The sequence below is a fragment of the Mustela lutreola genome, chromosome 6 (assembly GCF_030435805.1).
Source record: "Mustela lutreola isolate mMusLut2 chromosome 6, mMusLut2.pri, whole genome shotgun sequence".
Taxonomy (NCBI): Eukaryota; Metazoa; Chordata; class Mammalia; order Carnivora; family Mustelidae; genus Mustela; species Mustela lutreola.
In genome coordinates, this window is record NC_081295.1 from 80,327,629 (window position 1) to 80,399,717 (window position 72,089).

A 72,089-nucleotide genomic window follows, 5' to 3' on the forward strand; every position below is an offset into this window, starting at 1 on the left:
TTTTTTCTTTTTAAAAGTTTTTTATGTAGTTAACATACAGAGCAAAATTGGTTTCTGGAGTAGAATTCAGTGATTCATCACTTACATACAATACCCAGTGCTCAACATAACAAGTGCCCTCCTTAATACCCATTATGCATCTAGCCCATCCCCCACTAATCTTCCTCCACCACTTTCAGTTTGTTTCTATCATAAAGAATCTCTTCTGGCTTGTTTCCCTCTCTCTTTTTTTTCTTTCTCCCTTCCAATATGTTCATCTGTTTTCTTTCTTAAATTCCACATATGAGTGGAATCATATGTATTTGTCTTTCTCTAACTGACTTATTTCACTTAGCATAATATACTCTAGCCCCATCCATGTCATTGCAAATGGCAAGAGTTCATTCTTTTTGATGGATGAGTATTTCCATTATATATATATATATAATGGAAATAAATACATATATATATATAGAGAGAGACCAGATCTTCTTTATCCATTTATCAGTCAATATACATTTGGGCTCTCTTTAAGTGGGGAAAAATGCATATTCTTCTAGATAATCATCTAAAAACTTTAAGTATATAAAATAAATAATTTTTATAAGATTTCGTGAAAACGTTTCTAGGCATTATTAAACATACAAAGCTTAAAAGAAGCCTACCTGGGGTGCCTGGGTGGCTCATTGGGCTAAAGCCTCTGCCTTTGGCTCAGGTCATGATCCCAGGGTCCTGGAATCGAGTCTCACATTGGGCTCTCTGCTCAGCGGGGAGCCTGCTTCCTCCACTCTCTCTCTCTCTGCCTGCCTTTCTACCAACTTTTGATCTCTGTCTGTAAAATAAATAAATAAAGTCTTAAAAAAAAAAGCCTACCTGTGCTTAAGATGAAACAAATGTAAAGCCTCTAGTGTATTCTAGAATCAACATAATATTTTTCAATGATGTAAAACATATATTTTGAATATGAGCTGGATATGATTAACAAGAATTATCATTTATCCAAAAGAAATGTTTTTAATAGGGTCACTCTTTTATTTAGTAAGTTGCTATATAATTGAATGCCTGCTTATGAAATCATAATCCACTCCAATGGTATTTTAAAATAAGGAACTTGATCCATTGACAGACACGCCTTTGCTTGTCTTACCATAAAGTAGCAGCAAACAAAATGAAAACCAAAGTTTGCTAAATTCTCCTCATTGCCCCAAATTCTTACATAATACTCTGAAAAAGCAAAGATAAGTTACTTTATAGTTTCAATATTTTCCCCCTTATGACAGTGCTCCCTTCTTCTCATTCTTCTTCATTTTCATTAAAAGACCCTTGCAACCCTTTTTGATGGCATGGAGCTAAAACATTTTTCCTGACACAGCATGGAGAAGGGCATCTACCAGCGTTAGAAAAAAAAAACTAATTAGCATGAAATTCTGGCATTCATTAGAAATAACAAGCTATCCACTTACCATGTCCAAGGGAGCATGGTGAATAACAACCCATAAGCAATATGCCAATCTCATGGGCTTTTGGTTTTAAAATGTGTATATGACCCAGTTCTCACTAAGAGGACAAGCATATGAAGGAAAGAGTGCTGAAGTAGACTCTAGGAACATTTTTCCTTGTTAAATATCATCATTCATCATTAAGAGACACTGTCTCATCTTTTCCTAGATGTGCATGTCTGTATCTGAAAGTGTTAAAATCTTGTTCTAGACCCAATGATGAAATCAAGAAGGCAAACAGTGGAGAGATGAAAAGAACTTGGATCCTTACTGATATTTCTCAGTCACTAAATCAAATAACTCTTAAAACCACTCTATCTCTTGATTTGATAATGTATAAGATAAATAAAACATCTTTACAGTTTAAGACAACTTGAGTCAGAGTTATTGTTCCTGTGGTTGAAGCACAAGAATAAGTAGAAATCAAAACTAGAGATTAAGGTAGGTTTTCAGACACACTGCTCACCAAGAATTTGTGTGGATTCCATCTTTGACAATGGAGTAACCTTCAGAATGCCAAAGTGTCAATAAGGGAGCAGCAGATTATTTCCAGGTCCTACTCACTGGTATGGCACTTCCTACTACATAGTTGGGTCAAGCTCTCATTTATCAAGGGAATAAATACTTGTCCAGGGAATAAATTATCATCCACAATTGCACAGAACAGTGGCAGTCAGGCAGTGAATGATTCACTGGGTATTTAAACCTTATTTCTATTGTCATTTTATCAGGTACATTTCATTAGCCCAAAAGTGAAATCATTCTCTCAGAGAAAACTTACAACTCCCAGTGTACAATACTATAGCTCATAGTGGTTGTGACACCATTTTAATGTGCCTTGGCTCCCTATCTCTAGGTTGCTCAAACTTCCAGATGAAAAACTATGGAACAAAAGAGAAAGCACAAACCCTCCAGCATTAGGGGTAAAGTGGAGAAGAGAGACTCTTAGAAAAATAAAGCTACATTGAAATGTCTTCCTGCATGATTAGATAAATTGGCCAATTGATCAGAAAATCAGAAATGCATACCTCTTATCCCTTTCATTCATAAATTCCCTCCAGTATCTGTACTAGTTCAATTAGACAGTGGAGTAAGAACAAAAGCAGCATTACTGAACTATATAATACACACTAAGTGCATTAAGAAGCACTATTTAAAATTATTTCAAATAGCTTAGACACATTATACTTTTATGATGCACATGCAAATATGCCATTTTATTTTCTAAACCCATTTAACGAGAAATAGAACATGAAAATTTCTTTTTTTTTTTTTTTTGGATATTTAAATTTTATTTTTTCAGTGTTCCAAGATTCATTGTTTATGTATCACACCCAGTGAGAATATGAAATTTCTAATCAAATAATAATTATTATCTTTTAGAGTTGAGTGAGATAGAGGGAGAGATAGGAATTCATCACCAGAGAAGATATCCCCCCTATTCCATCTCCAGGACATTCTCATGCTCCTAAATAATACAAAAGTAGACATGGTTTTATATTGCATATATTTATTACTTTTTTAAAAAATTTCCCTACCATGGACCATGCTGAGACTTCCTCATATTTGAGCTCTAAATTTGTAAGGAACAAAGGAAAATAGTAATTGGGTACTTGCAAAATTTACCTAACTCAACCATAGCTCATCCTGGTCTATCTGAAATAAGAAAGTATGAATCTACTATTTGACTTTGCAGCGCAAGTAGAGAGAGCCTTTTCAAAAGAGTTTCAGAGAAACTTATAAATAACATATTGCCAATTAAGGAACACCATTAAATAACAACACCTCCATTCATTGGATGCTTGCTCACTCTGTGCCAAGAACACTGAGCAACTTAACAAGTATTATTCCAAGGAATTCTCAGAAAACAACATAACAACATAAGTATTATTTACAGATAAGGAAACAGGAGTTTAAAGCAGCTTAGTAATCATTCATGGTCACACTGCTTATTAGTGTTGGAGCTGAGGTTTAAACTAAGTTTTCTGGAATTCCATCTTGTGTATTTAATCAATCAATACTTGCCCCTATCAATAATGGAAAATGGAAATTTAGAAATCTATTAAGCTAAATAAACAGTGAACCCTCATAAAAAGATACAATTGTTATTTTGGAACCTATTTGAACGAAGAATAGTTATATATATAAACATCTCCTACATATGGGAAGAAAGAATGTATTTACACAAAAAACAAGAAGAGAATTACAAGTATATGTGGCTATAATTAGAGCTGTTATTTACAACAGGAAATATAAATCAAATCCAAGTACTCAGGGAGAGAATTAAGAAGTACCTTAAAATTATAATAGCTCATATCCAAATAGAATTTACTCCCAAAGCAGGATAGCTCAAGATAAAGAAAACAATTTATAAATATTATACATCACATCAAAGTAAATATATAGGCAAGAATTACAAAAAATATATGATTAAGTATGAAACATTTATAACTCTAATTTTAAAAATATATTTTAAGAAAGATATGTCCTTAACCTAGTAAAGATTACTACTTTAGCAACTTTAACAAACATACTCCATGCCTTTTGAAGCTGGAAATACAGACTTTAAAATATAATTCAATTGAGATAAATTTTGTATTGAAGAAATTCAGGGAAACATGCAGAGATAGCATAATCTAGTGTGATCTGATCAAGAAAGATGCTTGAAGCTTAAGGATGGATAAGAAAAGGCTATGTGAAAGGGGAAGAGGTGAACACTTCAGGCAGAGGGACCAGTACCTCCAAAGGGACCAGAGAGAGATAAGATTATGCTATATTCAAGGAACCAAAAGGTCCAGTGTGCTTGGGGATGGGGTGGGGGAGGGGTGGAGGAAGGAAAAGGAAAGCAGTATGAGAAAGGAGAATGTGGCAGAAGACTTAAGATCTATATCTTAAAGATATGGTCATTTGAAGTTTTGTTTTGTTTTTGTTTTTTTTTTAAAGATTTTATTTATTTATTTGACAGAGAGAAATCACAAGTAGATGGAGAGGCAGGCAGAGAGAGAGAGGGAAGCAGGCTCCCTGCTAAGCAGAGATTCCCGATGCGGGACTCGATCCCAGGACTCTGAGATCATGACCTGAGCCGAAGGCAGCGGCTTAACCCACTGAGCCACCCAGGCGCCCCTATTTTGTTTTGTTTTTTAAGAGAGAGAGAATGTGCATGATCAGGGTGAGGGTCAGAAGAGGGAGGGAAAGGGAGAGAAATAATTCTTTTTTTTTTTTTTTTATAAACATATATATTTTATCCCCAGGGGTACAGGTCTGTGAATCACCAGGTTTACACACTTCACAGCACTCACCAAAGCACATACCCTCCCCAATGTCCATAATCCTACCCTCTTCTCCCAAGCCAAACCCCCTCGCCCCAGCAACACTCAGTTTGATTTGTGAGATTAAGAGTCACTTATGGTTTGTCTCCCTCCCAATCCCATTTTCTTTCATTTATTCTTCTCGTACCCACTTAAGCCCCCATGTTGCATCACCACTTCCTCAGATCAGGGAGATCATATGATAGTTGTCTTTCTCCGCTTGACTTATTTCGCTAAGCATGATACGCTCTAGTTCCATCCATGTTGTCGCAAATGGCAAGATTTCATTTCTTTTGATGGCTGCATAGTATTCCATTGTGTATATATACCACATCTTCTTGATCCATTCATCTGTTGATGGACATCTAGGTTCTTTCCATAGTTTGGCTATTGTGGACATTGCTGCTATAAACATTCGGGTACACGTGCCCCTTTGGATCACTACGTTTGTATCTTTAGGGTAAATACCCAATAGTGCAATTGCTGGGTCATAGGGCAGTTCTATTTTCAACATTTTGAGGAACCTCCATGCTGTTTTCCAGAGAGGTTGCACCAGCTTGCATTCCCACCAACAGTGTAGGAGGGTTCCCCTTTCTCCGCATCCTCGCCAGCATCTGTCATTTCCTGACTTGTTGATTTTAGCCATTCTGACTGGTGTGAGGTGATATCGCATTGTGGTTTTGATTTGTATTTCCCTGATGCCGAGTGATATGGAGCACTTTTTCATGTGTCTGTTGGCCATCTCGATGTCTTCTTTGCAGAAATGTCTGTTCATGTCCTCTGCCCATTTCTTGATTGGATTATTTGTTCTTTGGGTGTTGAGTTTGCTAAGTTCTTTAATAGATTCTGGACACTAGTCCTTTATCTGATATGTCGTTTGCAAATATCTTCTCCCATTCTGTCAGTTGTCTTTTGATTTTGTTAACTGTTTCCTTTGCTGTGCAAAAGCTTTTGATCTTGATGAAATCCTAATAGTTCATTTTTGCCCTTGCTTCCCTTGCCTTTGGCGTTGTTCCTAGGAAGATGTTGCTGCGGCTGAGGTCGAAGAGGTTGCTGCCTGTGTTTTCCTCAAGGATTTTGATGGATTCCTTTCGCACATTGAGGTCCTTCATCCATTTTGAGTCTATTTTTGTGTATGGTGTAAGGAAATGGTCCAATTTCATTTTTCTGCATGTGGCTGTCCAATTTTCCCAGCACCATTTATTGAAGAGGCTGTCTTTTTTCCATTGGACATTCTTTCCTGCTTTGTTGAAGATGAGTTGACCATAGAGTTGAGGGTCTATTTCTGGGCTCTCTATTCTGTTCCATTGATCTATGTATCTGTTTTTGTGCCAGTACCATGCTGTCTTGATGATGACAGCTTTGTAATAGAGCTTGAAGTCCGGAATTGTGATGCCACCAACGTTGGCTTTCTTTTTCAATATCCCTTTGGCTATTCGAGGTCAACAGCAAGACAGAAGAAAGGGAAATTAAGGAGTCAATCCCATTTACAATTGCACCCAAAACCATAAGATACCTAGGAATAAACCTAACCAAAGAGACACAGAATCTATACTCAGAAAACTATAAAGTACTCATGAAAGAAATTGAGGAAGACACAAAGACATGGAAAAATGTTCCATGCTCCTGGATTGGAAGAATAAATATTGTGAAAATGTCTATGCTACCTAAAGCAATCTACACATTTAATGCAATTCCTATCAAAGTACCATCCATCTTTTTCAAAGAAATGGAACAAATAATGCTAAAATTTATATGGAACCAGAGAGAAATAATTCTAAGCAGGCTCCATACCCAGCATGGAGCCCAAAGCAAGGTTAATCCCAGGACTTCCCCACAACCCCAAGATCATGATCCTGAGATCATGACCTGAGCCAAAATCAAGATTCTGATGATTAACCACCAAACCACTCTGGCACCCAAAGTCACTTGAAGTTTTTAATCAAGATCATTTTCATTTATTTGTTCTTTCTTCCAGTTACTCAATTATGATTCATGGACCAGACTGTCCTATATATTGGGATATGGTAGGGAACATAACAAAGCTCTGTTCCCACTAAGTTCTTGTGGGGAGAATATAATCTATAAATAAAATTAAAATTAATACATTAAAATTAAGGAACTTATAAGTATTATTAACAGAAAGAAAACTGGAAAAAAATCACAAATATGTGGAAATCAAACCACACACTTTTGAACAACAAATGGGCCAATGTTAAAGACCTTGAGATGAATGAATATGAAACATAACATGCCAAAATTGGTGGCAGTGAAAACAGTGTTCAGAGAGAAATTTATAACATAAATGCCTACATTTAAAAAGAAGATTTTGAATAAACTAATTGTACATTTTAAAGAATTAACTTATGAAGAGCAATTTAAACACCCAGCTAGTAGAGGGAGGATATAATAAAGATTAGAATATAAATAAATCAAATAGAGAGTAGAAAATTAGGCATTCACTTCCATCTACATAAAAAACAAAGGTGATTATAAACATGAGGGTAAAATTGTTGAGGTCTCTATATGAAGCAAATAAAATGGCATGATTTGGAACAAATTATAGAACTCAAGGAAAGATACTCTATTAAACCTGTAGCATTTTTGTTCCTGGGAATAGGTATTGTAACAATGAAATTATGAAGAAGGAAATATAATTGTTAAAAACATCAATGGAATGAATGATAATGCCATGTTTCCAATAGCAAATACTTTCTTATATAATAAGGGTTGTCAAACGGGGCTTCCCCAACCAGAATTTGGATAATTAAGGTTTTAAACTTATTGAAAAACTTAAAAAAAAAAAAAAACAACTCATTGACTCCACAGTAAACAATAATGACCATAACATAAATGTGAATTGATTTTCAGTTATTAGAATGGACCCATAGACAGAAGATAATAGACATTGTTATATAAAATGAGCTAGAAAGGGAGAAAATTAAAAGTGACAAACTTGACAATATAAAAATAAAGACACAATTCTGAGAAGTAGGGAGCAGAATTACTAGGAGGGAAGGAGACATTAGGGAAAGGTAGACAAATTGACATAATTGTGTCATAGCATGGAGAGGCCAGAAAGCTCTATGCAGTTGAAGGAAAAAAAATTGAACATATTGATATATAAGTATAAGCAATAGAAAAACAAAAATATATATATAAAATATTCCTACCAAGTAGGTCAAAAAGTGGCTTAAATGGGCACTTGGGTGGCTCAGTCAGTTAAGTTTTTGCCTTCAGCCCACATCATGATCTTAGAGTCCTGGGATTGTGTCAGGCATCAGGCTCCCTGCTCAGAGAGGAGTCTACTTCTTCTCTTCCCTCACCCAACTTGTACTCTCTTTCTCTCAAATAAATAAACAAAATCTTACAAAAAAAGAAAAGTAGTTTGAGGTAATAAATTCTTAGTAAGCTTAGAGTTCTATTTTTTACAACAGGGATTTAAAATATAAAACTCAAAAGTAAAAAATAGTGGTGAAATCATATTATTTAAGACCATGAACCTAAGTAGAAAATCAAATCAACTTATTTTTATTATTAATTTTTTGGTACCATTGAATTGTTTTTCAAAAAATATTTAAATTTATTTATAAAATTAACTATAAGAGAATTAAAGAATATTTCAGAAAGTAAAGAAAATATTATCTCAAGAGTGTGTCCAGATTATTTTTTAAATTCTCTAAAAGAACAGGTTGTCAGCGACTTCTCAATGTACTGAAAAAGTAACCAGACAGTGCCCTGAAAGGGGAGAACTATATTATGTCAAAGGCTTGTAAGACTTATGGCTGTAATCAGGAAGTTCAATAATTTCCCTTCCTCACAGAGCAGACAATCAATCAGCCAGTGAGCCAGCCATCTTGGAGAAACCATCTTTCACTGTCATTTCATATTGTTTTTGGAGTCATAATCAATGCAGCACTTTATCAAATGAAACTAAGAAGAGCAAATATTAAATGAAAGAGACCATAAAATCATTATTTTCAGATGGCATGCTATCTACCTGAAAAAGGGTAAGGAATTAGAACTGATAAATTAGTTTAATAAAATAGTCAAAACCAATGCAAATATGCCAAATTCAAAGTACTCAGTTACATCAGCTACATCTAGTTAATACATATAATGAAGGGAAAGATAGCACCTGACATAAACAAATAAATATATGAATCTGTAGGGGAAAAAACAAAACAAAACAAAACAACAACAACTTTTGAAACGGTTGCCTCCTAAGCTTTCCCAGCATTTAGGTCTGTTTGCTCCACTATTCGTTGACATCAAAACCCAAATGCACTTTTCTCATGAGTTATTTTACTTACTCTCTCAGCTAACCACAACTTTTTTTTTGAAGACCTCTTTTTTAAAATTTTGATTATACTAAACCTTCCAAAATTATCTTCCCACTTTACTCTCTGATCTTTCTTCATGTAGCTTCCTCCTCTTCCTGATCTACTCTGTTTTAAATACTAAATTTCTTAGAGTTTGGTCCTCAGCGCATTTTCCTGATCACTCTACAAACCCATCTCACGCCCTTCCATAGCAAGTTTCCACTTCATAGAGATGACTGACAAAATCCTGATATCAGCCTGTACTGCTTCCTAATGTTAAGGGCAGCTCCACATTCCTCACATTCCAAATGCCATGTTTCACACATAGAATTTATAATTTCCCCAACTTCAGATATCAGTGCATGACTCCAGCATCAATCTGCCAAGCAAGTCAGGATTCTGAGTGTGATATTTGATTCATCCTTTTCTTTTCCCTCACTCATCTCAACTATCATACAAGCCTATAAAATGTTTTTTAAATATACCTGGGATTTATCAATTCTTATCTTCATTTGTACAATTCTAGTTATATCTACCACCATTTCACATGGATTATTACCCTGGGCTCTGAACTGCTTTCCTCTATCCTCCCTTCTGAGTCCCTTTGATTCTTTTCTAGAAGCAACAAGGGCCACCACTTAATCTTTTTTTTTTTTAATTTAATTTAATTTTTTCAGTGTTTTAAGATTCATTGTTTATACACCACACCCAGTTACTATTATTCTCCTACTTGCAACATTTCAATTGTTCACCATCTCTCCTTAGAATACAGTCTGAACATAAAATAACTGCTAAGATCATCTGGTTACTGGGTAATTTTTTTGTTTTCTGTTTTTCATTTTGGCATAACTCATTTCTCAACATACCTCATATAGTTAGCAATTCAACTACACTGAGTTTCTTCCAATCCCTTAAAACTATTTTTCTTCTGGGTTTGGGCATGTTGTTTCCTATGTTTAGAATACTCTTCCCTATATACCCTGCTTTGACAATTACTCCTATTCATTCTGTTGGTCTCAGTTTAAATCACGTCATTGACTGTTAAACTGTACCTGATGTTCTTCCTATGTATTTCTGCAGCACACCCCACTGTCCTTTATCATCTGTATTATCGTTAGGTCTCCCACTAGGTTGTAACCTCTTACATGGCTAGAGGAATGCCCATTTTATTCATTCAACAAGTGCCATATAAAACTTGGCACTTGTTAAGCACTCAACCTTGCTTCCTACTTCATAGAGACATAATTCTCTCAATTTCTGAAGGCTTTACCTATAAAAATTTACATCTGTGTAACCTTTCTCATTTTCTTCATTCTCAAATACAGATCATCCTGTTTGTCTTTGCAGTCTAGGTCAATCATATGTGTTCTTTTTCCAATATGCTTCAGACTGGACATTTGCTCTTCACTCACCCTCAAGTATTTTAAACATTTCCCTTTTTAGTAGATTCTATACTATAAACTGTTCAAATTCTCTTGCTTACTAAAAATATCTGCCCTTGAGCCTGTTTTCATTGAAGTACTGTTCTCTTTCTTTTCCTTCACCATCAAGACCTCCAACAAAGTTTCTAAAATTGCTGCCTCCACACTTTCTTACTTTCTACTTAGTTCTAGAGGAGAATAAATTTACTAAAACAAGCATCAACCATTCCTCTACTGATCAGAAACCATTTGATGGCTTTGCATTACCACCAAGAAAATCAAATCATTTATAGTAGAACATAAAAGCCATCCACATCTTATTACTGCCTCATTACTACCATCTTTTATCCATGGTTCTTTTAAGAAACCAGAATTCCCAATGAGTCACTTGAATAAGAAATAAGTTCCTAGTGGCTTTATTGTTTCCTCCAATGTTGCCCCTGCACTGGATTCAAGAATATCTTCCCAAAACTCATTTCTACCCTGAACCTTGGAATGTGACCTTATTCAGAAATAGGGTCTTTACAGATATAATATAGTTAAACTGAGGTGCTACTTGATTAGGGTAAATCCTAATCCAAGACTGGTTTAGAAGGGACAAATTTGAACACAGAGAGATAAACAGAGGTAACTTCCCCATTATGAAGGCATAAAAGAGAACGCCATGCAAAGACAGAGTTAGAGATTACATTGGATCTACAAACCAAGAAAGGCCAAAGATTGCAGGCAACTACCCAGTAGTTGGAAGAAGAAATGAAGATATTCCCCTAAAACATACAGAGATCGTGTACTCCTGCTGATGCCTTGATTTCAAACGTCTAGCCTCCAGAACTATGAAAATCTAAGTTTGTCCTGTTCTAAGCCCTGGGAAACTAATAAGCTAGAATCAAGGCAATATATCTTGATAGTTGTTGGTTAAACACAAGTCAAAATCTCACTAGGTGATCACATAAATTTTAGGTTTTTTTTAAGTATATGGGATCTAGTTGTACCATTTTCTCCATAGTATTAGAAAGTTTCCTCTATTGTTATATTATCTAAATCAAAGGACATTAAAAATTTACATTTGGAACTGCTCTTAGTCAGTCAAGGTTTAGCAGATTATTTATTTATTTATTTATTGAGAGAGAGAATGTGAGAGAGAGAGAGTATAGGAGGAGGGAGCAGAGGGAGAGAGAGAAAGAATACTCAAGCAGACACCCCACTGAGCAAGGAGCTAAAAGAGTCAGACACAAAACTGACTGAGTCATCCAGGCACCCCAAGAAATGGTGTTTTAAACAACAACACAAAATAATCTCCATTGTCGCCGGTGTTCTTTTTCAGTCACTCTTGACAAGAAGTTTTCCTCGTAATTTATAAGCATTAACAAGGAGATGGCTAGATAGTGTGTTAAACAACTTCCTGAGTTAGGAGGGTCCATATTTGGCAAATCAGGGGTGGTACTTGTTTTGGTTGCTGCTGGACCTCAGGAACCAGTTGAGGTTTATACATTCATTTCACTTACATGTCTATTGGGAAGGCCAACGGACTTGTTTAGCTTTAAGGTAATGGCTATTTAATTTTTTGCTAGTAGGTTTTCCTGTATCTGTTACTTTTGAATGAAAGCGTGTGCATTTTTACATGCACACACACACACAAGCACATTGTAGCCAATCATTGTGTTGTATCTAAATCTGTGAAGATTATAAATTACTTTATTTGCATTCAGAAGGGAAGACAGAAAATTCTCAGTGAAATAAAAATGCTTAGTTTTGCTGGTTCAATAAAGCAGAAAAATGAGGCAAGACACTGATTTTCTTTTCTTTCACAATATTTATACTTCTGAAGGTTAGTGGATTTTTGTGGGGAAAAAAAATCTCGGTGATATTTTGGTTTAGAGTCTCAAAGCTAAAAAACATGAAAACTTGGTGAGAATGGGGAGACTACCTGACAGAGTAAAAAGGTCACCATTCATGCTTCATCCTCTTCTACAAACACAGAAACCTCTGGAGTGCACTTTAGGAAAATCCTGTCAGAAGAAACAGTGCCAGAAGCAACCCTTGATCAGAGCTATAACTGTAATCATAATAATTGCACTACTAAAAGTAATGAAAAATTATATTGGAATTCATCCTTGAAATATTCATGGCAAAGTACATATTCCTTCCATGCTGTTAGTCATTAGTCTCTGAAAAAGTACTGTGGGAGTAAATGTCAACTTAACTCCTTTTTCATTTAATATATCTGCTAAGTCAATAGACAGAATTTGGGAGAAGGGGGTGGGATTATGGACATTGGGGAGGGTATGTGATTTAGTGAGTGCTGTGAAGTGTGTAAACCTGGTGATTCACAGACCTGTACCCCTGGGGATAAAAATATATGTTTATAAAAAATAAAAAATTTAAAAAAAAAAAACAAATTCAGACACAGCAATTACATAGATGGACAAATGAGAGAGAAAACAAGTCTGTCTGATGTAGTGATATTCCAAGGAACACATTATTCGAATATAACTGTTACATTCCCCTGATGTTTTATTTAAAGAAGAAACTGCTTTATTACTGTTGTCAATGGAGGGCAAGTATTGTTGGTATGCTGGACATCTTGAGCTCCCAAGTTTGCTTCCATTTTGAAACATACTCCTCCAGGGAACAGGTAATAAATCCTACCCTCCTCCTGGATCTCTGAAGACAATGCTTCAGCTTATGCACAGCACATGTCAGTCCAGGCGTATTGGCGTATTTGTGAGAAGATGATGACCTTACAGAAGCCAGTGTCTTCCAAATAACAGACAGGTGGCAAAAACTAGACTAACAACACTGAGATGAAGAATAAAATAAATCAAGGGGTAAACAATATCATTTCAGGCTGGTTCACAGTGAGATGTACTTTGTCATTGAGTTTTGGTGTCAAAGAACTCTAAAGAAGATAAAGTTGGCAAAATAATTGATAGGTTACATCTAGCACACTCCATGGCATATTGGAAATTTAACATGTTCAGATCGGGAACTTCCCACATTATCATTAGCGCCTATGGGAAGCTTGACACTGATTCTATCACCTGTATTTCTCCTTTTCCAAAGACACAGCAGGTTTCTCTTTACATAAAAGTTGATTTGCTTTTTATCTCTTCTTTTCATTATTAAACTAAAATAGTTACTGACCAAGAAGATGGTGAGATTTTTCACTTCTTAAAGAAAGTTTAATTAGTGAAGTGGCCAGAGTTTCTCATCAGAATAGAGAAATGTGGCAGCTTCCTTGCACCGGTCTAAATGGGTGAAATATCCACCAGTTATTTTTCAGAATATTCTTCTAAAAGATATTGAGTGTTATTTATCATTACAAACAATTATTCCCCTAGAAGTAAAACTATTATTTTCTATTCTATATTCCACTGTGTGTTTTGGAAACTCATATTCTTTTTTTCTACAAAGTGCCTTTCATTTTCCATCTGATTTTTTAAAATAGTCCATACACCTTGTATAATGTTCAAAAAAATGAGATTTCCTCTAGTTACTGTGTGTATTTCTGCATTTACCTCTTTGATCTTCTTCAACTAAGAGAAAGATCGATTACCAGAGCTGTAAACTACCTTTCTCACTGGCTTATCTCTTTTTTATTCCATTTGATACTGAAGCTCCAGGAAATGCACTACTCAGAAGCTCAACATCCAGCTCAGATTTCTTCATAATCCCCATTCTATACTACCATCTTATAGGACTTGTATTAAAGATCAATAAGAGTTCTCAGCCTTACAGTTGTTTGATCCTCAATTATTTTATTTGGAAAAAATTAATAGACATATGTGTCAGTCATTGTGATAATCCCCTTAGAAGAAAGACAAGTAAAAAATTGGTAACTTTTTTAAGGCTATCCCAACATGGAAGGTACAAGAGTTATTCCTTCTATTCCTTCATTCCCGTTCCGTAGTGCACAGACCTGGTTTATAGCAGTAAGTCTCTGTATTTATTTTCCTGAGTGCTTTCTATTATAGCAAGATCACTCTCTATCTTGCCCAAAGTGGGCTAGACATGGAAGAGATGGTTTCTAGAAGCAGCACTCAATTAATGACTGGTAGGAATTAGTGTATTGATATTCTGGCTCCCTTTTCCTTTGGGTGGGATAATTCTGTGATTCCGGTTCACTTTCTCCCATAACTCCTCAGTGGGAAAAAGGTCCTGTAGCTTCTAGTGTTAATTTGCTTTAAAACAGACATTTCATTGGCAGTTTCCCCTTCATTTTTTCACTTCCTGTCTTAGTTTAGGATCCAGAAGCAGCTGATACAAAATTATTAGAAGCAGCTGATACAAAAATCAAAGACAAGTCCTTTATTTGGGATGCACAAGAAACAGTTGTGGAGGAATGAAGTGATACAAGGAAAGAACCAATCCATTCAATGTCCATTACAAAACTAGGGTTAACAAACTGTGGTTGCTAATTCAGGGAGTGTGGGGGGTGGGGGTGGGAAGAAATGCGTTCTTCACAGTTTTCCCTACCATAGGAGTGGAGACCTGGGATCACATACCAACTCCCATAAATTATTGATTGAGAGTTCTGGGATTTATTTAGTTCCCTGTACTTCCACTCTGCTAAATGAACCAACAGTGGTCTACACATTGGGGAAAGCCCATTCTCATGGAGATCAGATGCTGATTTTAAGGGAGGATAATAAGCATGTTGAAATGAAATGGTTTGAGAACACTGGTAGGATGCTGACAGTGTCTGCTACCCTCCTGCTACCCTCCTAGGATCATTTCTAACAAATTATTGCTCTATAATTTTCTTATCTCAAGACTTGCTCTTGGAGGATCTCATACCAAGATAACCATGTTTTCTTTTCTAAGTGGCATAACCTGATCAATACTAAAATAAAGGTAAAAACAACATGCTTTGCAGGGAAAGGTAAGGAGGGTAAGAATCAGGAAGTGTCTCTTAAGATAAAGATTGAGATAAAATTTTTAGAATTAGTAGAAGTTAGGTAAGTGAAGTCAGGAAGAAAGAGGCAGGTACCAAAAAAATTTCCTCAAGGAGTAAGATAGCACTAAGGGCAAGGCCATGGAAGTTGTCTGGCAGAATGCAGGCAACAAAATTGTGCATTTGTTTATACAGATTTAAAATGATAATAATACCAGTTAGAAATTAATCTAATTTTTATTTTCATTTTCATTCTCAATTCTTAAAAATATTAGTAACAATACATTTTACCTATGTTAAGTATTTCTGCATTTATATAATACATATGTATGCTACATATATGCACTTTTTTATATATTTGTTAATAAACACACTTCAAACACAGAAGAACCCAAAGTTATCTAACTCTTAGATGCATATGTTTGTTTCGAAAGTTTATAATATGGCCACCTGGACGGCTCAGTTGGTTAAGCATCTACCTTCGGCTCAGGTCATAATCTCAGGGTTCTGGGATCAAGTCCTCCATCAGGCTCCCTGCTTAGCATGGAGTCTGCTTTTCCCTCTCCCTCTGCTGCACCCCTCCACTCATGCTTTCTCTCTCTTTCTCTGTCTCAAGTAAATAAATAAAATATTTTTTTAAAAAGAGTTTATAGTAGGTCAGATTCATCTGCTCTTTTCTCATCCAATTTATCTTTTCAACCCAGATAATGCCATATATTCCTACCTTTAAACAGATTTAAAATAAGAAATGATAACCCAGAGATTGTATCATGAAAAATTGAAGAAATTGAGTTATTTCAATTCTGTCATTTGTGAATACTAGAAAAAATGACAGAAAGACTCTATTCTTATACTGTCAGCAAACACAAAAGGCTAAAGTTTGAATAACTTCTTTATATCAAATATTAGACATCATAACAAATAATATTTGCAGTATTTGTTTTCAGCCTTTTGGGTTTTTTTAATGGGGTAAGAGTAGCAGAAAAAGAAAATCTTTGGAAGTTTTTCTTTTCTAACAAATATATTAGAAGTTTTGGGTAATTTTTCTGCGAAAGAAAATAAGTGAAAATATTTTGACTGAAGAGATATTTGAAGATTTTAAAATTCTCTGGCAACCACCACTTTGTTTTTTGTATTTAAGAGTCTATTTTTGTTTCTTTATTTGTTGGTTTGTTCACTTGTTTTGGTTTTAGGATTCCACATATACATGAAATCATATGGTATATGCTTTCTCTGTCTGACTTATTTCACTTAGCATAACACACTCTAAGTGTATTCATGTTGTCACAAATGATGAGATCTCATTCTTCTTCATGGAAAGTTAATGTTTTATTCTCTCTCTCTCTCTTTCTCTATCACTCACACACACACACACACACACACACACACACACACACACCCCACAGACACACCCATCCACTTTGCCCATTCACCTATCAATAGACACATGAGTTGCTTCCATATCTTGGCTATTGTGAATAATACTGGAATAAACCTAGAGGGACATCTACCTTTTTGAATTAGGGTTTTCATTTTCTTTGGTTAAATGTCCAGTAGTGGAATTACTGGATCATCTGGTATTTCAATCATTAATTTTTTGAGGAACCTCTATACTGTTTTCCACAGTAGTTGCACCAAATTGCATTCCTGACAGAAGGGCACAAATGTTCCTTTTGCTCCACATCCTCACCAGCACTTGTTATGTCTTGTCTTTGATACTAGCCATTCTGACACATGAGGAGATATCTCATTGTGGTTTTGATTTTCATTTCCCTATTGATTAGTGATGTTCAGCATTTTTTCATGTGTCTGTTGGCCATCTGTATGTCTTCTTTGGAAATGAACCCTTTGTAAAATTTGCTAATGAAAACATTAGAATTGGAAAATTTCTTGTTTAGAAGTTTTGTTTAGTATAAATTTAATTTCATTCATAGTTACACAGTTCTTATAAGTATTTCATCTAGGATGATTTTGAAGTTTGTAGTTTCTAAGGAATTGGACAATTTCATTCTCTTTCAGAATTTATGTGCATGGAGTTTGCAAAATTCCCTCATTCTATATTTGATGTCTGGGAAAACAAAGGTCTATAGTGATATTACCTATTTTGTTCCTGATATTGGTATTTATATCTTTTCCCATTCTTTTATTATCAATTTGGATAGAAGTTTATAAATTTTATTGAACTCTTCAAAGAAAGAGATTTTCATTTCAATGTTTTTCTCTATTGCTTTATATTTTCAACTTCATATATTATTTTTTTTATTATTTCCTTCAGTCTCTTGTGTTTTGTTCTTTTTGTTTCCTACTTTATTAATGTAGAGTCTTATATTATTGTTTGGAGAGCTTCTGCTATAAACACATTTTAATACAGTAAATTCTCCCTTTGATCAATTTAATAGTATCTTACAACTTTTGATATGTCATATTTTCATGTTGTATCAATTTAAAAAATATTTTACTTTCCCTTGGAATTTCCTCATTGACCTGTATGTTATTTCCAAGTGTTTTTTTTTTTATTTTCCTATTATGACTTATTGATTTCTAGTTTAACTCTATTACATCATAAAGTATATTTTGTATGATTACAAATCTTTTGAATTTGTTAAGGTGTGTGTTATTACCCAGGATATTTTTTTTAAGATTTTATTTGTTTATTTGGCAGACAGAGATCAGAAGTAGGCAGAGAGCCTGATGCGGGGCTCGATCCCAGAACCCTGGGATCATGACCTGAGCCAAAGGCAGAGGCTTTAACCCACTGAGTCACCCAGGCACCCCATTACCCAGGATATTGTCTGTCTTTCAGAATGTTCCATATGTACTTGAAAGAATGGATACTATATTGTTAATGAGTAGGAATACTCTATAAATGTCAGCTATGCACTTGGTTGATTGTCTTCTACAACTTTGCTGATTTTCTATTTATTACTGAGAGAAAGTCTTGACATCTCAAAATATAAGTCTGGATTTCTCTATTCCTCCTTTCAGTTTGTCAGTTTTTACTTCAGTTATTTTTGAAGCTCTATTTTTAGGAGTTGTGCTAGTTTCCATTGCTGCTTAACATTTTACCAAGAACTTAGTGATTCCCACAATTCTGTAGATTAGGCTGGCTTGGCTGGTTTCTATGATCCAGGTTTTACAGGGCCAAGTCAAGGTATTAGCCAGCGGGGGGTTTTATTGGACCCCAAAATTCCTCTGGAAAGAATCTACTTCCACTTCCACATTCAATTATGTAGACAGAATTCAGTCTATCTAGCTGTTGAATGGTGGTCCCCATTTCCTTGCTGGCTGTCATGTTGGGAATCTCCTCAGGTTTGAGAGGCCCCTTTCTAGTTCCTGCACATTATCCCCCACATCTCAGGGCCTGTAATATTAGCTAAAATTCTTCTTGTGATTGGACTATCTATGACTGTATCTTCTGTCATATCTCTTGACTCCACTGAAAGTTTTCTTCTTTTACGGGTTCATGTGATTAGATTGAATCAACCTGGATAATTCAGGATAATTCTTTGTCTAAAGGTCCATAAGCTTAATTGTATCTGCAAAATCCTTTTTGCCATGTAATGTAATATATTCACAGAATTGAAGAATTTGGTTGTGACATCTTTGAGGAGAGGGACATTCTGCTCACCATGATTGCATATTGATATATGATAATTAATCTTTGTGATAATTGGCCTAATTAGCCTTTTAATCATTGGGCAAAATTCCACTTCATTCCTTGTAATTTTTTCTCTGAAGACTACTTTGATAATAATTGAGCCTGTAGGGGTGCCTGGGTGGCTCAGTGGGTTAAGCCTCTGCCATCAGCTCAGGTCATGAGGGTTCTGGAATCAAGCCCTGATTGATTCCAGGGTTCTGGAATCAAGCCCTGCATCAGGCTCTCTGCTTAGCAGGGGACCTTCTTCTCCCTTTGTCTCTCTGCCTGCTTCTCTGTCTATTTGTGATCCTCTCTGTCAAATAAATAAATACAATATTTTTTAAAGAATTAAAAAAAATAATTGAGCCTGTATTGCTTTCTTTTGATGGCTTATTTTTTTCCATTTTCCTACCTTTATTTTATTTTTTTTAATTTATTTTTTATTTATTTTCAGCATAACAGTATTCATTATTTTTGCACCACACCCAGTGCTCCATGCAATCCGTGCCCTCTCTAATACCCACCACCTAGTACCCCAACCTCCCACCCCCCCACTACTTGAAACTCCTCAGATTGTTTTTCAGAGTCCGTAGTTTCTCATGGTTCACCTCCCCTTCCAATTTCCCCCAACTCCCTTCTCCTCTCTAACTCCCCATGTCCTCCATGCTATTTGTTATGCCATTTTCCTACCTTTAAACTACCTATATCACATGAGTGAAGTGAGTTACCTACTGACAAAATGTAGCTGAACCATTGGTTTTTGTTCATTCTGCCAATATCTATTATTTAATTGTATGTTTAGATTGTTTATATTTGGTGCAGCTATCAATATACTTTGATTTCGGTTTATTTAGATTTATTATTTCCATTTGTTCCTTCTGCTTTTAATATTTCAGTCTTCCATTTTAATTTATCTATGAATAATGAAAATATTTTGGTATTCCATTTTAATTTATCTATGAATAATGAAAATATTTCAGCATTCCATTTTAATTTATCTACTATGTTTTTGATTATATCTTTTTGTATAGTTTTTGACAGCGGCCACATGGCAGGAAGACAGAGAGCAAAACAAAAACAATGAGAATTGCCCTGCCACTGGGGCCCATAGGTCATCCAACAAAAGAAGAAAGTTGCCTGCTTTAGAGTTTTAGGCTCCATGGATCACCAGTGCTGCTATAGTTAATGGCAGTGCTGCTGTAGTGATAGTATGACCTAAGGTCTGGGACATAAAAAAACAGAAAAGATAAAAAGAATTCCCTGGATTTCTGTGGGCATTATTATTCTTTCCATTTCATGATTCAGAAGTGGAGAGTTTCTTTGGCTTCTTTGGAGCTCTCTTGCCACCCTGGGGCCTATTTCTTTCTTTCAGGCTACCTTGTTTTCAGTCGAAGGAAGAATGGAGGAAAAACTACAAACTCATGGCTAGTTTGGCAATACTTCAAATTTTCCTCATCTTCTTCAATTCACTCACCATTGTTTACATTTCAGTCTTCAAATAGTTGCTTCATGTATTTGGTCTAGGTTTTATTGTTGCCCTTACTAGGAGACACAGGTGAAGTCTACTAGTTCATCCTGCCCTTAAATAAGAAGATGCATTTTGCTAAAATCCATGGCAAATTTGTAGGAATTAGTCTAAAAGAGAAGTTGTTGCTGGGTAGACTAGGGAGTTCTCTGAGTCCTGAGGACTTTGCTCAGCCAGTTGCCAGAGGCCCTTGGTGTTATCTCAAGAAAGAATGTCCAAAGAAGACGTATAGATAGCCAATACACACATGAAAGGATGCTAAATATCACTTGGCATCAGGGAAATACAAATGAAAACCACAATGAGATATCACTTCACACCACTCAGAATAGGTAAAATTAACAAGTCAGGAAACAACAGATGCTGGAGGATGTGGGGAAAGGGAAACTTTCCTACACTGTTGGTGGGAATGCAAGCTGGAGCAGCCACTCTGGAGAAAGTATGGAGGTTTCCAAAAGTTGAAAGTAGAGTACCCTACGACCCAGGAATTGCACTACTAGGGATTTACCCCAAAGATACAAATGTAGTGATCTGAAGAGGCACCTGCACCCCAATGTTTATGGCAGTAATGTCTACAATAGCTAAACTATGGAAAGATCCCAGATGTTTCTTGAGACATGAATGGATAAAGATGAGGGATACATATATAGATATAGATATACTTTATCTATCTTTCTATCAATCATCTATCTATCTGTCATCTATCTATCTGTATAGGAATACTATTCAACCATCCAAGGAAATGAAATCTTGCCATTTGCAATGATGTGGACAGAACTAGAGGGTATTATGTTAAATGAAATAACTCAGAGAAAGACAATTATATGATCTCACTGATATGTGGAATTTAAGAAACAAAACAGAGGATCATAGGGGAAGGAAGGGGAAAAAATCAAACAAGATGATATCAGAGAGAGAAACAAATCAAAAGAGACTCTTAAGTATAGGAAACTGAGGACTTCTGGAGGGGACTGGGAGGGAAGTGGGGTAACTGGGTGATGGACATTAAGGAAGACATGTGATATAATGAGCACTGGGTATTATATAAAACTGATGAATCACTGACCTCTACTTCTGAAACCAATAATATATTATATGTTAATTAATTGAACTTAAATTTTAAAAAAAGAATTCAAGGGCTTCAGAACAGACACAGTGATCAAGCCGTGGAAAGTTTATTGAAGTGAGAGTACATTCTTGAGAGGTGAGAGGGGGCAAGATCAAGGGAGAGCTGCACCTGCAGTTTGGGTCTTTATTATTGCTGTTGTTAACTGAGGGAGGAATATTTATTATTTGAGGAGGGGATTTCTTGTGAGCAGGAGTTCATGCCTTTTCTCTCTCTTACTTGGTCAGAATTTTTGGTCTTCTTTCTCTTCAGCCTCTCTGGTTCGATCTGGCTTCTTTTGCCTTTGTTTTGGAGTGTTACCAAGACAAGTCTCTAACTTTCTTGATAGGTAGCCATGACTCCCTCTCTTTGCTACCCTCCAGGTATCGTGTTAAAACCCAGCCAACTGCCTACTCTAACAAAACTATGATATTGTTAACTTATTAATAAGAAAACATGTAAGTAGAAGTTTTTGTCCCTTTTAAAAATATATATTAATGAAACTAAAAATTATTAATTGTATTTTTGTTATTATATTTATATTATTTTAGAATGTTTTCTCTCTCTTTCTCTCTCTCTCTCTGTTTTACTGGTATGATTATGTATACAAATTTCAAGAAAATGTCATCCTTTTTCTTCTTTTCTGGCCATTAAAATTTATCTCATTTCATGATTATTAATGGAAATTATTTTATCAAATAGAAGAGAGGAAGTTAACCAATAATAATGCTCCAGGTTTCAAATACATAAGGTCTTATTGTGCCTTAGGAACCAGCATTTTCAAATATCTGGGAAGAATGACATGATATGACAATTCTTGGAACTGTAAGAAATTCAATAGCTAAGTGACAGGTAAAAAAATTCAGGAGATAAGTATAATGTAGTACAGATCTTAAAGATATTGATTGGACATGTGTATTTATCTCTGCTCCTAAATTCAAGCAAATACATAGTAAAAGGACAAAATAACAATAATGATTAATAGGAGAGGGGGAAAAAAACAGAACAGAAAAAAAAAAAATAAGGAAGAGCCCAAAATGACAGATTTAGGTTCAAAGAAAAAAGTGAAAAGTCTACACTAGACTGAATAAGTTTGTAATGGAAATTTAGGTTCAAGAAGTTAAAATTAATAGAATACACGTTATGTTTGACTATCTTAAGAAAAGATTTATATTTATTTTAAAGAGATTGGAAATGAATTAATAATGGGAATTAAGAAAGCAAAGGAAAAGTACAATGATTAATTCCAAATAAAGCAAACAAACAAAATGATATAACAATATAAATACAGCCCACTAAGTGGTGTTTACAGAGAAAAAATAATTTGCTTCATGTATATTCATAACATGAAAAATTATAATGTAACTACTGTGGTATAAAGAATGTGATCTTTGACAAACAATTTGTTTCCTCCTGGATACACAAAGAGAGTAAACAGCACAGTCTTCCTGATTTTATGTGTGGCCAATGGGTTGTTTCTGACCAATGGTCTATGGGTAGAATAATGTATATCAATTCCAGGTCTGGCATTAAAATACTCCCAAATTTCCTCTACCTCTTTGTTTTTTTTTTTTTTTTCTCACATGTGGCTGAATGAGGAGAATGTGATAAAGATCTTTGAAGGGGCATCCTAAGTTAGAACAGTTTGTATTCTTGAATATTTGATAAAAGGAAAACTTCCCAAGTATAACCAAAAATAACTAGATCAGATTTTGATTTATAAATATATAAATAATAAGTAAATAAATAAATGCTGTTTATGTTACAGAGCTCTTTTTTTTTGTTTTGTTTAGTAATTTTTTTGTATAAAAGAGCTAGTATTCTTTGGCTTAACACAGAAATTAGAACTAGAGTTTTACCATAAGCTTGTGGATGATGGCATGAATCATTGTTCTGTGTTTGATACACAAGATTTATTTTTGAGGGGTGCCTGGGTGGCTCAGTGGGTTAAGCCGCTGCCTTCGGCTCAGGTCATGATCTCAGGGTCCTGGGATCGAGCCCCGCATCGGGCTCTCTGCTCAGCAGGGACCCTGCTTCCTCCTCTCTCTCTGCCTGTCTCTCTGCCTACTGGTGATCTCTGTCTGTCAAATAAATAAATAAAATATTTAAAAAAAAAGATTTATTTTTAAGGTTTGGAAGTGTTCAACAGATCTGAGCTTTAAAACATAAGAGAACTTAGAATAGCTTCAAAATCAGAAATCAAATTTATTTTCTCCTTCCCTTTGTCCCTCCTTCCACCCTCCCTCCTTCTCCTTCCTTCCTTTCCTACCTTATCAGGTTCTTTAGAGAAAAACAGAACCAATGAACCAATGAAAGAGATGTACATTATATAGCAATCTCTCTCTCTCTCTTTTATATACATATATATTTGTATATAGATATGTACATATCTTTCATTGGTTCATTGGTTCTGTTTTTCTTTAAAGAGAAAATATATATATATATATCTGTATATATATATTTATATATATATAAGAGAGAGAGTGAGCGCTATATAATATATAATATAATATATAATTATATATATATAATCTATAATATAAAATAAGGAATTGGGTCATGTGATTATGAAGCCAGAAAGTCCAAAATCTACCGTATGAGCTGGCAGGCTCATCACCCAGGAGAGCCAAAGGTATGTTTCCAGTATGAAAAGTTTACAAGACAATGTCTCTTGCTCAGAAAGGCCAGTCTTTTTGTTCTAATCAGGTGTTCATTTAATTAAATGAGGCCCAGCTACATTATAAAGGACAATCCACTTACTCAAAGTTCACCAATTTAAATGTTAATCTCATCCAAAAACAAACTCTAAGTTAACACATGAAATTAACCATCACCAGGCTTCTTTTTTTCTTTTTTTAAAAATTTTTTTCCACTCACCCATTTTGTGACAGAAATCTTTTAAACTGGCTTATATGTTTATCTTCTGAAGAAGACATAGAAGAGGAGGCGGAAGTTTTAAAAGAATGAGATATGATAGAAAATAATTTGCCTACAGTTTTTTTGTTTTTTGTTTTTTGTTTTCAGTGTAACAGTATTCATTGTTTTTGCACCACACCCAGTGCTCCATGCTCCTTAATACCCACCACCTGGTTCCCCCAACCTTCCCCCCACCCCCGCCACTTCAAACCCCTCAGATTGTTTTTCAGAGTCCATAGTCTCTCATGGTTCATCTCCCCTTCCAATTTCCCTCAACTCCCTTCTCCTCTCCATCTCCCCTTGTCCTCCATGCTATTTGTTATGCTCCACAAATAAGCGAAACCATATGATAATTGACTCTCTCTGCTTGACTTATTTCACTCACCATAATCTGTTCCAGTCCCGCCCATGTTGCTACAAAAGTTGGGTATTAGTCCTTTCTCATGGAGACATAATACTCCATAGTGTATATGGACCACATCTTCTTTATTGCCTACAGTTTTTACAAAGCACACATGAAGATAAAATCTGGATCAGAAGGGAAAAAACCTCCTCTGAAGAAGGAGAGAATCCTGGTGCTCTCTACTTCCACTCCCCCAACCCTACCCTCAGGTTGGTTTTGAACATAGCATCTTCAAAATGTAAAATACTGCAATTCTTCTCTTGAATCGTAACCACCCATCTCATTTCTCTATCCATTCCTTCTTTTTCATCAGCAAGACTGCCAGCCCCTCATTCCTTCCAGCTTAATCACAAAATTAAAAATAATAATGTCTACATTCTTTATAAAACTCCCAACTCCTTCTTGTTATGTCAACACTCTCGCTCATCCACAACCCCCTCCAAATTCAGCCTCCTAAGTATTGTTGGATATATTCTTATAATCTTGTTAGTGGGATTCAATAAATGTCAAGCTGCTTAACTTCATCCAGGATTTCCGTTAATTTCAAAAACATGTTTGTGTCTTGTTGAGTGCATGTAGTTTTGGGGGAGGAAGAATTTACTTAGCTTTTCAAAGTCCTTCTAGCTAGACTGACAAATTGACATGAGACTGATTAATAGGAGAAAATCAAATTTAATGGTGTATGTATGGGTAATCCACATGGACATGGAAATTGCAAAGTCAGTGGAGCAACATGATACTTTTATGAGTTAAGGAGAGATGTAGGGGGTCTGAGGATACAAAGGCGTGCGGAGGGGGCCAGACCATTAGGAAGAAGGTGAAAGATGTCTGGAAAACATCCAGATACAAACATATCTGTATAAAAGGTTTCCCTATTATACAGGTAAGTTTCCTAGGTAAAGAGGAACCTCTGTTAATCGCTCTCTTCCTGCTATAGGCAGGCAGTTGAAGGGGAGGTAGAGAACTTCTGAATCTGCTGGTTTTTGATTACTCTTAACTCAAAATTATGTTCATGCCAAAGTGGCCACTCTTGGGGTGGCCTGTCCTTGGCCCCTATGTAGTGAATTTCTGGGCCCTAAGGTGATTTTGGCATGCAACTTTGTTTCCATGTATCTCTTTCTTCCTCAGGCAAACTCTAACTTACACAAGACTATGAAAACTGCTGTAATATTATCAATGATTTTGTGACAGAGTCAGGAGTCTCCTCTGCCTCCATAGCTCTTTGTTTCTATAGGATTTCATTATGTTTGCCACATTGTTCTTGAAAGAACCCCATCTTATGGTTTTGTTACTCATTTTTCTGTTTCCTTGAACTTCAAAGAGTAATCAAAATACCCCTCAAAGTTCGGTTTGTTCTCTCAAAGTCTACATTTTTTTAAATGAGATGTTTTCTTTTTGTACTCACAGTTACAATGGAAATTGTGGGGAAAAGTTAATGCCTTTTTATCTTAACCAACACCTAGCAAGGCTTTAGAAGTGAATATTTTTCAAAAGATGTTATTTTCACTAGTTGGCTCAGGACATTTGGAATCACTTGGAAATATTATAATAGCAAGCATTACTCAGTAGAAATGAAAGGACTATATTGCTTTGATACCTAATGAAGAAAATATAACTGCTTGATTACCTAACACAGAAGTTGACATAGTTAGAGCTGGTGAATAGAGTTGCATGTGTGCAACTGGGCCTGAAATTAAGGGGCTTGTAAACCACAGGTAGTGCTATTATTAGTATCAACAAAAAGACAAGCATTTTACTAAATTAAGGCTATATAAAACTTGCACAGCAAGAAGACCAACCATAATAATTGTCATACATATAAAGGCTTGTTATGAGGAATAGAATAATAAACAGCTTAAATCACAAAGTAAGGATTCAGACTCAAAATAATTAAAACTTTCTTCTCTCTGTAAAGGTCATTAAATACTGGGAAGAATTAATTAGGATATTAAAAAAAACTGAGAAGGTTTTTAATAACAGGATTGGCATCAATCTATATGACATAAGCACAAGGGCAAGGGGTTCTTGAGAAATTTGTACTTGTATGTGCTAAGAGCCACGATATTTACAGTGAACTCATAAACAACTGAGAGTACATATGAAAATAAGAATAAGTAGAATAGATAGAGCGCATTATTTCTTTCTTTTTTTTTCTTTTTTTTTTTTAAAGATTTTATTTATTTATTTGACAGAGAGAAATCACAAGTAGATGGAGAGGCAGGCAGAGAGAGAGAGAGAGGGAAGCAGGCTCCCTGCCAAGCAGAGAGCCCAATGCGGGACTCGATCACAGGACCCTGAGATCATGACCTGAGCCGAAGGCAGCGGCTTAACCCACTGAGCCACGCAGGCACCCCGAAAGAGTGCATTATTAAAAGGAAACACTTTCTTTCTTTTTTTCACTTTGTTCATATATGGAGAATATATGATAACTTCTAAATAGATGTTTAAGGGAAATAAACATTTGCAAACCTCACCAAAGAAAACACAATTTCCTTGTAATATTCTTCAGTTCCTTTATTGGTAAATTTATATCCTTTATTTGGATTGCATTTTTCACTGTTTTCTTAAATTATAACCAATTATCTAATTGGAAAAGCAGTGTGTGTGTGTGTGTGTGTGTGTGTGTGTAAGAGAGAGAGAAGGAGAGATGTAGGGATAATATTATTAATATCTTTTTAATTTAGCAATATTGTTTTCCACTGGGAAATATAAAAAGAAAGAAACTCACATATCCATCTTTGCATAACAGAGAATCATGTCACAGAGAATCATGACCTAAAGGTGAAAACTGTGCTTATGTGGGCTCAAACCTTTGATCTATCCAACACACTAACAATATTATTTTTGACAGAGATCCAATGAATTTCAAATCTGGCTTCTATAAACCATTTATGGCTATAAGCAATCCTAACAGGCAGCCTTATTCCGTATTTATGAATCCTTTTGGGGCGTTATTTCTTACCGTATCTCCATTTTATTGGAATAGGAGAGAGGCAGAATATCGATTTCTTACAAAAATTTTTGTCTCTAGACATACATAACCATATTAAAAAAAGAATCTGCTAGAAAAATATAAAACTCGTTCACAATCAATTGCTCCTTTTGTACCAAGCAAATCCATTTGAGACTGCACTGATGGACATTTGTAAGATGGGGCTGCAAATGTGCTGGCTGGATATAGTTTAGTTTGAGTAAACCTTCTTAGAGACTACAAAGTGCTGGAAATCTAAGCAAGACAATGCTATGAATAAATTTTGGATGGTTTTACAAGGAGGAAAACATTCCATTCTGAAGGACAGCTTTTCTGTTTTTGACATTACCTGAATTCAGTAACCTTCCAATAAGAGTTTGCTTTGAGGATAAAAAGTTTTGGCTAATGATGTAATAGCTCTCATGGTTCAGTATTGCAGTTTGGGGAAAGAGAAAAGATATTATCAGGGCCTCCAGCAGTCAATGCTGGAGTCATTCTTTCATTTAATCACAGATCTGCTTCTAGAAGCCGATAGCAATGTGAAAGAGCCATGTCCTGATCAGAAAAAAAATTATTCCCTTGGTGAGAATTACTATAATAATCTCACTATTATTTTTACTGTTAGGGATGAAGGTTCAGTACAAAGGTTGCACCTTATAATATTGTGTCTGAGAATAAGGTATGGCCTTCAATATCTTCTTTCCATCAAAATTGTCATTTTAGTTTTTTATGCTAATAATTATTGAAAAGCACATTGAGGAGTCATCATATGTAAAACTGTCCTAGAGTTTGACAAGCAGAGCAAATCATGACCTGAAAGGATTTCAAAAAAGAGGATTTTAAGAAAAATGAGCTAAGAAAAGGACTGAGTAATAATGAGGTAAAATATATAAAGAATTTCAACCATGTTGTACTCAGAAAAGTGTAGATTTACCCACACCAGTAATTTCATGGAAGATTTTTAATAATGCTGTAGTTTCTCCTGGGTGTATGAAGATTCACAATGAATGATTTTTGATGTGACAGCAAAATATAGCATGAATCACTCACAGTAGCTTAAATACCAGTATTATTGTATTATTGCACTTATAACATTCTCATAATATTTACACCATTATACTCAACACTATTAAAAAAATCTATCTTTCACCATGGATAGCTGTGACGGTTAATTTTATGTTAATTTGTATAGGTTACTGTGACCAGTTGTTTAGTTTAAAAGCAGTCCACATGGGGTGCCTAGGTGGCTCAGTGGGTTAAAGCCTCTGCCTTCAACTCAGGTCAAGATCACAGGGTCCTGGGATCGAGCCCCACATCGGGCTCTCTGCTCGGCAGAGAGCCGGCTTCCTCCTCTCTCTCTCTGCCTGCTTCTCTGCCTACTTGTGATCTCCATCTGTCAAATAAATAAATAAGATCTTTTAAAAAAATTAAATAAATAAAAGCAGTCCACACACTTGGATTATAATTTATATATATATATAAAATTTATAATCATAATTAATTTGTAACTTATATTTATAAATTATAATTATAAAGTAATTTTGAAAATGTGATTAATCTTTCAAATTAGTAGTATTTGAGTAGAGCAGATTACCATCTCTAATGGGAGTGGGACTTATCAAATCAGTTAAAAGAAAATGTGAGAGGATTCTGTTTCCAGACTGCCTTTGGATTCAAGATTGCAGCATCAACTCTTCTGGATCTCTAACTTGCCAGTCTTATATTGATTTTGGATTTACTAGTCCTCATAATTGCATGAGCCCATTCCTTAAAATAAATATCCTCTATACATTCTCTCTTCTCTCTCTTTCTTTCTCTCTCACACACACACACACAGATATAAAGACCCATATACATCCTATTAGTCCTGGAGAATCCTATTACAGGACCTCATTCATATTCACTGAGAATCTTCTAAAATTAAAATTGCCTTTTTTATTGCTATTCCTAATATTATGGCTACTTACTTGCTTTTATATATTTATTCAAAACTGTTAATTAAAAAATTAAGAGATTTTAAAATATGAAATTCCTAGAGAGATTTTCCTTATTCGTTTATTCAAGAATTATTCATTGAAATTGACCTAACTGGAGACATTGTTCCAACAGCAATAGACGTAGTGGCAAATAGACAAATTTCTGCTCTTCAGGACTTTCTATTGTTATATAGATAACTCAAGAATTCTTAAAATGTTACTAAATTTTTAAACATAACTCAAGTATTATCTAATGTTAATAATTGCTTATACTGGAGGTTTCTATATAAAATTGAGCTGCTTATAGTTTAAGCAGATTTATTTTATGCCAGTATTTAATGATTTGAAAGCTCTTACTTAATATTTAACATGCATTTGGAAATTTGAGTATATAGGAATTGTTTGATTAATTCCTTCATTCCTTAACTCATTCAAGTTACATATATCTTATACACCTAAGAAGTATTTAGGACAATTTGAAGAGAGGCCCAACTATTGTAATTGCAATTTATGTAGTTAATAGCGTAAGACTCAAAAGAAATAACCAGACACGGAGATAACAGTTTTTCCTTATTAAAATTAAACTTGGATTATAATTTTTCACAGGAAATCACTTCTTTTAAGTGGTTTTTATAAAGTACTTGCATTTCTAATTCACATTCTGGTTTTTAACTACTGCTACTGGCCCTAATTGAGGGCTTCATTATTTCTCATTAGGACTATACTAACAGGCTCTGAAGAGATCCGTTTCACCTCCAGGCTCTGCCATCTTAAATCTAGCTTATGCACTATATGAATATGTAACTGCCCTATTCAAAAATTTTCAGTGACTTCATTTCTCATTCAGAATATTCATCCAAGGAAGTTTCTAAAAGTCTGATTGTTTCTCAGGCTCAAGATTCTGAAGCATGAAAAAGCCAATCAAAGGTTGAAATAAAATGACTTAATTACTGTTAACTTTGGATATAATCTAAAGAAATAATGTATCAACAATAAGGCAGGTGGAGCTGTGGTAGGATGCAAAAATCCAGCAGTATTCAGAGAAAGTTTTTTTTTTGTTTGTTTGTTTGTTTGTTTCAGAAAATGTATCAGAAAGTAGTTAGGTATTTTGTCAAAACTGTGAATGGTCTGAATTGTTACCTCATTTGCATATATAGGTAAATGCATACAGTATATGTAGATATGGAGACGGATATATATGAAACATGAGACCCTTTAGTCAAGGAAAAGTTCTTTCTTGATACAACCTGATCAATAGCCAGAGAAACATGGTTAGCCTCCATCCCTTACATCCAGACCTGCAAGGCATTGAGAGTCCATGAAAACTTTCTACATGAGTCGTGGGTTCACTCTGTAGAAGAGGGATGGGGTGGAGAACCATGGATTTTCTGTTTTTATATGGGAAAGAGGTAGGTGTTTCTCCCTTCTCTCCTGAAAAAAATGGAATAAAACTTGGCTTAAATCAGATGTGATGTAAAGATCCTAGGTTCCTACTCTAACTCTTCGGAATGTAAGTACATATCTCTAAGAGAGATTAAGTCCCAAAGTCAAAAGGAAGAACATGGCTCTGTCCTATTGACATGCAAATGTCTACAGGGATAGTGCTTCAATTTTCTTGGCACTGTGGGAGATTTAGGAGCTTAGTCTAGGCTGTAACTGTTGGAGACCTCAGGTAAATAATATGTTTTATCACACTTTTGCCTCAGTGCAGTTAGCTAGATAAACGACTAAAGTTCTAATTCTCATGATGTGTGAGGAGAAAAATGCTTCTAGGAGAAAAGAAGGTAAACATGCCTTACATTCATGTTGTATACACTTCCATCTAAGGATTTTGTCAGGAGCGTTAAGAAATCTCTACAATTGGTTTATCCTATTTCAGGATTAGAATAGTGCATTGAGCTTTGTCATGGTTCCGATAAAATATTAATTAAGGCATGATATCTATGCCAAGAAAAGTTTGGTTACAATTTACTTTCTTCTAAGCCATAGGAAAAAGTGTGCTTACTATGTTACATTAATGAATAAATAACCATTTTTTTACTACATGATTTTCTTACTTGTCAGGTTAAGGCAGACCATGAACATGGTTTCTGGATACACCAGATTAAATCTAGTTTCTGGACCTACAAAACTACAAACTAAATTCCAACCTTGGTTTTTCCTCTAGAATAATCTATCCTACAGTTTGACTGACTAATCTTCAGATTTCTCTAAGTAAAAACATGCACAGATTTCTCCTTGAGATGGTCCAGACTTTTCAGAATGGATAGAATTTTTGGAATGGCCAAATTGGTCTTTCTGGCTCACATGACCTCCTTTGTATAATCTTAGTAAAATAGCTTCTAGAACTATATGGATAGCCAAGGACAGTCTTAGCCAAAATCGTTTTTAAATTTTTCATTCTAAGTATTTTGACTCCATCTTCAAGAAGGCCTCTCTCTTATCACAGCAGCCACTTGTCTAGTGCCCGGGTTTATGTTGTTATATTACTCAAGATTACCACTTTCCACTTCTAAGCCTATATTATCTGTAGAATTACCAACCCAAAGGTGTCTTACTCTATTTTCCTTCTTCTCAAATATTTTCCTGTGTCATGTCCCTATCAGTCTCCCTATCTCTGTAGAAATGTGATAAATGAACTCAAGGTTTTCTGGTAATAGATATTAACTCATTCATTGAAAGAACAAATGAGTACTTACCATAGGCAATGTGAAGCACAGGAGCATGCATATGGCTCCTAACCTTATGCATCTAACATAACAACCTAGGACGATGTATGTTTGAACTGAAGGTTCTTCATCCTTAATTGGGGGACTATCAGGAGTATTATAAAGTAGGCATTATATACCTGTGTGTGTATGTATTTGTGTGTGCACATGCATACACATGTATAAGGGCTTTCATTTTCAGTGGAGGCCTTTCTGAAACATGATGTGTGAGGAGCCAAGGTGTTGCACATATAAACTAGGCATTGCACATACTACTAGACTTAGAATTTGACCTTTTTTTTTTTTAAGTATATTGTTTCTGAAATGTCTTGTTTTAAATGTAACTCTCTCAAAATTAGAGCCCATTAATAGAATCCATTTTTTTTAAGAATCCATTTTTTTTAATGCATGTTCCATTCCTTCTTTCAATTTATCCATTACTGTCAGTTGTACTATATAGTGTTAGTTTTCTATGAGAGCAATTTTTTTAAATCATAAAAGATGAATGCTTAATAAATTAAAAATAAAAATATCCACAAAGAGTAAGAAGTGATCATAAACAATCAGTAGTATTTCATATTTCATTATTTATCTTAATAAATATCAAAAGCCTGAATAAATTTTCCTATCTTTTTCTTCACATTTTACCTAAATTGGACCGCTTGGTAAGTTTGATTATATATGAATTGGTTGTCTTTGGTATGTGAAATGCTTTTGGATAGGGACACTGTTGAAAATGTGAGTTATGAGGCTAATAATGAATGTTGTAAAAAATCCTATCAATATTACAACAAATGACACAGAAAAATAATTTGTATTAAATTTTTATTAATAAAAAACCCCACTGGTATTGAAACTGGAGTTTTTAAATAAAGGATTGAACTGAGAGAATAGTATTCTGCAATTTTTTTTTTTTTTATAAACATATATTTTTATCCCCAGGGGTACAGGTCTGTGAATCACCAGGTTTACACACTTCACAGCACTCACCAAATCACATACCCTCCCCAATGTCCATAATCCCACCCCCTTCTCCCAAACCCCCTCCCCCCGGCAACCCTCAGTTTGTTTCGTGAGATTAAGAGTCACTTATGGTTTGTCTCCCTCCCAATCCCATCTTGTTTCATTTATTCTTCTTCTACCCACTTAAGCCTCCATGTTGTATCACCACTTCCTCATATCAGGGAGATCATATGATAGTTGTCTTTCTCTGCTTGACTTATTTCGCTAAGCATGATACGCTCTAGTTCCATCCATGTTGTCGCAAATGGCAAGATTTCATTTCTTTTGATGGCTGCATAGTATTACATTGTGTATATATACCACATCTTCTTGATCCATTCATCTGTTGATGGACATCTAGGTTCTTTCCATAGTTTGGCTATTGTGGACATTGCTGCTATAAACATTCGGGTGCATGTGCCCCTTTGGATCACTACATTTGTATCTTTAGGGTAAATACACAATAGTGCAATTGCTGGGTCATAGGGCAGTTCTATTTTCAACATTTTGAGGAACCTCCATGCTGTTTTCCAGAGTGGCTGCACCAGCTTGCATTCCCACCAACAGTGTAGGAGGGTTCCCCTTTCTCCGCATCCTCGCCAGCATCTGTCATTTCCTGATTTGTTGATTTTAGCCATTCTGACTGGTGTGAGGTGATATCTCATTGTGGTTTTGATTTGTATTTCCCTGATGCCGAGTGATATGGAGCACTTTTTCATGTGTCTGTTCGCCATCTGGATGTCTTCTTTGCAGAAATGTCTGTTCATGTCTTCTGCCCATTTCTTGATTGGATTATTTGTTCTTTGGGTGTTGAGTTTGCTAAGTTCTTTATAGATTCTGGACACTAGTCCTTTATCTGATATGTCGTTTGCAAATATCTTCTCCCATTCTGTCAGTTGTCTTTTGATTTTGTTAACTGTTTCCTTTGCTGTGCAAAAGCTTTTGATCTTGATGAAATCCCAGTAGTTCATTTTTTCCCTTGCTTCCCTTGCCTTTTGCGTAGTTCCTAGGAAGATGTTGCTGCGGCAGAGGTCGAAGAGGTTGCTGCCCGTGTTCTCCTCAAGGATTTTGATGGATTCCTTTCGTACATTGAGATCCTTCATCCATTTTGAGTCTATTTTTGTGTGTGGTGTAAGGAAATGGTCCAATTTCATTTTTCTGCATGTGGCTGTCCAATTTTCCCAACACCATTTATTGAAAAGGCTGTCTTTTTTCCATTGGACATTCTTTCCTGCTTTGTCGAAGATTAGTTGACCATAGATTTGAGGGTCTATTTCTGGGCTCTCTATTCTGTTCCATTGATCTATGTGTCTGTTTTTGTGCCAGTACCATGCTGTCTTGATGATGACAGCTTTGTAATAGAGCTTGAAGTCCGGAATTGTGATGCCACCAAGGTTGGCTTTCTTTTTCAATATCCCTTTGGCTATTCGAGGTCTTTTCTGGTTCCATATAAATTTTAGAATTATTTGTTCCATTTCTTTGAAAAAGATGGATGGTACTTTGATAGGAATTGCATTAAATGTGTAGATTGCTTTAGGTAGCATAGACATTTTCACAATATTTATTCTTCCAATCCAGGAGCATGGAACATTTTTCCATTTGTTTGTGTCTTCCTCAATTTCTTTCATGAGAACTTTATAGTTTTCTGAGTATAGATTCTGTGTCTCTTTGGTTAGGTTTATTCCTAGGTATCTTATGGTTTTGGATGCAATTGTGAATGGGATTGACTCCTTAATATCTCTTTCTTCTGTCTTGCTGTTGGTGTAGAGAAATGCAACTGATTTCTGTGCATTGATTTTATATCCTGACACTTTACTGAATTCCTGTATAAGTTCTAGCAGTTTTGGAGTGGAGTCTTTTGGGTTTTCCACATATAGTATCATATCATCTGCGAAGAGTGATAATTTGACTTCTTCTTTGCCGATTTGGATGCCTTTAATTTCCTTTTGTTGTCTGATTGCTGAGGCTAGGACCTCTAGTACGATGTTGAATAGCAGTGGTGATAATGGACATCCCTGCCGTGTTCCTGACCTTAGCGGAAAAGCTTTCAGTTTTTCTCCATTGAGAATGATATTTGCGGTGGGTTTTTCATAGATGGCTTTGATGATATTGAGGTATGTGCCCTCTATCCCTACACTTTGAAGAGTTTTGATCAGGAAGGGATGTTGTACTTTGTCAAATGCTTTTTCAGCATCTATTGAGAGTATCATATGGTTCTTGTTCTTTCTTTTATTGATGTGTTGTATCACATTGACTGATTTGCGGATGTTGAACCAACCTTGCAGCCCTGGAATAAATCCCACTTGGTCGTGGTGAATAATCTTTTTAATGTACTGTTGAATCCTATTGGCTAGTATTTTGTTGAGTATTTTCGCATCTGTGTTCATCAAGGATATCGGTCTATAGCTCTCTTTTTTGGTGGGATCCTTGTCTGGTTTTGGGATCAAGGTGATGCTGGCCTCATAAAATGAGTTTGGAAGTTTTCCTTCCATTTCTATTTTTTGGAACAGTTTCAGGAGAATAGGAATTAGTTCTTCTTTAAATGTTTGGTAGAATTCCCCCGGGAAGCCGTCTGGCCCTGGGCTTTTGTTTGTTTGGAGATTTTTAATGACTGCAATCAAAAATGGAGGCTCTAACTGCTAGGATAAATGAGGCAGAAGAAAGAATTAGTGATATAGAAGACCAAATGACAGAGAATAAAGAAGCTGAGCAAAAGAGGGACAAACAGCTACTGGACCACGAGGGGAGAATTCGAGAGATAAGTGACACCATAAGACAAAACAACATTAGAATAATTGGGATTCCAGAAGAAGAAGAAAGTGAGAGGGGAGCAGAAGGTATACTGGAGAGAATTATTGGGGAGAATTTCCCCAATATGGCAAAGGGAACGAGCATCAAAATTCAGGAGGTTCAGAGAATGCCCCTCAAAATCAATAAGAATAGGCCCACACCCCGTCACCTAATAGTAAAATTTACAAGTCTCAATGACAAAGAGAAAATCCTGAAAGCAGCCCGGGAAAAGAAGTCTGTAACATACAATGGTAAAAATATTAGATTGGCAGCTGACTTATCCACAGAGACCTGGCAGGCCAGAAAGAGCTGGCATGATATTTTCAGAGCACTAAACGAGAAAAACATGCAGCCAAGAATACTATATCCAGCTAGGCTATCATTGAAAATAGAAGGAGAGATTAAAAGCTTCCAGGACAAACAACAACTGAAAGAATTTGCAAATTTTTTTTTATTAAAATATAATGTATTATTTGCTTCAGGGGTACAAGTCTGTGAGTCATCAGTCTTATTCTGCAAGTTTTAACAAGGTACATATTGAAAACTTTGTTTGTGACTTTCAATTATTATTTTAGATACTATATTACTATTTTTCTACTCTAAAGATAATTAAATCAATTCATATGCTTACTTTTCCCAGATCATTAAAATTATCCATAATAAAATACATTTTTAATATTTGCAAAAAAACTAAGAACATCAGCATACAATATTTCATAATATTTGCCAATTTTAATATGGTGTTTCTTGAAACTAGTTTTTCCTAAGCTGGATGATAAAAGTTTAGGAATATTGAATATTTTACCAGAAAGATTCTGTTCCTCTCCAACTTGTGAAAGGAAAAGCAACTAATTAACACTTTTACAAAGGTAATCTCTGCCACATCTAACAGATCCCCTTCAAACATGAGTTTTCATATTTTTATTAGATCCCTGAAATTTTTTCTCTCCTTAGTTAGAAAAGCAGTGGTTCCTTAATATAAACTTTGTCTTTTACTTATCTATTAAATAAAATAATAAACCAAATAATTGCCTAATTATTCAACATACATTTCCTCTCATATAGAGCTAATCAATATGAATTGGATTGTCTAATAAACCTAGTTTTTCCTTTCCTTCAGTAGAAATAGCATGCTGAAATTTGAAAATACTATTATCTAGACTTCACCCTAGATAGTTTATTTTGAATATATAGATCTGAAATAAGTCCTGTGTATGTGTGAGTGAGTGAATGTGTGTATTACTACTACTCACTACAGCCAGGGTTGAATTAGAAATTGATGCATTTCACAAAAATATAGTTTTTTTTAAACCACTAAACCTTGATAACAGCAAACATCTTTATCATAGCATAAAAAGAATATTTTCATTGGTGATTGAGAATAAGTTGAAATAATCCTGAATGCTTCTAAGTTAACAGTTACTGGGGAAATATGGACCTCATGCTTTGATCACACTGAAATATAATTAGAACTTACACACACACACTCACATTTCAGAAATGTCCTTTGATCTGGAAATGTATAGATATCCTATTAAACGTCTAGATAAAAGAAACAGTAGAAACTGAAGTATAAGGTAACAACAACAAAAACAGCAACTATCAGAACTCATGGGGGCAATTTAAATGGGGAGAGGAGGTCAACTCATTGTTCCAGACAGTAGTTTTATCAATAAAAATGAAACAACAAAAATAAATGAGTTAAATCCCCTCCTTAGGGGCACCTGGGTGTCTCAGTGGGTTAAGTCTCTGCCTTTGTCTCAGGTCATGATCTCAGGGTCCTGGGATGGAGCCCCTCATTGGGTTCTGCTCAGCAAGAAGCCTGCTTCCCCCTCTCTCTCTCTGCCAGCCTCTCTGTCCTTGTGATCTCTCTCTTTTTCTCTGTCAAATAAATAAATAAAAATCTTAAAAAAAAATAAACCCCCTCCTCAAAAATTGTAAAAAGGAACAACCAAGGATATTTTTAAAAAGTGTAATGAAAGAAAGAATAAATTTAAAAAACCTTGATTAAGAGGTAGAAAATAGAAAACAGAATTAATAAAAATATTAGTTCATAAAAAATTAATAAAATAGACAAACCACTAGCTAACTTGAACAAGGGGAAAAGGTGCAAATATACAAAAGAAAAATAAAGGACATAACAATTAAAACAAAATTTTAAAAAAATCATAGGCTATTTTGATGACCTCTAATGAAAAAAAAAAAAAAGTTTAACAGAGATAGACAATTTCCAAAGCAAATAACTAAAGTTGACCTTATTTGAGTTATAATACAAGAGAAATTTTTCATTTAAGAACTTTAGAAAAGAAAAAGAACTTCAGATGTATTCACAGAAAACTTCCCTTTCATTCCTCCAGTTCACTCACCATCCTTGACCCTCATATCTGTTCAAGGAAGCAGTCCTCTATTGGCTATATTAATGGTCTCTCCTCACTTCTGGTTTCTGGTGGTATTCTTGGGTCTGGCCCCATGTGTTTCTACAGATCATACAATATATCCTTTTAATCCAGCTCTAAGGAAATGATGGTTGTACAAACAGACTTCGAAATACTAAACACCATTTAAAGCATTTAAACACCATTTTGTCATGATGAATGTTTATATTTATTTCTATAATGCTATTAGTTTCTGATTGTTCATATTTTAAGATTTTCAGTAATTAAAAATGTTTATCATGACAAGTTCAAACACATAAAAAACAAACCTATTCACTCATCACCTTTCCATGAACATTAGCATTCTGTCATTTTATATCATCTGTACCTCTTCCCACTCCATAGAACTTTAGTTTACAATTGCTATCACTATGTTATATAGCTATGTTATATGGTTATTTTGAGGTAAATATATATATGTGTGTGTGTATATATACATATACATAAATATATATATGCAAATCCCTTATTATGTTATCAAATACACCATTTCTGGCTATTTTCTTATGTTCAATCCTGGAAAAAAATATAGTAACCTTATTACTCAAAATGCCATAGCTATTCAAAGCTTGATGGTGTTGAACAACATAGTTCTTTCTGCATATGTAATTTCCTAATACCATCTATTTAATGCTAGTTATACCAGTGTTCATGATACTGCCTTATTCATTGGGCTACTTGAAAATATTGGCTTCCAGTGATTCTCTCAAAAGTTATCACTGTGCTTCACTGACAATAAGCATGAATAGAAGTATTGTTCAGATCATGCAGAAACACATACAATATAATTCATTTTCTAGACATGTCAAATTTCCTATTCAGAATTTTATAGCATTAAGATAGAATGAAACATTTTCCAACTGTGTTTTCTCAAGATCATAATCAATGCATGCCTATTAATGTAAATCCCTTCAAAGCTGACTAAACCCCTGTCTTACACACGGTGCTATCAGTGAGAAAACAAGGGAAGGAAAAATGGGTTAAGCAAAAAATAGCAGTCTGATTTGTTCAAAGAGTATGTGCTGCTGTCCAGCATAGCTTAAAACTGACTAGAGAGAGGAGGGCCTCATCACATCAGAGCCAAGAGAAGATAGTAATCTGTCACTGCCAAACAAAAGTTCTCTTGAAAGCTCTTAGATGAGAAAGTCATGGCTATCCTCACAAAACGCCTGATATATAGCATAAAGCCTGTGAAAGGGTCAGGAGAGCCCGTTTGGGTGCCAGTGGCAAGGAGCACACAGGGTGAATGATCCCTGCCACCACCTTCACTGTCTTTAGATGGTATTGACTAGAGGAGACACTGTGGTCAGAAGACAGACAAGCAACATCTGACACATGGAGCCACACATAAGTCTTAAGGCCAAAGGGCGTCAATAAACCTAGCATAGCCCAGAGCCTTCAATTCATCCTGTGCCCAACTTGTGGCAGAAAAATCCAAAATCAATGCCATCCTGACAATACAATCTTGTGTGATCATTCAAAACAAACACCACAGCAACCAGTGAGGGGAATGTGCTCCTCAGAATTCCCTTCTGGAACTGTGTTCAGCTACAGATAGGCTTGGACAACTCATGAATCAAATCACCAAGTACTCTGGGACCACAAGCTGAACCCATGCATGGGTACACAGTTGAATAGAACAAACTAGGAAACAGAAAACATGGCTTAGAAAATCCTGGACCAGGCTCAGGGTACTATTGTCAGATGCCACTGCTAGCCCTACGTCCCAAGTACTGGGAATGAAAATGGTACTGCTTTTAAGCCTCACTTTAGCAATGGCACTGTACCCAAATATCAGTTGCTTGTTATACTCAGAATTATCTTGTTATACTTATCTTGTTATACTCAGAATTAACATCATGAGTTTCCTTCGCAGGTGACCTCAGCAGCCTGGGTACATCTGTGCTCCAGCTTTGCAGAGTCCATCCTGGAGGCTGTAGACTTGGATGGCTTGGTTCTCTTTCACTACTCCAACCCTAAGGTAGGTTACCTCTTTCCTGCAGTTTTCTTGAGGTGACCTCAGTTTTCCCTTCTTAATCAATAAATGCCCCAATACCTTCTATATGAAATTCCCTCTATTGAAATAACTAGGATGATTTCTGTTTCCTTGATTCATCTCTGACTGATACACTTATAAATAAGGGATTAAGAAACCATTTAGTTATTGAAGAAAACTTTATAAAACTTTTCTTCATCAAACAAGTGTATGATCTACCAATTTACAGTTTATATCAGAAAAACTGATTTGTTTAAAAAAGACTCAAACATCATGGTCCCTTGGTACTAAGATAAAATTGGCTAACTTATATAGATTTGGAAAACAATATGAGGTTGAGAAGAATTAATATGAAATAATTTAACATGTAATGGACTATGATACCTTTCAATTAAATTCATTTCTGCAACAATTTATTGATCCTACTGCAGATATTAATTGACAAATAGGTTAAATATCATACAATATTTGTTGTCTTATTTTTATTATTCCATCATGATTAATTTATTTATAACTTACAGGTAGATCTTGATGCTTGACTATCATATCTTGCACTTCTTTTTGTGTTCTCCAGGATTTAAAAATAGTAGGATATAACCATTGAAAGATACGACCTCTAAAAAATTCTAAAAAATGTAATAATCAGTGAAGTTGAACTTTAAACAGGAGCTTTTTCATATATGATCCAGCTAAGACCTATTGATATTTTATTTTCTCTGTTATATAATACATTTACAATAATGAAGTAGAAATAAATGCTAATGGGATTAAATATGAACTTTGTCATATCTGTCAGTGATATACATCTATTTCAAGTACTGTACTATAGCATCGTAAGTTTCCACAAAGAACACAAAGATACTCTTTTCCCCTAAGAGTTAACTCAGTAATTAAAGTGGAAAAATTGCATCCACAGTATTGACAAGTAACATAGAACATCTCCTCATTATGGTAAAGAATACGAGGCTTTTTTATTATGTCTACTGCTATTTCTTGTAATAATTTTCAAATAAAAAGCTATAGGTCTACTTATCAGATGAGAAATTTTATAGACAGTACATTCTCTCACACTGCAGGAATCAAAATAATGATAAACTGTAAAGTTGCAAGCTGAAAAGGTCAAGTACGTTGTCTTGATTGGCAAAACGACCCAGACCTGTAGGTGTGAATGGGAACATAAAACATATCCATTTGAGCATTTATCTTGTTCTTTGACTGATGTCAGAGAACACAGAAATCTCAAAATCCATAGCCCGGTTTATGAGGACAGGAAAATACTAATACTTCAATTTCTGGTCCAAATATTTTTGTTATCCCCAAAGAGTTGAGTAACTCTTTACAGGCAATCTCAACTAAATAGAAAAATCATATGTAAGTCTACATTTGTCCAATATTTAATCTATGCTGATACACCAAGTGTTAAATAATAGACAATTACTTGGTATCACTATAGATTAGAAAGAAAATACAGCTGAGTTATTTTTAAATAGTTTTCTCTAGTAAAACTAATTTTTCTTCTAGATATATATTTAAGCACAAGTCACTAAAGAAAGTAAAAATTATTTATGTAAACCTCAATTTATCTTTCTAGAATTATCTATAATAGAGTTTATCCTGTTGCCAACTAACTCTATAACTGCAACTAAGGGCTTCTGAGGACTTCAAAATGCATCTGTAACAGTACGCTGCAAAATCCATGTCATATAACAATAATAAACCCACCACATATAAAGAAGTACAGGCAGTGAATATTTCAGTTTTATTCTTCAATTATAATACCCAGTCTAAATGTAACTTATCTTTTAAGCTTGGTCTACTCTACTAGGATGCTTTTAATCCTGAAATTAACAGAACAAATTTATATTCATGATACTATTTTTACTAACTGATCTCAAAGTGTTTCGTGAATAAAATACTTAAGCTTAACAGAAATGTATGGGAGGATCTATACTTTCCACAGAAACAAACAAATACATAAAATCTCAAGAAGAGGGGCACCTGGGTGGCTCAGTCCATTAAGCGTCTGCCTTTGGCTCAGGCTCAGGTCATGATCTCAGGGTGCTAGAATCAAGGCCTGCACTGGGCTCCCAGCTCAGTACGGCATCTGCTCAGCCTTCACCCTCTGCCCCTCCCCCTTTCTTGCTGCTCTCAGATAAATAAAGTCTTTAAAAAATTCAAAATGTCGGGGCGCCTGGGTGGCTCAGTGGGTTAAGCCGCTGCCTTCGGCTCAGGTCATGATCTCAGGGTCCTGGGATCGAGTCCCGCATCGGGCTCTCTGCTCAGCAGGGAGCCTGCTTCCTTCTCTCTCTCTCTCTCTGCCTGCCTCTCAGTGTACTTGTAATCTCTCTCTGTCAAATAAATAAATAAAATCTTTAAAAAAAAAAAAAAAAAAAAAAAAAAAGAATAGCTTTTAAAAAAAAAAAAAAAAAAAAAAAAAAAAAATTCAAAATGTCAAGAAGAGTCAAATATTTAATAAAAGACACCATGTTTATATCTATCACAGAAATAAGACAGTGTATTATTTATAGAATAATATTAATTTTAATTAATTTTATGACATAATTTGGTATTCACTTTATGTACAAATACTCTGTGGTACAGAAAATCAAATGCTTTATTTTTGCAAAGTGATTCTGCCTTCCTTTTATATAGACTACCTGAAGAAGCATCTTAGTAAGAAGAGGGAAAAAAAAAAAAGCCAAAAGTCTCAACTACCGGGAAACCAGACTGGTGCTATAAGTTCTACTGAAGCTGAACACTAAAACTTTTGTTCAAATCACTGGAAATATGTATCTCAGTGGTCACAGGAATGTAAAGCCTATATAAACACCTGGCAGCTTTTTGATTGATGATGGCATTTTTTTAATCAGTTTCAGTTTGTTATGAGAAAAAAAAAATTATTTCATACTAACAAAGAATTCTTGTTATGTACTTAAAAAATATTAACTACTTGAACTATAGTACAATGTATCTTCCTGTCCATTATCTTAGAAAATCTACTACCACTTTGTACTAAATAATTTAAATTAAATAAGTCTGACATCCGGAAAGTTAAAAATTAATAAGGGAAACTGAAGGACTTAATCGATTATTATAATTGCATAAATATATGTACTTTCTTTTTAAGATGAAATAAATATATCAGTGATTTTTTTAAAGTCTATTCATATTTTTGTTTTTCATCAACATTCAGTAACATGAACTGAATTTACCTGCTTACTTGAAACAACCAAAAATCAGAGACAATATATGAAAATTGTCTGCAAGATGCTGCACATCCGGCAATAAAGGAGAGTGAACACTATGAGGTGGGAAACAAACAAGATGATCCCTATGATTATCTCAACTTATATCTTTCAGAAAGTTTCCAGGCCCCAGTACAGGGAAAGCAAACCCACCAGGATTAAGACAGACTTCCTGAAGTGATTGAGCTGAGTAACTGGAAAGAATAAAGCACTACCTGTTTATAACACAGAGCACTGAGAAAAGAGAATGATCCTGAAAGAAAGCTGTGGGGATATGCAGAGAGCACCCTTTGAATATTCAGCAGAGCACTGCTCAGTGCATGAGTGTGAGGAAATTACTTGAGGCCAGAGGAAGATCCATCTAGACTAGAGCAAACAACTCCCAGTGTGCATAGGCCCAGAAATAATACAATGGATTGGAACATATTCGTTAGAGTCACCTAGTAGAACATTCAGAAAGGTGTTGCCTCAGTAGGGGGGGAATAGTTATCCCGAGAAGACAAACTGCTCTGAACACCCCTAACAAATCCTAAAAACATGGCTCAAAAGAAACAAACTATTTTTAACCAAGTTAACCTTATCCCAGGACAAAACAGTATCTATAAGAATACAAAAAATATTAAGCAAACAAAAAGCTAGAATTAGGGCGCCTGAGTGGCTCAGTGGTTTAAAGCCTCTGCCTTCGGCTCAGGTCATGATCTCAGGGTCCTGGGATGGAGCCCCACGTTGGGCTCTCTGCTCAGCAGGGAGCCTGATTCCCTTGCTCTCTCTCTGCTTGCCTCTCTGTCTACTTCTAATCTCTGTCTGTCACATAAATAAATAAAATCTAAAAAAAAAAAAAGCTCACATAAATAAATAAAATCTAAAAAAAAAAAAAAGCTAGAATTAATAATGTCTGCTATCAAACCAAAGATTACAGAGTATTCAAATGAGTAGAAAAATATAACACATAATGAGAAAAAAAAAAAAAACAGTAAAAACCAACCCAAACTTGCACAGATGTGAGCATTTACAGACAAGTATATAAAAATTATTATAAACATGCACTGTACGGTACTAACAGAAAGTTTAGATATTGCAGAAGAAAAGATTAGTAAACTTGAAGCTATCACAGTAGAAAATATTTAAGAAAATATTTAAAATTAATTACAAAGAGAAAACAGTCAAAAAAAAGTGCAAAAAGCATCGGTGAACTGTGGGACAATTTCAAGCTTCCTATTTGTGCAATTAGGGCCCCTGTAGTAGAAGCAAGAATGGATTTCTTTTTAAAAAACTGAAATAATGGCCAGAAAAATTCTAAGTTTTCTATGTTTGATAGAACCAAGAGGCTCAATGAACTCATAAATTCAAGAAACTCAAGTACCAGAAATATAAGGGAAACAGAACTAAAGCATACGATAGTAAAATTGCTCAAAACCATTGAAAAAGAGATAAATTTGTAATATATATACACAAAGCACAAAGAAACGTTACATACAGAAAAACAAAAATACAGATAACAAAAAATTCCATGTCTGAAACAATGCAAGGGAAGAGAGAATAGAACATCTTTAGAATATGAAAGATAAATTATCCAAATATAATTCTATACTCAGTAAAAATATCTTCCCAAATATAAGCAGAATAAAACTTTTATCATACATCCCAAATGGAAATAATTTATTGCCCTCATACATCCACTACAAAAACTAAGGGCAATCCTTTAGGCAGAAGAAACAGATACTTAAATGGAAATATGTATTTCCTTAAAAGAATGAAGAACACTGAAATGGTAACTCAGTTAAATAGCAAGACCAGAAATGGGCAAAATCTTTGAATAGACATTTCACTAAAGAAGATACAGGTAGGGGATGGGGCACCTGAGTGGCTCAGGCGCTTGAGCCTTTGACTCTTGGTTTCAGCTCAGGTCATGATCTCATGGATTGTGAGATGGAGCCCTGTGTGGGGCTCTGCACTCAGCCAGGAGTCTCCTTGAAGATCCTCACCCTCTGGTCTTCCCCCCAACTCATCTGTGCGCACACACTCTCTCATTAAAATGAATAAATAAATCTTTAAAAACAGAAATTATGTGGATGGTAAACAAGCAGAAAAAAGAATGTCCAGCATTATTAAAGTTTAAGGAAATGAACATTAAAACTAAACACTAAATACCTGCTAGAATAGCTAAAATAAAACAGACTGCCCATACAAAGTGTTGACAAGGATGTAGGAATTAGAATTTTATTACATTGCTGTTAGCAATGTAAAGTTTCACACACGCAAAAAAAAATAGCACTTCATTAGAAATTTAAATATAAACTTACCATGTGAACTAGCCATTCTATATCTTGAGATTTAGCCAAGTGTGACATAAGAAATATATATTTGACCTTTGTTCCTAATTTTTAATGCAGAGTTCCTAAAATCTTTGGAATTTCCTGAAGTATAAGAGTGATAGAAACATCTTTTGTTTCAATGAGGCCACTCTTGGCAGACCTCTAAACAACTTTAGGATGGGCTGGACACAAGGAAGACCAAGCCTTGATCAGAAGCTTGGTACTTTCAGACCAACCTCCAACCTCTGGGAAATAAAGGGTAGAGATTAAGCTAATCCCAAAAGCCAATGATCTAATCAATTGTGCCCACATAATGAAATCTCCATGACAACCTCTAAATAATGAAGTTTGGAAGGTTAGTTTGTAATCACATCTACATACTAGAAGGTAATATATATATACTAGAAGGTAAGGGGCTCCAACTCATAGGGACAGAAACTTCACACTTAGGACTCATCCAGGCCCTGTTCTTTGTACCTTTTCATCTAGCTTTTCATTTGTATTCTTTATTATAAACCAATAAACATAAGTAAAATGCCTTCCTAAATTCTGTGAGCCATCGAGCAAATTATTGAACGTAAAGAGGAAGAATGTCCAATGTATAAGGAAATACAGTTGGCCTCAAATTTGTGACTGGAATCTGAAGTGGGAACAATCTTGACTAAGCACTTTAATGTCTGGGATCTGATACTAGGACCAGGAAGATGGTGTCAGAATTGAATGGAACTGTCAAATACCTAGTTAGTGTCAGAGTTGGAGAAGGGGCTTGGAAAAGATATTGTGTATTCTCTTCATGAGGAAAAAACCCATATCATAAAGCAAAAACACAAAATAAACTTGTTTATTCATGTTCAAAGAACAGTTACTTTGAACAGCCAAAAATCTGGAAAACACCCAAATATCCTTCAACAGGCAAACTGAATAAGGATGTTATGGTATATCCATTGAGCAGAATACTGCTCAGCCATTAAGAAAATAATGATAATATGTTGATATATGAAACAACACGGAAGAATATTAAAATAATTTTGTCAAAAGAAAAAAAAGAAGTACATACTGTATGGTCTGTTGATGTGAAATTCTATGAAATGTAAACTATAGTGAAACTTGGCAGTGGTTACTTAGAAAGCTGGGCAAAGACAAGGAAGGATTGAAGACGGGGATGGATTGAAATGGAAATGAGGAAGTTTGGGTGTTCAATATGTTCACGATCTTGCTTCCAGTGATGGCATCAACACTGTATACATATGTCAAAACATCATCTTTTAGGTAGTGTAATCATCTTTATGCCTCATTAAAGTTGATGGGTTAAAGTAATATTCTACCTTTCTTCTTATCTCTGTCCTTTCTTCTACTCTCCATTGTGCATATGAATTCCAAGGAAGGCTAGGTAAAGCCAAATAGTCTTTGCTGAGAAAAGAAAAAAAATTAAAAGGGAAAAAGAAAAGCTTATCACTTCACAGTGTGTGTATGCCTAAAAGAATAATGGTGTCCTCGCTATTTGTGTGTTGCTTGTGGTGTGCTTGCACCTGTTTTCATGGCTTTTTCTTAAACAAAGTTCTGTTGAGTATATCAGTCCTCCTTTAAGGCCTTTAATAATTCAGTACATTATTAAAAGACCTGGCTAATTATTAATCATTTTCAGAAACATCTATTTAAAATCTTTTGTAAGCTTCATTTCTCTTAAAGGAAATGAGTTTTCAATGAAGAAAAAGTAAAATACAAGTTTTTGCAAATACTTGTAATATGTATTGTGAAATTTAATGAAATTTTAGTATTAAAAATTAGATTATTTTAATTTAGATTATTTATTAGATAATTATTGATGTTAATTATTAATATTTATAATAAATAAATATATTTATTATTTGTTAGATTATTTTTATTTATTTAGCATTAAAATTAGAGTATTTTTCTTAAGATTTGAGACATTCGTCTTACAACAGTTCTGAGGAAAATGCACGGATGGTCATGTGTGAGGCTTCAGGGCAAGGTCAAGGAATGCAGAGCCCTTTTGAGATTTATCAGTAATTTATATTACTGATGATATATTACAACAGGATTCTATTCTTTACTTAGATAATTTTTAATGATTTTAATGACTAGTGGAATATCCTAGGCTCCTCAGTTGTGGTAGCCTATAAGTAGGAACAAAAAGAATCTGAACACAAAATATAAAGGTTATCTCAGATTTATAACTACCTTAGCAATCAATATATCCAGAATTAAATTACATGATCCAAGTCAAAAACAACAACAACAACCACTCTTTTTTGTAGGATTTAAGTATGAAGTTTCTCAGATCATTATAGAAAAGGGTGGATAGAATATAAGTTTATCATTTCTTGTAACTTGCACAGAGTTCTATTGATTTATTTATATTGAAACTGTCACTCTATGAGGCAGAAAAACACATAGAATCTGGAAATGTGACTTGCATACCTAATATAACCACTGCAGGAAATAAAAATTATGTAATGCAGGGATTGTCTCTTTATCAATGTTGTGCTGTTTTTAAAATTAAACTAAAAAATGTGGAATATTCAGATGCATATCAAGATATGTAGAAAGACAAATAGAGAGAGAGAGATCTGTTTTCACAATTCTAAGTACAATCTCCTACCAAGATTGCAGGGAATACAAGTAAGCATGGTGACTGCAGAAGAGAAAAGTCTAAAACTTAATTTTTTAAAAAGATTTATTATTTATTTGAGAGAGAGAGAGAATGAACAGGAGTAGGGGCAGAGAGAGAGAAGCTCAAGAAAATTCCCAGCTGAATGCAGAGCCTGATGAGAGCCTAAATCCCAGGACTCTGAGATCATGACCCAAGATGCTTAACTGATTAAGCCACCCAGGCAACCCCCTTCTTTTTTCACTTTGCATAACAAGCTTATTTTTTAAAAGTCATATAGACAATAATCAAAGTAAACAATCAGATCTTCACTTCCACCCTGTAAAAATACACTTTTAATTTAATTTGCAACTATACATTTTCTTTCCTATTTGTGTGTATATATGTGAGTGTGTGCTTCTACCTATTCTAGTTTTTTTCCTTCACTCTGTGTTTAATATAGGAGCATCAACACTAATTAAATTAGTCTTAGCTACAACATTACATTACCCAATACTTGCTAATAATTTCTGGGAAGTCATTCAGGATCTATTAGGTTTGGAAAGCAGAAGTAATATTTACATTTGATGATTTACAAAGTGTGTGTGTGTGTGTGTGTGTGTATAAAATTATTTCAAATGTATTTCCAAGAATTGTTTTTCATTGGGTACTAGTCTCATATCATAGGATTTTTTTTTTAAAGATTTGAAGATGAAATAAATTTCGAAAATATGACCTACATACTAGATACAATAAAGGCCTCTTAGAGGTTCACAATTCCTATTAACATATTGAAGACTGTGTAGTCCATTATAGAGTAACTTGCCTAAATTATCCAAATCAGAATATACCATAGTCATTTGACTTTTGGAGGTATTTTAAAATCATCTCTTGGCATTAAAGATCATAAACACGTTTTGGGAAATTCAGTCCTAGGTTAATCTCCGAAATTAAATTATTCTACTTTTTTTTTTTTTTACATTTTATTTATTTGTCAGAGAGAGAGAGAGAGCACAAGCAGGGGGAGAGTCAGGCAGAGGGAGAAGCAGGCTCCCCACTGAGCTAGGAGCCTGATGTGGGAGTAGAGTCCAGGAATGTGGGATAATAATCGGAGCTAAAGGGAGACACTTAACTGACTGAACCACCCAGGCGTCCCTAAGTTATTCCACTTCTACTATATGATTCAAGTTGCTTTTCCATTAGAAAGAATGGATGTAATTCAGAAAAGGTGGAATCTCATATGTGCATGTTTGGAAAATTAAAGTTAATAGCATTTGAAAAGGTATAAGGCGTACTTACTGATTTTAATTTTCCTGTAATATTTTCAGATGCCTGGCATTTGTGCTCATGAAGATGAGTTCCAGAGGGTCTAAAAAGGAACAGATTCTCCACACATTGCAAAATTATAATAACTCAAAAATTTGGTAAATTACTAATAGTTTTTACACATATATAAACCAAAAGCCAAATAAACTGCTTCCTATTTGACCATAAGAACCAAAGAAAGAACTTGTAGGTTTCAATACATTTGAAGCATATCTGTGGTCTTTGGTCCATATTTTGAGATAGCTTCCAGAGTTCAACTTTAAACATTAGGCTAGATTAGATAATCATAATATATTGTTTAGAAATACCAAAGAATTCATCAAGGTCTAAGGTACTTAGTAATTAACTAGTCCTGCATTATGTAAGATATCTTTTATTATTAACAAAAAGGTGTAAATATATTATTAATGGTAAAGTGTCACACTTTATGAGTGACTTCTTTTACAAAAGGGGTCAAAGATAAATTATATAATATCGCTCTTCCTTGCATTCTGATATATTATCTTCAGTTAAACAAAAAAATTAAAGTAAAGATGTTATATCTTGAGTCAAATGGAGTTTGAGTTCTATTATTAGACTTGGTAGTACAGGTAAAACATATCTGTCATGTGAGTTGTTGCAGGAAATAAAAAGTCCAGGACCTAGTAATTTATTTTAAGACATCCCTAGCAGGTGTAATTATGTGCATCACTCCAATGAAAATCTTTTGATTTACTTTGTGGTTCTGTAACATGGGAAATATTGAAAGCGTTCTGTGGATTCTTTGCTCTATGGCCACCTCCTTCCATAGGCCTTTCAGTTCTCTAAAGTCAGAAAGCTAGAAGCTCTCATTCTCAGGCCTCTTCCTGCTATGGTTTTAGAACTGAATATCATTCTACAACTGAAAATGGAATTCCTAAGATTTTGAGTGAAAATCAGTAAATGTTCTCACTCTGCCTACAAATGTTTTTCTACAGGCAAGTGAAGTCATGAAGAACCAAATGTCAAGAATACACTACAACTTTCTAAAGCTATCGCCAGATTACCAGGCGGCTTTGGGGAGCACCTTAAAGAAGCATGTTCAGGTCCCAGCAAGTCCTGTGGTCCCTGTGGTCCCTTGACTCCCACTTCACCACCACTTCTGACAATTTCTTAAGCATCTCAATCTATTTATTCCATTTCAGCTTAAAATATCAAAGGTGGTTTCTGCTTCTTGCACTGAAACAGGACTGACACAGTAGGGATGACATATAAACAAATGTTACAGAAACGTCTTACAATCTTTCATATTAAGAAATCTGAATAAACAAAATTGTAAGTGAAAACTATTACAGCTCTGAAACAAGTTTTCTTTGCAATGCATATGGAATTACATGTGAATTTATTTTCTTAAAAGTTGTTGGAAAAATTAAGGATGAATTTTTATTTTCCCAAAAGTTTGTTCATTTTTTAAATTTATTTTGACAATCAAACTTTGTTTTTATTTAGAAAAGAACAGAACTCTTATGTTTCTTATTTCTCCATCTTCATCACCAGTAAATCAACTTTTATCCTTTGGATAAGCTAAACTTTATATAATAAGTATTAAAATTGACTTTTTAAAGGAAGAATTTCATGTAATTTAGTAAAATGGCCTTTCTCCATTAAACTGGTATTGAATAAAACTAGGATTGCACTAATAAAATATAAGTTTATAATAAGCATAAAGTTTTAAGTTACCTTGCATGTTTGCCTCATTATGCATGATTGGAGATGTAATCAATACTTTGAAAAATATTTAAGTGAAAGTGTGTTGTCTGCTTAACTTGATAAAAAAGTATTTGAGGTATAACTTTCAAATTATAAAGCAAAATTCTGCAGCATTTAATACTTTAATAATATATGCCTACATATATGCTTATAAATTATATATATATATATATATTAGTTTATAGAACTCTTAATTTCATTTAAATTACTGCCATTTTGTAGGGGAAGAAAAGAACACCTGGTGAGCTTAAATGCTTAGACAAACTAGTTAGTCCAGAGGAAGAGTTAAGATTTCAGGTCAGATAGTCAGAACTGTGAGTCATGTAATGCTGCTATTGCAATTATTATTTCCGTGTATTTGGCACCTGGTATTTAGTAAATTTTAACTGGCTGACAAAATTACTAACAAAGATGAAAATAAGTACAACATTCAGCAAGAAATTGAAAATACCTTACTATCTCAGCCCAGACTTAAGTTAAATTCTCACTGGATAAAATGTAATTTTAGAGGAATAAAACTTAACCAAAAAGAATATATATATATATAAAACTAAGGGGTCGTTCCTTTGTCCCAAACTCCCTTTACATCGACTAAAGTACATTTCCTGGAAAATTATATGTGATTTCAAATAAGAAAGCCAAAATCTAATCAGTTGTGCTATATATTACTGAAAAACATTAAATTAATAAAAAAGGAATAGCTTCAAAGGAGGCTAAGAAATTAGTTAAGAGTTATTGCATCTTGACTTTGGCCTATGGAGAACTTGGCATACCAATAAATACAATTATCCACTCTTGGTGGATTTATAGTGATGTTAGATGCAAAAAACTGATAGAACTTGAGAAACCAGACTCTTTAAGATCATCTACCTCTCTTTTTTCTAATCCTATTTTTACTGTGTAATTCTAATATTTCTATCTATATGGAGTGGTGAAACTGGTTCCCTGAGTTCATCTAGATCCACCATGCACCAAATGAGTGACTGGGAAATATTCAACTAATAGTGATTTAATTCCCTCATATGTAAGTGAAACTAGTGGTAGCATTAATGTTCCAGGATCATTGAATGGCTTAATATATGAAAAATCCTTAGAAGATGGTCTGGCATTAAAAAAAAGTGATTAAAAAAGTGCTATATAACACTAAATAACAATTAACATACATTAAATTTTCTCAATGGACCAGGTAATAAACTAGACATTTTTATGTATGGTCTCTCTCTCTTTCTTTCTTTCTTTCTTTTTCTTTCTTTCTTTCTTCCTTTTTTTTAAATATGCATGGCTTCTTAATCTCTTAACCTTACAACTCATTTAGAAAAAAGTAGAACTCATGATTATAAATGTCATTTATAAGATAGTTTCTTTAGATGAGGAAAATGCACATAAAGAGGATCCCATTATCAGTGATTACTAATATTCCAAAATGTTTCATAGACATAAAATTTCTCATTTATAACTGTGATTCTTAACATACTAGTCTCCTGTGAATTTGGTTACAATGATTCAATCCCTAAGAAACTAACATATTTTTAGAGATCAAAACATTAAATTACTTCATGTACCTACAAAGCTAAAGATTAAACTTTCAAAAGTGATGAATGAATTTACAAAGTATTGTCTTCTTATGAGATTTTATTTGGCCTCAGATGATAGCTCCATTCTGCCACCTTACAAATTAGAGGACAATTTTTGTCTACACTTTTTATGGAGTAGTTATGAAATCTTAATTTGGATATTATAATTGATCCAATCTTAATATTTAGAAGACAGAGCTATACACTCTATTTTAATATCAAGTCCCCTAAGGTTATCTATGAAAAATTTTCATCAACTATTTAATTCAATTTAACATTCTATGTTCAATTATCATATGATGTGATTGTAAATAAATGGATCCAGAGATGGGGTAGGGATTTTTTTTTCTTGGGTCTCACATTTACAGATGAAAGACTAGGATGATCTTCCTGGCCTTTATTCATCATGTTTCCTACTCTTCCCTAAGAGAGGGAGAATGACATCTGAATAAATATGTGCTTGGAGGGTATGAAGAAAAGGAAATTGGTTCCTTTCTTTTAATCTCTCTCTCTTTCTCTCATCATCATCATTAGTATTGCCATCCTCATTACTATCTTAACATGTCTGCCTTCGGATAGGGTATGTTCTACTCAGCTTTCATGTATTTGGCAGGTTTAAAGGAGTGGGTTCTGCTCCCTGAGGAAGGGTGCAGGAAGACTACAATTGTCTAGAGTACTACATAACTGGGTAGGTAAATCTGTTTTCTTCTGGGATAAATTATTTGTGAGCTATTTTGGTCAAAGATCAGACATCATACTAATTAATCACTCTTTTAGGAATAAAGGTATTATTGAATTATATTATCAACCTCTTGATTAATTCTGACTTTCGGAAGACGTACAGTACTAATCCTTTCCTAAAACTTTCAAAACATAGGACACTCATAGTGACTTTCATTGTAACCCCAAATAGGTAGAGGAAAAGAAAAACAAGAGACTAGTTGTCAAGCTGAGCACTTTCTCTTTCCATATTCCTAGTCCACAGTGCTATTTCTGAGGTTACCTTCATTGCCTTAAGCATCTTCCCATTTACTTGTGTTCTTACCTGTTTTCCCCTCGATATTTTGCCACTGGAGAAGAGGATATGTATTCAGAAGCGATTTGCCTACAAATTAGTACTCACTATCCATTCACATAACATACTTCACTAAAATACTATGGAGAATATTTTTAAAATAAAATCTAAATTATGCAAACAAAAATTGTTATAATTTAGTGGGAAACAAATGTATCAAAGTAACCACTCTGATACTATTTTAAGAGCAATCAGAGAGCACATATTTGTATTGATCTCTCGAGAGGCAGGAAAGATAACATTATAGGTCATTTCTGCCTTTCATTTCTGTAAGTATTTGGGCTCATTAAGACATTACTAAGCTCTCTAGAGAGATATTTACACAAGAATTAATTTGCCTAAAACCCCACTTCATTCTTTCACAAAAGAAGCATAAAAGGTTTTTCATAGTCTATATTTATTAGGGTTAGTAACTTGGTTTCTAGGTAAAACTCTCCAATATAACCAGGAAATTAGAAGAAATAAGACAAAGACTAAAAGAAGTAGGAAGATGAAAATAGAATATTTTGAAGTACTATTGTGATAATGTCTTTTATGTATAGTTGCATGCTGAAGGGTGAACTCCTCACCTAACTGATGCTAATTACTGCTATTTACTAATAACTAAAATATAGAAAATGCTTCCCAGGGGGCTTATCAAGGCCGGTTCAAAGTTATTCACAAAAACCCCTTTTGAGACCAAGATCATCTAAAGCCTGGAAAGGTCAGAACAGCAGTGCATTTTCCTGCAAGAAATTCCCAAGAATTGAAATTCAATATGGTACAAAGTTTCAACAGATCATTTTTACTTGTCATATTGGTAGCATTAATTAATATTAAAATGGCCTAATATATTTTTTTATTTTTTTAATTTATTTCCAGCATAACAGTATTCATTGTTTTTGCACCACACCCAGTGCTCCATGCAATCTGTGCCCTCTCCAATACCCACCACCTGGTTCCCCCAACCTCCCACCCCCACCCCGCCCCTTCAAACCCCTCAGATTGTTTTTCAGAGTCCATAGTCTCTCATGGTTCACCTACCCTTCCAATTTCCCTCAACTCCCTTCTCCTCTCTAACTCCCCTTGTCCTCCATGCTATTTGTTATGCTCCACAAATAAGCGAAACCATATGATAATTGACTCTCTCTGCTTGACTTATTTCACTCAGCATAATCTCTTCCAGTCCTGTCCATGTTGCTACAAAAGTTGGGTATTCATCCTTTCTGATGGAGGCATAATACTCCATAGTGTATATGGACCACATTAGCCTAATATGGTTTTAACATATACCAAGATCCTAATGCATTTATTCATAGGGGATTAGAAGCAAGAAAAGTAAAAAGGAAGGGGAAAAAATGACAATATTTCTTATTTTTCTGGACAAGAGATGTATAAGCAGCATTCCACTATTGATATGGGGTTTATGATGATGGCTCAAGGTCTTTCTTTAAAATATTTGCATTTATGATATGTACATGGAGAATAGCATCATACTAAATTAAGATAGATAAATAGAAAGACTTCTAAAATGTTTAACAATAAAATATTAACACAGGGACAGAAGAACAAAAATATCAAAGCATTTTCAGAATAATGAGGAAGTCCCTGCTATAAACATGCTATCAATGACCTTAAGCTTGAAAACTTAACACTAAATCTAACAGTCCAAATATGGATATGCATATGTTAATACTTTCCTCCCTTCCACTTTACCTTGTCTTTGTATTAGCAATAGCCACAGTCAATTTTTCTTCTTCCCTCACTGGTATATTTCTGCTTCAGAACATTAAATCACTTACCTATGATCAAGTCTGACTAGGTATGAGGTAAAATGGTGAAATCCTTATTTAAATTTCCAAACAAAAATTTTTTTTAAGATTTTATTTATTTATTTGACAGAGATCACAAGTAGGCAGAGAGGCAGGCAGAGGGGAAGGGGGAAGCAGGCTCCCTGCTGAGCAGAGATTCCCAGGACCCTGGGATCATGACGTGAGTCGAAGGCAGAGGCTTAACACACTGAGCCACCCAGGCTCCCCCCAAACAAATATTAAGGTATAGAAAACATAGTACTAATGGCCTAAGATAAAAAACTTATTTTGGCAGTCTGTGTGAACAAACAAAACAAAACAAAACAATCTCCTGTCTTTTTCTCTTTCTGGCTCCTCTACAAGTATTTGATATGTATCTGCAAACTGTTTAAAAATTATAATTGCTAAAGATCAATAATTGAAAACATCTGTGGTTCTTGGTGGCATGAAAAGGTTTTTTGCTGTTGGTGTTCTTTAAAAATACAATGTTAAATCCCTGGGAAAGAGCTATTCTTAGTTTTCTATTTTTTTCACATTTAGTAATGAAATACATATAAAATATTAAAATAAATGCTGTACATACTATTCACTCTTAGGCAAAATATGCATTAATTAACATTTCTTCTTGTTCCTATGGCAACAGTTGTATTGAATAAATAGATTGGAGATATTTTATATTTCAATTATACTAATTATAATTCAATATATATTACAGTAATTTCAGTTATAATAAGACAATTTTGCACTGGTATAAACTTAAGGGGGCAAAATGAACAATGCAGCAAAAGCAACTTCCTCTAATTTTCTGTGCTAATTACTGAAGTTGCATTTGATATAAAAAATTCAGTCAAGCTTTCTCAATTTTCCAAGCTTACACTTCTCAATTCTTCTGAATACAAGCCATTACTTCACCTACAATATACACTTCGTACTTATTTTATAGCTCTTTCTTTCTTAACCCATCACATGATTTTTTAAAATTTGTCTTCTTCAAAGCTACTGTCCCCTGCCTTCTGAAGATATCAGATCCTATCAATAAACCAAGTCCAAGGAAATATTTCTTATGCTAATCTTCATTAACACAGAGTCAATATCATCATGTAGGTTTATAGAGTTGCTTATGGATGAATATTCTAGAAAGATATTTGTAGGTATCATAATCTTATATAAAATATGCAAAAATATCAGTTCAGTTCATATAAATAACCAAATATATCATTATTTTTATATTTAACTTCCTTCAGAAGAGAGGACTGAGGTCAGCAACATGTTATTTTCTTTTCTCCTTCCCAAGAATTGCCTTACATGTAAGAATAAACTACATACAGTCCTGTGATCATCTGAACAAATCATTTGAACAGCCTGATAGTCTTCCTATCATGAGTGCACTCCACCATTTTTCAAACAAGTATTTCAGAATTTTAATGACACAAATGACCCACATAATTTGTACTTATAAAAGATCTCAAAGATCTCTTTTTCCACTGAAGACTTCAGTACAGTATCACGTAAAATACATTCTTGATTTGTTAGAAACAATATTGAATCATATTGAGAAATAGTAGCTTGGCTACTAAAGAAAAAAGGGACATTCAGTGGCTGTGGATTTAATTTTAATTAAGTTAAACACAACATAGACTTAAGTTTAAGGAATGTGAATTCTTCCTACAACTATCTGTGCGACCTTCAGGAAGTTATTTTTAAAAATTTTGGAAACATTTTCTTTATTCATAATATGAGAGGTTTGACCACCTGATTTCTAGGATATTTTTCAAATTTAAAATCTTGTGACTTTATAAAAATTCAGCAAAAAACACGATTCTTACCTTTTACCATATGCCATATGTAATATTCTAAGTATTGAAAGAGTCAAAGGTATTAACTCAGGTATGATTTTCAATATATTTTATATTGAAAAGAGCTATCTGACCCAAAGTTTCACAGATTTAATTTTACAATTGAAGATCCCAAGTGGCTAATTTACTTTTTGGGGGTGGAGTGGGGAAAGGATCATTAGAAGAGATATTCCAATCTACATGCTTTACTTCCTAGTAACATTTAAATTTGGGAATTGTTATCTAAATGTACCAAGTACATTGTATAAATTTCCCGCTTCACTTGATTTAGTCTATTATTATAACCTTGATATTATCACTTCTGCTTTAATCAAAGCTTTGTTATTTATTTACTTATTTTTAATTTTTATTTTTTTATAAACATATAATATATTTTTATCCCCAGGGGTACAGGCCTGTGAATCGCCAGGTTTACACACTTCACAGCACTCACCAAAGCACATACCCTCCCCAATGTCCATAACCCCACCCCCTTTCTAAAGCTTTGTTATTTAAATCAGTAAACATCAACGACCTTAACCAATAAAGCTAAAAATATTTTCATAGTTAAGATCGAATGTATAAAAGTTGAAAGGAGGGAAAATGTTATTTTATAAATTACCCTAATAATTTTATTTCTGTTTGCTGCATTTTTCACATTCTAAAGTTTATTGCAAGATGCCATTAATTGGTGAAAATTGGTTATATTTATCTGGTAATAGCTTAGTGATTGTGGAACTTAATGAGCTCACATGAGATATGAATAGTATTAATTACAATTTTCCAATTTGAGTGTGTTAGAAAAACAAAAGCCCAAGAAGAAATAAGGAGTTTGCCAAAGCAACCATTTAAAAAGGATACAAAAGTTTTATATTGGGGCACCTGGGTGGCTCAGTGGGTTAGGCCGCTGCCTTCGGCTCGGGTCATGATCTCAGGGTCCTGGGGTCGAGTCCTGCGTCGAGCTATCTGCTCAGCAGGGAGCCTGCTTCCCCTCTCTCTCTCTGTCTGCCTCTCCGTCTACTTGTGATTTCTCTCTATCAAATAAATAAAATCTTAAAAAAAAAAAAAGTTTTATATTAATTTGCTATCCTTATGAGAGGTAATCTTCAAATGTAAATACAATGAAGGCAGGTTAGCCTGAACAGTCAAGAAGCTATCTCAAAATCTTCAAATACACTTACTTACGCTCAGTCTATCAAATAGCTACGAGTATGTATAGTTAGAAATTAGTGGTAACAATCCTTCTTTCAGAGTAACCTAGAAATATTATAAAAGATAATTGGGTTGCTCTTTTGGATCTATCTGCTATAGAAACTTTAATAAAATAGTTTAACTTTCTGAGTATTGCCCTGTGCCTTTAAGGATGTCCATAATAAACTTCTACAAATTTCCAAAATAATCACCTTACAGTAATTTTTTCTATTATCAGAGAAGATGAAGAGAACCTAAATATTGAAAAATAAAAAGTAAGTAAATGAATTAATAAATAAATAAATAAATAAGATATTCTAGTAGGTAGAAGAAAATCTGAATCAGTAAGACCTCACATTTAAAGGAAGGAAAAATAATCTGGATCATGAAGATATATAACAGTAAATGGTTTGGCTCACAGAGAAGCCATCTGCAGGAAATAAAGGAAGCAATAAGACGCAATAGAGGAATATTCTTCAAAAAGAAAAGTAGCACTTGGTTAAAGAGGTCAAGTTAGAAAAATGTATCAAGCAGAGAAAAAGGAAATTCCAAACTTTACATCTCTAGTGACAGACAAGAGAGATTTAAGAGTTCAGAGAAAGCAGGAAATGGAAGATCTGGCTTTATATGTTTAAGGCATGATGATAGTAGCTCTAAGGTATAATAGTTGTTAGGCTCTTCGGTAATCTGCTTCTGTATTCTTTGTCAGAAGTAATCATAAGAGAGAAAATATTAGAACAAAATTGGGTTTCAGAAGACTGAAGCCCAATATTAGAAAGAAAAATGTAATAAAAGAATCTATACATCTTCGTCAAGAAAAATAATTTTCCCAAGGTCTAAGAAAACCTACAAATTCAATAACTATGACATGTTACTACTTTCCGAGAAATCATGAAGGCAGTACAAAGACTGGATATAGGAAAATGACCTTCCTCTTTTGGAAACAGGGAAGATACATTCCACAATCCACTGGCCAGTGCTCATGACAGTAAATTAAAATTAAAACAAGAACAAAAACATATGCTGTGAGTGTCTACAGTTAGGAAGATGTGGGCACTAGATGTTGCATGGTCTCCCTAATATCAACAATAATAAACCATATTGCTATTACTTTATTATCCGATACCTTTCATTGTTTATAAAATTGAAGTTCAAAAGGGTGAGACATTTAAAATATAGCACACGGTCTGTAAGTGGCAATTCCTGATCTAGAATCTAGTTCTCCTATCTTCAAGTCCCATGTTCTTTCCATGGCGTACCATCTAACCTTGGAATGTTAATTCTGTAGCACTGGAGATGCAAGGATGTTTTATAATGTTTTATTTAAAAAAAAAAACATTGTAGACTATGAATCAGTGTGTAACGCTGTGTAACAAAACCAGCACCAAAATTAATGCTTGACATTGATGAACATTTATTTATTTAGTGAGGTTTTGAGCCTGCAGTTTAGGTTGGGCTCAGCTGTTCAGTTGCTCTGATCTCAGCTGAGGTTCCCTCTTAAATCTGTACTCACCAACAAAGTCAGGAAGTAGCTCTGTTTCCAGGTATTTGCTGGTTTATATTCGGGAAGACAGCCGTGGGCTAGGCAACTGAGCCATGTGTTCCTTGCCACACAGGTGACTAGACAGGGCTTCTTCTCATCTCTGCTTGGAAGGGTTTCGAGAGAAGAGGAACTGCCAATGACCTCTTGGGCTAAGCTCTGAGCTGGAGCTGCACAATGCCACTTCCTCTGAACTTTTTTAGCCAAAACAAGTCTGAAAGCCAGCCTGTTTCCGTCACTTGCTCTTCACCTAGTGGGTGAAGGAGGGATTTCTGGAGTAGATTATTGCCAAACACATGATACCTGAGGCTGGACAAAGGAGATTAGCGGGAGTTTATTAATCAGACATACTCACATCCCAGAGGAAGAGGAGACCACACAGTGGTCGTACTTGAGGACAGAGGGAACAAGCAGGGATTGTGGGAGGCAAGGGTTGCCTGGCAGGGAGATGAAACCCATTAGGTTGATTCCTGGGTGGAATGCAACTGGTCTGGCTGACAGGGGAAGGAGCTGGGTGGACAGCGTTTTTCACTGGGAGGGAGGCATACCTGGTGTGGGCAGAGAAACTCTTGTTCGGCCTTTGGGTCCTGTGAGGTGTAAAGATACCACAGGAGCCCTTATCCCGCCTATTAATTTCAGGTCTAACATCACACAGCTCAGACTGAAAAGGGAGAGAAATAACCTCCAGTTCTTCAGTGGCCGTGTACTCTGCTGATGAGCTAAACTGAAACCCTGTATTCTAGAATTCCCTTTCCTGCATAGTTCTGGGCAAATATTGGCCACTAGAGACATCTGCACGAGACTTGGGAGTGAAAGTGAAGCAGCAACCGTGCTGTTTGGAATAAGAGTGTAAGGGAGATGCTACTGAGATTTATGCATGTTGTCACAGACCTGCTGGTCTGCTTCATTGAGCGACCTTGTGAGGCAGACCCAGTCCTGTGGTTCCTCCACTTTCCATGAATTTTTGTCAAGACAATGGAGGGTCTGAGATTTTACCTGACGTGTGATCTAACAAATTAGCCTGCCACAGTTTCATGGATGCTGGCAGAAAAAAAAAAAAACACACACACACACACACACAAAACTCCTGGGTCAGAATCAAATGACTTCATTATTCACAGCACAACAGGCAGCATGAACTTCATATTTGTGCCGGTCCCACTGTCTCCTGAAACCCACAGATGCAACACAGAATTGCATAGGGGATACTTTATATCAAAGCTGAAAAATGCCGAGCTGAGGACAGCTTAATCTTTTGGAGTAGTATGAGCAAACTTTTCCAACCTCTGTACCTGAGGAAGGCAGTATCTTCACTCTATTGATCAGCAAACAAATAAACTCTTTTCCCTGGTAAGAGAGATTGTCTATCTTCAAAGGTGTTTGCTCTCCAAACATCCTTTATCCTTAGATCCCTAATTAAGGGAGCCAGCCTCTCCTGCAGGTTACCTATCTCACTGACATTGGGCACTGAAAGCAGGGAGGACAACTGCGTTCATGGGTTCCAGTTAATTTTCATAGTTTCAAACTTTGTCTGATTCTCCCTCAATACAAGTCCATCTTTCTAATTGTCTGACACCAGGGGTAGAAGCAACAGATATTCATATATTGTTTAAGCAGCTCCCATAGTTGTCTGGACCTGATTTTCTCAAATAAATCTCTTATTCCATATAAATCTTACTGTTTCCACTTCTTTCATTACATACAATGTCTTAATAGGAGAAACTACCAAGTTTCTTGCAAAGGTTGAGGAGTCATTGCAAAGGTTGAGGAGTATACCACAGATTATTAAGAAATTATTTTTTGTAAATTTATATAGTGGCACTAGATCAATGGGTCTGTAAGGAGGCTGATTTCAACTCGATAAACATGAAGCCTCCATAAACATAAAAGCCAGAGCCATCCAGAGATGAATATAACTGTCAGAATCTAGTGCGTTCCTTTAAACTTCAAAGTCTTCAGGTTTAATTTATTAGCATGTGTCAAGGATACTACAGAAAGGAATGAAACAATTGTGATGTCATGTGTATCTCTCTAGATAACAAGTACCAAAAAGAGATACCTGGGAGTCAGTATCCATGAGATGGTAAATAAGCATCAGTTTAGGTCTGAGAAAGAAGAGAGAGATGGAAATGACGTCAGGTTCAACCCTAGGGATCTAGGATGGGACTTTCTTAAAAACTAAGGTATTGCAGGTATTGGCAAGAAAATGGAGTTTTACAATATGAATCAGCAAAGCTTGAAGGAAAAAATGACAGGACTTGGTAAAATAAAGTGAAGAAGGGCATGCCCGTAAGAGAACTTTTTTAAATAAAGATTTTAGTTTTAAGTAATCTCTGTATCCAGCGTGGGGCTCAACCTTACAACCAGGTGGGAGATCAAGAGTCACATTCTCTACTGACTGAGCCAGGAAGGCACCCTGAGAACATTTTTTTTAATGCAAGCAATTATAAAAACAAGATTAACAACTACTCATAAATCTACACCAGAATATTTTCCCTGAGACATTTTGTTATAAAAATATTAATATATTTGTTACATAATTTACATAAAAGGTTGTTATTCTATTTTTTATTGATACATCTATTTATCTATATATATTACCATTTTTAAAAACCTCAAATATCATTTTAGTGGCCATTATAGTTTCAGCCATAATATATCATGATTTAATTGAACATACTGATGGGTGATTTCATATTTTCCACTTCTTCAGTAATATAAAGTTAATACATTTATAAAATACAAAATTATAAGCATGACATAAATATTAATATATTCAAATTTATACACATTTCCACTTATTTCTCTTTAAAATTTTTATTTCATTTTTAAGTAACTCAACACCCAACATGGGGCTTGAAACCATCACCCTGAGACTAAGACCCATGTTCTCCCAACTAAGCCAGCCTTGTGTCCTTCCAAATATTTCTTTTACTTGCTGTATTAAAGCATGTAAACTACTTAAGGACTCTTAATACCTATAATTAAATTGCTTTTTACATATATCTTTCCTCTTTATCCTGTAAAAGGTTTATTATCTTACTATAAACTCCTCTATAATTAGTGTTTATATTAAATTTTAAACTTTGTTAATATGAAAGGGAAATATGGTGCCTTGAGTATTTCATTCCAATTTTTGATAATTCATGAGAATCACTTTTCATACATTTATAAAGTGCATGAACATGATGCCTATCTAATTATTTATTAGACCCTAGACATTTTCTTTTGAAATAGCATTAACTACTTATAAGCAAGAAGTTGTTAACCTTTTGGAAAATATTTTGCCATCTTCATATTGGTCCTGTAGTTTTGCTGTCCTTATTTTTGTCAAATAGATACGTAAAATTTTCATGTAGGGATGCCTGGTTGGCTCAGTTGTTAAGCATCTGCCTTTGGTTCAGGTCATGATCCTAAGGTTTTGGGATCAAGTCCCGCTTTGGGTCCCCAGCTCAGTGGGGTGCCTGCTTATTCCTCTGCCTTCTGTTCTCCCTGTTTATGCTCTCTCTCTCTCTCCCTGGTAAATACATAATAAAATCTCTAAAAAAATAAAAAAATAAAATTTTTGTGTAATCTAATCTATAAAATTTTGCCTTCCCTTTTTCTTGAAAAATTAAATGTGCACATATATCATTTCAAAGTTTTAGACCTTTTGTTCATTTTTTTCTTTTATTTGATACACTTGAAACATAGTTCAGAATTAAGATAATTGTCACTGTAAGATAAATATCACTTTAGAGGTTCTCCTTCAATTGATGTATAATGCCAACTTTGTCATGTAACCATTGCATGTCCTTAGTTCTTCTATACTATGGTGACACATGTCTATTTTTCTGGTGCAAAGTATTGTCACCATGGGTTATTTCAGACTACCAATGTAATGTTCCTGAAAGGAGAGTTGGTAAGATGTGCAGAATCAGCTCTTGAGGGCCTTTACCCAGAGGTTCCAGCATGTTCTGATTCCATGTCTGGGCTATATTTTCCTACAGAACAAATCATCTGCTCTTCTATTCACATTCCTTATAATTTGTTTTAATGTCTGTGAAAACATTTATCTATAATTAAACTTCTATCAAAATGTTCTAAGTATCCTATCATGTTTTTTAATTTTTTTTTTTTAATTTATTTGGCAGAGAGGCAGGCAGAGAGAGAGGAAGGAAAGCAGGCTCCCTGCTGAGCAGAGAGCCCAATGCTGGGCTCGATCCCAGGACCCTGGGATCATGACCTGAGCCAAAAGCAGAGGCTTTAACCCACTGAGCCACCCAGGCACCCCTCCTATCATGTTTTTTAAAAGATTTATTTACTTGAGAGAGAGCATGAGCAGGGGGAGGGGCAGGAGAGAGAGAATCTTAAGCAGACTCCCACTGAGCGCAGAGCCTGACACAGGGCTCCATCTCAGGACCTTGAGATCATGACCTGAGCTAAACATGACATGAAGTAAAACAAGAGTCATACCTTAATCAACTGGGCCATCCGAGTGCCCCAAAGTACCCCATCATTTTTACAGAAAAGTTTTAATTATATTTACTAAAATCTTTATTGGTATTACATTTAATCTGTAAATTAACTTTGAGGAAATGACATATTTACAATAGTCAAAAACTTTCATCAAGAAAAAGTATGCTTTTCAAGTCTTAGTTTATATTTTGTAGAAAGTTATTATTGTTATTTTTTTCCTCTTGCATTTATTACTGTACTTATTTTAAGGTATATTTAAATTTCCATTAGTGTACATTTACCTACTTATGTTACTGTGAAAGAATGGAAGTCCTTTAATTTACATATATGTCTTCTAATGGATTTTTGCTAAATGATTTCTTTGCTATTAGTTTTCTGTATTACTGAATCTGAGTACTACAGTGGGTTTGGTCAATGCTCTGAGTCTTTCCAGGTCAACAGGATGATACAGTTGCTAAGAATCTAAGATCTACTACCACACAAACTGGATGTAAATCCTGGCTTTATAATGTCCTGGCTGTGTACAAAAACCAATACTTAATTTCTTGTTTTTATCAATTTTCTACAGACCTACATCATTTCCCACAAATGTGAGTAAATCTGTAGAAAAATTCCTGTTAATGGACTGCTGGTCAAAAGGTATCTATAATTTAAAATGTTGATAGATATTTCTGGTTGCTCTCTATACATACATACCAATTTACACACCCCAAAGTATAACATAATAACTCTCATTTCTTCAGAATAAGAGAATTCTTATTGACCAATAAGAATTATTTTATACTTTTGTCTCTGATAGGGGAAAAACTGTATATAAGTAGAGTTTCATCTTGCCTTTCTCATAAGAGAGGTTAAACATCTTTTCATATGTTTAAAAGCTCTTTGTATATCCTTTTTGAACTATTTCTTTTCCCCATTTCTCTAATTTTTGTTTTTTCTTTTTGCATTGGCTTATAAATTTGTTACCTATAAAGAATTTTTACATAATTACTGGATGAGTGGAAAATATTTATAGTTTCTAAAGGAATTTATAAATTATTTTGTTTTAATATTTATAATTATATATTGGTTCAATTAAAATTAATTGTTTTTTTAAGATGTGATCCAACTTTACTTTTTCACAATACAACTATCAAGTTCTAGTACAATTTACTCAGGTAAATTGTACTAGGTAAATTTACTCAGGTAAATTACATAACACTTTAACATTTTAATTTGCATTTGGAAATTTGGTTGTATTTTCTCTTGGCATTCTATTGCTTGTTCAGTTTATTCATAACTAATATTAGAACATTAATTGAAAGTTGATTTAATATCTAACAGGTAAGTTCCTCCTTGTTGCTTTTAAAAAAAAAAATTCTTTTGACCATATTTGTTAGTTTCTTATTTAGCTTAATATCAATCTGTCTAAACAATAATCCTATATTCTATAGGCATCTTTCCCCCCTTTGGATTTTTTACAGACTTAGGGAAAGGTGGAATCTTTATACTATGTGACTTCCCAAAGGAAGGTACACTTGGCTATGATATTCTAATGCCTCTTAAAAAAAGAATAGATTTATTTATTTGAGAGAGAGAGAGAAAGCAGTGAAGGGCAGAGGAAGAGGGAGAGAAGCAGACTCCCCACTGAGCATAGAGCCCTCTGAGGGGCACCATTCCAGGACCCTGAGATCATGATTTAAGCTAAAATTTAAAGCCAGATGCTCAACCAATTGAGCCCCCCAGCACCCCTTTAATGTCTCTTATAAATACTTCATAGTTATTTTTATATAAATATTTCACCATTCTTAGCCTTAGCTATAGACATTTCATTTGTTGTTGCTATCATAAATGGGTCTCTTCTTTCATTATATATTTTCAATGATTTTTGTTTGTACATATAAAAATGATGAAATTTATTAGTTCATCATTATGACTTATTTTACTGTTTGTACTATTTTCCACTAGATCTCATATGGTGTTCCAAGTACACGGTCACATAAACTGAATAAAGTAATTTTCAACCTCTGTTCCAATGTTTATACCTCCAATTCATTTTCTCATTTTTCCCACTGTGACTTCAGTGTTTCACAGTAAAATTAGCAGACATAACTATCATTTTTAAAATTTTAATGTGAGAGTTCCTATGAATTATTCCTTTTGCATGATGGCATCTAATGATTGAGCTCTTTAGAATGATCATTTAGAATGCTATGAAAGCATATAAATATCACTATTTTACAGTTTTGTTTACTGTCAAAAAATAATAGGTGTAGTATTTTATCAAAAGCATTTTTATCACTCATGGTAGTGATTTTTTTCCTGAGTATGTTGAATTATAGATTTCTAAATAACCAACCATCTTTTTAGTCCTATAATTCATTCTGATTGTTTTCTTGGATTTCTGTAACTTATTAACATTTTCTTTTCAGGATGAACTAAAGGGCACTATAAGTTTACATTTTTGAAAATTTCTCATTAAAAAAATAAAATGTAAAAAATTATTAGTTCATATGTAAATTCACAAAAAAATGTTCCATGGAGTTTCCTGTCACCTTCTAGTTTTAAATATTGGTATGACAAAACTTAAGACAAAATGACATTCCCCCATTGTGATGATTTTATTTCATCCTTCAAATCATTTTAGGGTTTTCTAAAAATCTTCAATTTACTTATTGTGTGATTTCACCAAGCTTACTTATTGTATCCTTGCTTGACTCTATTTTCTTTTCTCTTGAGTCTACTTTTTATGTTTTCATTATGTCTTTCATCTCTTAAGTGTTATTTTTTCAATTTTTTTAACTCTTTTATTTTACCATCTTAATCTCTTTTAAAAATTCACAAAAAAAAAATTCACATACCTCCTTTATATCTCTCCTTAAGATTTCTCCTTTAACTTATTTCTGGGTCTCATTTTGTCTGTCCTTTATGCAAAATTATGGAGAATGAGTTGTCTAATCTCAGCAGTTTCTTTGGGCAAGTCCCCTTGTGATATTGCTTATCTATGTTTTGCACATGTTTCTTTCCATTATTCTTCAGTTTATATGTTCCAGTTCATGATGGTTAACTTATAACTTATATTTTATTTTTAAAAAATCAACTCAATAGGGGAAATGATGAAGAGAGATCTAAAGAAAACTTTCATTTTAATTTTGTACTTTTGATCCTTTACCTCTTTGGTTAGGTTTATTCCCAGTATCTTATGGTTCTTGGTGCTATAGTAAATGGAATCGATTCTCTAATTTCCCTTTCTGTATTTTCATTGTTAGTGTATAAGAAAGACACTGATTTCTGTACATTGACTTTATATCCTGCCGTGTTGCTGAATTGCTGTAAGAGTTCTAGTAGTTTGGGGGTGGAGTCTTTTCGGTTTTCCATATAAAGAATCATGTCATCTGTGAAGAAAGAGAATTTGACTTCTTCATTGCCAATTTGGATACCTTTTATTTCTCTTTGTTGTCTGATGGCTGTTGCTAGGACTTCTAATACTATGCTGAACAAGAGTGGTGAGAGTGGGCACCCTTGTCGTGCTCCTAATCTCAATGGGAAGGCTGCAAGCTTTTTCCCATTGAGGCTGATATTTGCTGTGGGTCTTTCATAGATAGATTTTATGAAGTTCAGGAATGTTCCCTCTATCCCTATACTTTGAAGTGTTTTAATGAGGAACGGATGCTGGATTTTGTCCAATGCTTTTTCTGCATCGATTGAGAGGACCATGTGGTTCTTCTCTCTTCTCATATTAATTTGTTCTATCACATTGATTGATTTGCGAATGTTGAACCATCCTCGTAGCCCAGGGATGAATCCCACCTGGTCATGGATAATCTTTTTAATGTGTTGTTGGATCCTGTTTGCTAGGATCTTGTTGAGAATCTTAGCATCCATATTCATGAGTAATATTGGTCTGAAATTCTCCTTTTTGGTAGGGTCTTTGCCTGGTTTGGGGATTAACGTAATGCTGGCTTCATAGAAAGAGTCTGGAAATTTTCCTTCTGCTTCAATTTTTTGAAACAGCTTCAGGAGAATAGGTGCTATTTCTTCTTTGAAAGTTTGGTAGAATTCCCCAGGGAATCCTTCAGGTCGTGGGCTCTTGTTTTTTGGGAGGTTTTTGATCACCGCTTCAATCTCGTTACTAAATATCGGTCTATTCAAGTTGTCAGTTTCTTCCTGGTTCAATTTTGGGAGTTTATAGTTTTCCTGGAATGCATCCATTTTATCTAGGTTGCTTAGCTTATTGGCATATAACTGTTGATAATAATTTTTGATGATTGTTTCTACTTCCTTGGTATTAGTTGTGACCTCTCCCTTTTCATTCATACTTTTATGAATTTGGGCTTTCTCTCTTTTCTTTTGGATTAGTGTGGCCAATGGTTTATCAATCTTATTGACTTTTGTCATTACTTTCTCAAATATATCCTCCCCAGATGATTACTGCTCTTTAAGGAGTCTCTTCTTAGTTTCCAGGGATTAGCAAGTTACAGCGATTATTGAAGAAATTTGGTTGTGATGTTCTTCCAATCACTGCTACTTCTCCTTCTTTTGCGCAGCTTCCCCACAGCAATCTCTTTCATATAAAGGCAAGGCTATAAAAATTCAAACTACAAAGTTGTGATTTCGTCTTCAGGTCCACCCCCTGTCTAACACAGTAATGTGTAGCAGTATCTCCATAGAGATAACTCCTCCACTCTAGCACTTTTTTCATGGCATATCCTAACTAGGAGATGTTCACTGCAAACAAAATTGATAGATGGAGCCTTAAAGATGTAACAGCTACAAACAAGTCATAGAAAAATGTATACCCACCCAAATTCTGTTAAGTTACCTATATGTTGTCAACATCCTCTTCATATACATCCAGGTTCATATTAGTGGATTATATTTCTTCACGGTTTATGATTTGGAATTCCGATTTCCTTTGCTTTATTAATATAGACTCATTTTCTTTAAGTTTCAGAAAGTTTCAAGGATAGTAGAGTATATTTGCATTTAAACTTCTATATTTATCAAAATGCCTGTAGTGGGGTGCCTGGGTGGCTCAGTCGGTTAAAGCCTCGGCTCAGGTCATGATCCTGGATCCTGGAATTGAGCCCCATGTTGGGCTCTCTGCTTAGCAGGGAGCCTGCTTCCTCCTCTCTCTCTCTGCCTGCCTCTCTGCCTACTTGTGATCTCTGTCTGTCAAATAAATAAATAAAATCTTAAAAAAAATGCATGCAATGATGTTGGTGTCTCAGTGATCTTTATTAAATGTCTGATCATTTCAATATTTGTCTTGTATCTCTAGGTAGAAATCAGTGACAATGTATAAAGAGATTTTTTTTTTTTTCACTCAAAGTTCATGGAGCAAGTCTTTGGCAATTTTTGCTACTGTCTTAGAATATTGATTAAAAGGTTCATGGGGGCACCTGGGTTGCACAGCTGATTGTTTCTGACTCCTAATTTCAGCTCAGATCATGATCTGAGGGTTCTAGGATCAAGCCCATTATGGAGCCCAAGCTCTGTGCTTGTTAGGAGTCTGCTTCTCTTCCTTTCCCTCTGCCTTTCCTCTCTTTCTCTCTCTCAGAGTAATCAATTAATTAATTTTTAAAAAGAGGTGCATGTGGGCGCCTGGGTGGCTCAGTGGGTTAAGCCGCTGCCTTCACCTCCGGTCCGTGATCTCAGGGTCCTGGGATTGAGTCCTGCATGAGGCTCTCTGCTCAGCAGGGAGCCTGCTTCCTCCTCTCTCTCTGCCTGCCTCTCTGCCTACTTGTGATCTCTGTCTGTCAAATAAATAAATAAAATCTTTAAAAAAAAAAAAAAAGAGGTGCATGTCCATTTTACATTCCATGACTAGATTTTAGAAGTTATAGTTATACTACTTATGTATTACTCAACTGCTATGAATAATTATTATATCTAATTCAAAAAGGCTGTCATTTGCCTCAAAAAACTGTTCTCTTAAAATTTTTTTACTCATTAAAACCAAAGATAGTTTCTATATTTAAAATTATGCTATGTTTTCATTGATACTGTTAGAGGGCTCTTTAAAATTAAAGAGAAAAATACATATTCCCACCCAGCAAAATTAAACATTATCAGAAGTGATAAGGTATAAAGAAATTAAATGCACTTATTTTTGTATTTAATCTTACCTTATTGTAATTAAATAATTAAATTTAAACTCGTTAAAAATTCCTGCAGCGGTCTCATATGTTTTTTAAAAAGCCTGAAAAATGGTTTGTTCCCAATTTAAAATCACTTTCATCTTTATCTCCAAGAGCAATGCAAATAAATATTTTCCTTTAACTGTGTCTACCTTAAAATGTTCCTTAAAATTGCCAGTTTTACAGTTTATAGGAAGAGAAGCTACTTAAAGAATCCACTTTAAAACAAAATTTAATAAGACCCTTGTCACCACAGCAGGAGAAAGGAACAAACACTTAAGCAACCATGTTAAAAAGTCATTTATTTAAGCATTCATTTCCTTAGACATACAGGAAATGAAACGCAAACAAACTCACTAAATATAGGTTTTTAATCTAGTCCTCAGCAGTCTGTA

At 34.6% G+C, this 72,089-nt stretch overlaps 1 long non-coding RNA gene across 1 annotated transcript; it reads left to right on the forward strand.

Moving 5' to 3' along the window:
- The first annotated feature begins 36,957 nt into the window (after positions 1-36,957).
- Positions 36,958-52,077, forward strand: LOC131833854 (uncharacterized). The gene is made up of 4 exons (XR_009354669.1): positions 36,958-36,986; positions 40,768-40,872; positions 50,387-50,482; positions 51,341-52,077. It is a non-coding gene; the product is annotated as an uncharacterized LOC131833854 (long non-coding RNA).
- The last annotated feature ends 20,012 nt before the right edge of the window (positions 52,078-72,089 follow it).